The sequence below is a fragment of the Brachyistius frenatus genome, unplaced genomic scaffold, assembly GCF_029030835.1.
Source record: "Brachyistius frenatus isolate BFR_SWC_R1_liver_20210118 unplaced genomic scaffold, ASM2903083v1 Contig_11, whole genome shotgun sequence".
NCBI lineage: Eukaryota > Metazoa > Chordata > Actinopteri > Embiotocidae > Brachyistius > Brachyistius frenatus.
In genome coordinates this window covers 1922393-1983340 of record NW_027210610.1, presented here as the reverse complement: position 1 = coordinate 1983340, position 60948 = coordinate 1922393, and the positions used below count along the sequence as shown (strand labels likewise).

The 60948-nt window shown below is 43.3% G+C and overlaps 3 protein-coding genes across 5 annotated transcripts; 2 read left to right on the top strand and 1 right to left on the bottom strand.

The window, feature by feature from the left end:
• Positions 1 to 829: 829 nt before the first annotated feature.
• lrrc3ca (leucine rich repeat containing 3Ca) lies at positions 830 to 6569 on the bottom strand. Of its 3 annotated transcripts, none has more exons than XM_069691235.1 (2): positions 6095 to 6569; positions 830 to 3319 (listed from the first exon to the last, which is right to left on the bottom strand). In XM_069691235.1, exon 2 carries the CDS (start codon positions 3235 to 3237, stop codon positions 2443 to 2445), a length of 795 nt encoding a protein of 264 aa, XP_069547336.1. In that variant the 5' UTR covers positions 3238 to 3319; positions 6095 to 6569; the 3' UTR covers positions 830 to 2442. The 3 variants fall into 3 exon arrangements, with proteins under 3 accessions (XP_069547336.1, XP_069547335.1, XP_069547337.1); XM_069691234.1 differs by having other exon boundaries at positions 6101 to 6569; XM_069691236.1 differs by having other exon boundaries at positions 830 to 3175; positions 6101 to 6569.
• A 7018-nt stretch (positions 6570 to 13587) lies between these two features.
• top2a (DNA topoisomerase II alpha) lies at positions 13588 to 27453 on the top strand. The gene is given in 35 exon segments (XM_069691272.1): positions 13588 to 13704; positions 14264 to 14410; positions 14569 to 14659; positions 14756 to 14819; positions 14924 to 15069; positions 15526 to 15623; positions 15719 to 15931; positions 16427 to 16600; positions 16912 to 17013; positions 17162 to 17299; positions 17389 to 17527; positions 17682 to 17839; positions 18094 to 18219; positions 19059 to 19169; positions 19632 to 19737; positions 19886 to 19995; positions 20167 to 20259; positions 20348 to 20460; positions 20613 to 20736; positions 21098 to 21246; positions 21365 to 21596; positions 21743 to 21877; positions 22035 to 22235; positions 22392 to 22587; positions 22869 to 22960; positions 23043 to 23192; positions 23302 to 23385; positions 23559 to 23768; positions 23979 to 24096; positions 25125 to 25301; positions 25671 to 25842; positions 25952 to 26004; positions 26086 to 26199; positions 26922 to 27154; positions 27283 to 27453. Coding segments are annotated over 35 exon segments (4758 nt in total). The 5' UTR covers positions 13588 to 13686.
• A 928-nt stretch (positions 27454 to 28381) lies between these two features.
• LOC138616712 (gap junction delta-3 protein-like) lies at positions 28382 to 30762 on the top strand. The gene has a single exon (XM_069691233.1). The coding sequence runs from the start codon at positions 28604 to 28606 to the stop codon at positions 29450 to 29452; it is 849 nt and encodes a 282-aa protein (XP_069547334.1). The 5' UTR covers positions 28382 to 28603; the 3' UTR covers positions 29453 to 30762.
• The last annotated feature ends 30186 nt before the right edge of the window (positions 30763 to 60948 follow it).

Genomic DNA, 60948 nt, shown 5'->3' with positions numbered 1-60948 from the left:
AAATTATAAACAGATCTAGGAATAATGATTCACTTTCATTAACACTGTGAGATAGGGCAATAGGCCTACTAAGTGCCATACCTCTTAAAATCCAGCAGATGGCAGCCATGTTCATTTGTGAAAAAACATAGGCCATTCCAGAAATATGACAACTCCATATCACACTCCAGTATCCTCTGGGATACACATGGATTTGTTCAAATGTAATACAGCAAGCATTTGTTATGGAGCAGCAGGGGACAGTTTTATGGAGGAGAACTGTAACCGGTACAATTGTAACATCGCCACAATTTTAAATATATATCCAAACATATAGGGTGGTTGTGGGTACAGAATTGTTTATCATATGCGTGGACTATTGGTCTTTGAGGAGTTCTGAGGTCTTCGAGTACCCTTCTAGTTCAATATTTTCTTGAAAATTGTTTTCTTCATACATCTCAGCAAGAAAGTGAGTAAGTGTATTTCCAAAAATGTCAAACTATTCTTTACAAAGTGCTGCCTTTGGGACAGAGGCAGTTTGAAGATGAGGTGGAACCGACTGTGACTCCACTGTGAGTCAGTGAGGGGGGGGGGGGTCACACAGGAGTATGGGTGCAGGCCCAGACTTCCTGCTCAAGTATTTTGTATGGACATCATAAATCATGTATTGGTCTTGCTCTGCTCTAGAGGCATTTGTGGTGTTTGACACAGGGAAGACCTTGTTGACAAACCATTTGCCACACCCTAAACATAAAATTTCTTAATTCAGCGCTGTACTGGGCAATTCCCCTGTGGAAAAGACAAGAGTACATTTTAGAGCAAAGTCTGATATGGATTCAATTATGTCACCACTCAAATAAATTTCCCCTTTTTGTGGTCTTGGTTTGTATTGATGAGTTCCTCATAAGAGACACAAATGCATTTTCCTCTTTGCTGTGCTCAGGTGAAACAGGATATTCACATCCCTGGCAGCTTTTTTTTAAATGGACCAGCAGGTCATGGCCTCATAAATGTTATTTGAAAAACCCATGGGAGTGACGGCATCAGACAATATCGTCCTGGAGGCACTCTGGGCGGTTATTAAGGGCATGAGAGAAAAGGGAAACACAGCACAGAAACAGATAATCTGTTGTGATCATGAAGGATTCCTGTGTGTTCCCTTAATTACTCTGGGTGAAGATGTGCGAGAACCGAATGTTTGCTGAACGGCTTTGCCTGCCAGAATATAAAAATGTGTCCTTGTTTGGTTCCTAAGTCTTTCTCACCCTCATTTTCTACTTTATAACAGCGGAGGAGCAGTAATCTCAAATTCTTTACTTTGCAAATCAACCTTTCCTGACAATTAGATGATATTTCATACAGCGTTATTGGCTTGTAACATCATTAGCATACAGTATTATGTTTGCCAGAACAGCAGTATGTTTCTGGTACAAGCATTGAATGGCATACCTTCTTAAAGATTGATTGAAGATAATAGGAATCTATCAAATCTATCAAACCAATACGGACTTTTGGTTTGTTACCTCCTCACAAACCTACCACATCCTATGCATACAGTAACATAAACAGACTTCAACCTTCAATGGCAATGGGATGACACAGACAAACATATCAGGAGACTAAAAGAAAAAGTATGAGTCTCTTTATGTGCAATTACAACCATCTGTGTTGTATAAATCATGGGATCTCACTGATTCGGGGATGAGCTAGCAGGGGTTTCCTGTCAAATACTTTTTACAGACACAGGCAGCTTGGATGTTTGCTGTTCTCATCAGTATGGAGCTCTCGTATAGAAGATGCTATCAAAATCATTACAGAATAACTGATGAGTCCTTCATCGCACATCGATCTAATACATCAGCAGAGTGAGCTGCACATGCATTTGCTAAAGAGTGACTAAGATTTCAAATACCATATCTGTTCATTTCGGGTGAGACACTTGATTGAGGTCAGCAAGAAAAAAAACCAAAAACAACAAACGCATGGAAAACATCCTTTTACTTCTATTACCGGTGAATATTGTAAGGATTTTAATGGAAAACAGTTGTGCATGGAGTTTCTCATTCCAGCGGTGCCTCATCCCACTGTTCATATTGCTGTTAGATCTTGTCTCCTGAATTGTCTGTGTGTACGAGAGGTGCATCAAGGTGCATGCACCACTGGACAAATCCCATTTATATCCCATATTTGGAGTTCACCAAAAAACATGCCACTGCTTTTGCTCCTTTAGCGCACAGACTCAGCCAACAAAATCTCCTAATGGGTTACTGAAAGATGAATTATTCATCTGGGCTAGGTTGCGTCTGCCTGGTATTTTTGCGCAGGCACATGTTTTATTGCCCAACTTGGCTCCGTGACAGCAGCTGGGCAAAACTGAGACTGAAGTTGACCGTGTAGAGGTTGTACCTCAATCCTCTTTATTGTGAGACGGCATTTCAGATCCCATGTGTAGCTCCATCAGCCCTATACCACAGTACTAATGGTGGAAGACTCCTCTGACTTGCCCTGTCCATTGGGCAATGACTTGAGGTACTCCAGGTGTCTGCGGGCGTCCTCCTGATTAGCCCTGACGTAGTACACCAGGTAGGAGATGACCATCGTGAACCAGCCGAACATGACGACCAGCATGGCCACATCTGTAGTCCTCTTCATCACCACACATAGGTCTTTGTCTGGTGCCAAGAGAAAGGCAAGTCCTTGAACTCCTATTTCCTCAGGATCTGAAGTCTGGCACACAATGCCTGTCAGTGACGCAGGCTCGAGGTCCACACGGGGCATCGCCATCTGCAAGTTGCAGTCACAATGCCATGGATTGTTTGTTAGGTTGGCGCGAGCTCGCAGGCCCTCAAAGGCCTCAGGGTTAAAGTTTACTAACTTATTCGAAGACAGGTCTAGAAACTGCAGTGAGGAGCCGATGCCTCTGAATGCCCCTGGATCTAGCTGGCCTAATTCATTGTGCGATAGGTCCAGTTCAACCAGGTTGGTCAAACCTGCAAAAGCATTTTTTGGGACTGTGGTGAACAGGTTGAAGTCCAGGTAGACCCGTTGTGTGTCATTAGGGATGTCCTGCGGGATCTCTGTGAGCTGCAGGTTGCTGCAGCGCACCGTCTTGCCACTACTCTCGCTCTCAGAGCAGTAGCAGTTCTTGGAGCAACTGGTGGCCGCGTGGTGGAAGCAGAAGGTCATTAGCACCAAACTGTGGAAGAGCAAACACATGACCACTGAGTGGCGTAGTAGCCAGTCTGCAAGTAGGGACATTGTGGGATATGGGCATGCTCCAGGGAGGACCACCTGGGCTGAGGGCTAAAGTCCACATCAACCTCCCCAGTAGCTGTTGAACCTGTGGAATAAAAACAACAGAAAGTCACATAGGCAGTGGGAAGACTATGTTTAGAAGAAATAAAAGAGCAGATTGTGAGGTGAAATACTTTCCTTTCCTGCAAAACGGGTGATTAACAACGATCTTCAGAGGCAGCAGTGTTATTTATGGGGGGTACAGTAGCTTGTCTAATTGCAGCGTGGAGACAGCGGGAATGCTACACGCTCATTTCAGCATGATGGTAGCCAGAAACAACTCAACTTTGTTGTGTTTCCAGGAAAGTCCAAGGATCAAACATCCCCCTCATCCCAGCACAATAAACAAGCTAAGAAAATACTTTGGTGTCACTGTGCCTCTTTTATAATTGACATCCCTGCAGTGCGGGGCTATTTCAGTACACCGAGACGGGCATTAACATAGTGATGTGACACCACGAGGAACAAAATGTTCTGAACAAAACATGGGCTAAATACAACTACATTTCTAATAGACTTGACATATTCTCAGTTCTTTGATTATTATGATTTCCCAGCTTGATATCTATTAATCTATGCACACACTAGTCATTAAGGCCATTTAGTCCAAAGTGACACAGAGGTAAAAGCTCATCTGTCTGTCCTGTAAATCACACATTACATTTTGTACATTAGTCATTGAAAATAGCAGTTCCACCCATCCCAACACACTTCATTAATAGCTGATCAGGGCTACCTCCTATCGTGTTACTAATCCTCCTAAGAAAAAATTCCTTAAGTTGCTGTAGCATCAGCGTTGGCCACCCAATCCTTCTTTTGAGGTACAGGAAATGCTATAAACAGCACCAAGGCCCAAAAAAACCAGATGGTTTTATGGCCTGTCTTGGGCGAGACAAAAAGAAAGAAGGATTTCAACCAGACTTCGTAATTCCTCCAAAATGGCCGGAGACTGGGCAAGATGCACTTACCAAGATTAACAAATGAAATTGATCTCTAAGTACTTCAAAGTATCGCATGGCGTTGGGGAGTTAAGGACAGCATGTGGTGGCACTGGCGGCGTGTATGTGTGTGTTAGGGGGACAGATGATTTGTCAATAAGACACAGCTAATAACACTGTACGCTGGTGTGAGAGATGCCTGCCAGGCATAGATGGAGTCTAATGCAAAGCGCAGATGACGCCAGTGCTATTAAACTTTGACTGCTGTAGTTTGTCTCCCTCAGACATAAGCTATTTACCCGTACATCTTCATCAAGGCCGGGCTAAACAACTTTCAAAGGATTTCCCCCTGCACTCAGTGTCAGCAGGGTGTATGAGAGAGTAAAACACCATGACAGAAGCCCCTAAGGAAATAAAAAGTCTTGCATTATGCTCCTGTAAAGGCTGTACTTTTCCCGTCACATCGCATGAAAGCCTGGTATTATGCTGAGGGATAATGGGGAAGCAGAAGCAAGAGGGGTGGTGGTGGAGGAGGAGAAAGCAGGTGGCCAAAGAAGGGAAATTGGACACATGAGCGCAGGTTTGTGAGAGAAAGAATGATATCAAGAGGATTTAAGGAGAGGGGTGGCATTACAGCCACAACACAGAGAACATTGCATAACACTAATGAGATATTGAGGAAAAGGGCAAATGTTAGGAAGTCACAGAGGCAGCTGACAAAGAGCTGGCAGCAAAGAAATAAGAGGCAAGTGTCGCCTTTGGATGAGATAAACACATGAGAACTGTATAAACCTGATGCAAGAAGTCTGTTGACCTCTAAATCATGGCTTTGTCAGCGTTCCTTTGACTTCTTTCATGATAAATGATCCAGTGTTTAATTTACACAATAAAATATTGCACTCTTATGATCACAGGTCATTCTGTCACTTCATAAATTCACTGCTGGCACCAAGAGGAGCAGTAATTTAGACTGAAACCCAAACATCAGGGGCATTTAAATGCAATATAAAATTATGATGTTAATGTCTTTTGTGATTCAGTGTTTTTCATGTATGAATCAGAACACTTAATGGCTTCCTTTCATAGCTGCATGAGTATTAAATAAACTGCTGGTCTCTAGTTCTCAATAGAGGATCACACAAAGGGAGACAGGAAAATAGAGCATCCTTGACATATTTAACTTGAAACTGTGGCTTTTAATGCAGCTGTAATAATTACCTCCATCCACTCTGGGACCCTCACCCAATGTCAATCTGGATTACTAGTATGCTCTTTTTGTTCCTCAGAGCAAAACTCTGTGCTCTGCAGATTTCCATTGTACCCTTTTTGACTTTACTCAAAGAGCACTATTATTGCAGAGCACTCAGCTCTTTTGATACTGTAATGGCTTTTACTGTATGAACTGTTTGATTAGAAACTCTTCACTGTAGTCATCATTCGAAATATCTCCTCTAGACTGAATTTAATATTCACATCCTCAACATCTAGAGTTTAATACTGATCCAGTTACTTTCAAACTTTAATTTATATTTATCACAACATGTAATGATGGCATTTAAGATGCAAACGTAAACCATTAATTCTAGGCTAAATATCAGTTACAATGTTGAAACTAAAATTTTACTCATTTACACCTATCTGTTTGACAATGAATTCAAAGAAGAGATTAAGACTATGCCTCATGGGAACTGATATCTTGTTAAATGTGTCTTTCATTTTGTTACAGTGGGTACCATAAAGCGCTTATTTGCAGAATCAGTCACATTTTAAAAGCTCTGAAACTGGCAAACAGCAATCCGTTACTCCTTTATGGATTAAAATGTACAGACGCCGAGAAAATCCCAAAGAAAACATATGCGTTTTGATCAATATCACACACGTACACTCACGTCTTTGCCGCTTTTCCTCCCTCTTCCATGATGTGTCCCTGAATAAGTGCCCAAAAAATTATAGTCCAGCAGATCAGCGTGCTCCCCAATAAGCCGTTCGGTCAATATTTTGGATCGCTTCCATCGAGTCCTCTAGCAGCCCGTTAAACTTGTGCCGAGAGCCGCTCTGGCAACCACGACGCGCCACTGGAAACGCTCCTGCACTTCAGGGCTCGCTCAGTGTACCCTTTTAGTTTCCACGCAACCAGAAAACCATAAAGGCAAAATTGCCCGAACCAGCACGGCAAGGACGCGGCGCGAGGGCAACACTGTCATTGATGGCGATGTCTCGCTGACTGTCATCCATATGTATGACAAAAAAAATAACATTAATGCACAGTTTAAAAATGACAGGCGCGTTGCGCGCAGCGCATTTACACACAGATGGAAGGCAGTGGCTGGATATATGCGGTTGCTGCTGGAAAGAGATAAGTGCTGGATATATTCATGCAAATATGTAGTGGCATGACACTCATTCATATGCATCTGTTGATTGCTGTTAGTGAAGTGGATTTGATGTGCATGCAGCAGGTGCCAGTGAAGTAAAGGACCCCTCCCACTCTATCACACCAAAATGAGCTCATGCACAGTGAAACGCTCGTTCATGGAGCAGTTGGGCTGGCAGCCTATACTAATCATGTTTGATCTGAAGCTTGTTTTTTCAAACATGCAGCCTGCCTGCCAGGGATGTGGATCTTAGGACGTCTCCAGCCCCTTTTCCTGCCTGCTGCCAGCCGATAAGGAAGCCCAATCAAATCCACTATGGAAACAGACGTACATGAGCACTAACCCGGGAGAGTCTGCCAAGCAGCCAGTCATAAGGTATTAATGGAATTACAATCAATAATGTGGGATACTCCACCCAAACACTCTACCTTGTACTCCGCAATATGATAAACTGCCTTCTTTCTTTCTTTCTTTCTTTCTTTCTTTCTTTCTTTCTTTCTTTCTTTCTTTCTTTCTTTCTTTCTTTCTTTCAGTCAGATTGTCTTTTGTGATCAATTAAAGTGAAATATTACTGATGTCTAACATTATTCTTCATATTCTGGTGTAATGCAGTATCACACCGTTCTGTCTCAGTTTAGAATATAAAAGCTCAATGCAGTTTAAATAAGCTGTTTTTGGGTGTGGATGACAGGAAATAAAACAGAAACATTAAGCATTATTGCACATGAAATATAGGATTTTAGTGCATCTGTCATGACATTTCAGTGCTCTTTGGTAGTATCAGTCAGAGATACAATTTACTGTTTTCAAATATATCCTTCTCACATTCCTGTTCCAATGCCTGTCTTAGCATAGGCCAGTTTATTCATCGGCTGATCAAAGATTGAACCACAACCCCAGTATTTTCAGGATACATAATTGTGTATTGATTTAGGTTAAAAAATATATAATCTTTTAATATTTTCCTGCTGGTGTTGACTCATTTATAATAATTAAAAAAAAAACACTTTAACACATTTGGGTGTCTCAGTCCTCATGAGAAACCCATAAAACATTATGTTAGTTACTGCTGCTCCTTTCACAGCCCCGAGGTTATGAAGCTGCTCTTGTCAATTAGAAGAAGATCAGATAGGTGGGAAAGCATATGACAGAGAAACAGCAGAAAATGGGATTACTTTCCTCATCGACAGAGGAGAGTGCACTGGCAATCCGTCTTCCCCGGCTTTATCAGATTACTTCAAATGCTCCACAGTGGTTGGCAGCTCGATGGGCGCTGTACGCACCAAAAACCGAGCATTAGTCCTGATAGACTACACTTTCAAGTGGATCAAAGTATTTTTTTTCTTTTTTTTATCCGTACTTTTTTTTTCCCCTCTCTAGTCTGTCAAGTCCATGGAAGCAGGCTCAAGCATCCTCTGTGTTACTCTTATACCCGCACAGGGGGCGTACCTGCAAGCTAGCATTAATCCATGACACCAATGTGTAGAAAGAGAATTTAGGTGAGAAAATTTGAGCACCAAAGTTTCCACAACGTCACCTCAAGAGGGTGGGAATGTGTCTTTTTTTTCACCTGTGTGCTCTGGAATGGAGTGGAACAAAAGGATTCATATTAATAAGATGTCTCCCTTTCTTTCTCATTTTCTATCCGACTTTCTCTTGCCTGCTCACACAAACTCACATCCATTTAAACGTATATTCTTCAGCACACACGCACACACTCTGGAGTCTCTGGCTCCCAGCTTTTTGAGTGAGATCAAAGTCCTGCCTTGTCTTTGTGAATACAACATTACCCTGCTTTATTTATTTATTTCCTTGCCAGTCTTGAACCTTTTAATCAAAAAACTGTGAGAAAGGTGTATTAAAAGGATTTGCCCGCTACTGCCAGCAACAGGCGGGTCACCTCACCTCATCTTCCCCTGTGAGAAGAATCATCTTTGAAGTCTGATATCACTGACATTAAGGAAACAATGGAGTGCCAGTTTGAAAGTGTTGTAGATATTCATTTGAGCCTTGTTGAATTCCCCTCTGACAGGGTTATGGATGGCTGAGCCTCGTCAAAAGCGACCAGCCATATGCCTTCGAGCACACAGTAAATTTATGCTCCACTGTCACGTTTTAAGTGGTTGGTGGTTCATAACACTTTCAAGGTGTTTCCACAAAAAAAAAAGAAGCTAAGTAAATTTTAACATGTTTTCGGGCAGTGGTTTCCAAACCTGCATGTCGTGAACCTTGAGGGGAATATAAGTGGGAGAAGGATGATTTCTAGGGTAATACTGATCAAACTTCTCCAATCTTTTCTTCTTTACACTGTATGTTCCAGTTCTTCAGGGTTTTAGTAAGACTTGAAGCTGCTCTTCAGCATGCCAACATAATCATAATGACAAAGCTAACATTCTTAGGATAAATAATATTTTCACGATTTTGGTTTTGACATTCTTCAATTAGCATTATACTACCACGACAGTATAACTGAGGTAGATGATTATGATGTCCTGGTATAACACCAAAGCATGTGATACACCCATAAATCCACTAGAAGACACCTAGTCAGTGTCACATTTTTTCTTCATCAAAGCCTGAAAAGTAGGTTGCCTTATAGGTTTAGGCACCAGAAATCAATAGGTTTAGGAAAAGCTCCTGATTTGGGTCAAATGTGACATGATCGCAATTTGGTTTGATTTAAGCACAAATACTAGAGATCGTGGTTTGAGTTAAAATAAGTCATTTTACAGAAATAACATGACATACTACACGTAAGTTGATTAACGTAAGTTAAATACGTTACATTATGTAACTTACATACATTACTTGAAAGAGATCTACGCTAACTTTGGATTTTTCACAGACTCGAAAACCGGTCTGCTGGCTGTAAATCCTCTCGACCTTCTAACTGTGGATATTATCACTCTTTTTATCATTCTTTGTCACATGACCTCCCTCTGGTCAAATGACTTGGTTGGTCATACATGCATGTACTTTTCATACCTAGGTGAGTCAAAACGTGACCCTGACATGGTATCCTCTAGTGGACTAATGAGTGTATTACATGCTTTGGCGTGATGCCAGGCCGGGTATTGTGATTCAGTGGGAAAAGAGAGAACATTGGTTTGCACTGCTTACAACTTAAAGACAAACAGTCTTCTTGTAGCTTATACGGTATCACAGGCAGAAAAGGTTGGAAATCAATTGGCGTCACAGATTGCAATTGACGGCATCCTAAATGTTAAGTTTTTATAGTTGCCTGCAGTTGCCTGCCAAAACAGGATAGAAGTGGTTGAAGCTGTTTTCCACTGCCCTTTTAAAGTAATTAATAACTCCTGGTCCTTCATTGTGTCTCCCAGACATATTCACAATGACAGCCAGGGAGCAGTGTTCACCTTAAAGGTCATGTTGCGGACCTCTGAGGACACAGCAGGAAATGTGATGTTCATAACATAACTGACGAAAGAGTGAAAAAATACTCTCTTTAAATGCTGTAGGTGTTTACCTCTCTAAATTTGTCTTCAGAGCTTATGGTATGTAAAAATTGTTTTAAAGAATGTGTTCGTATTCATGCCTCTCATTTAATCTGTCATACAGCTGGAAATTAACTCAGCTACATATTCAAATTTTATTTTAACTTTTTTCATTCTCATCTTATGGTTGGGTGTTTTCACTATGTTGCAGTACTTGCTGTCGATACAAGGCCCACAGGAAGAAATGGGACTAGTCTTTGCCAGGAAATAATCAGAAACACTGAGATGAAGTCAAGCGAATTCACTTTAGCAAACTCCAGGGAAGAAGACACATCGCCAAGTCAAACAGTGACTCAGAACATTTTGTAAGATATATGGGTGGTGAAGTGGAAAATTTGACAGATGAAAAGGGGGCAGAGGTGGTAGGAAGGTTACAGTCTCATGTATGTGTGGTAAATATGAAGCAAAAGCTACCAATAAGTCTAGCTTAGCATAACGACTAGAAACAAGTGGAAACAGCTCGCTCAGCTTTGTCCATAGATAAACAAATCTGCCAAAACTGAAGTGTAATTTGGGCAGGTTGTGGTCTGTCTTCTTGCTTCTAGTCTTTATGTTAACTCAACCTCTTTTCGTGCTCAAGCTTCATACGTGGAAGAGGAGAGGAAGTATTAATCTTCAAAGGAGGGATTAAGAGTATTTTTCAAAACTATTCCTTTAAGATCCAAGAGTGGCAATCAAGTCTGATTCTCAAGTTATAAAAAGTCCCAAATTGACTTATCCTAAATGGCTGGTTAGCTTTACAACATGAAACCCATATTTTAAAATGTATCCACGTCTCAGAGTTTTTCTCAGACAGCTCTGAAGGTGGTCTACACTGAAAGGAAAGCCAAAATGAAGGAAAAGAGACTGCCCGTTGAAAATCCTTCCTATCACTGTCAGCAGCTATAACGTACACTACCCAGGCTCTCTCCCAAACAGGCTCTGACATACTTGTCAAGTGCTCAGTTGGTGCAGTTGTTTACCTGTCATACTAATATCTGCAAAGCAGCACTATCTTTGGATAACATGCAGCATCAAGTCGCACCAAACAGCTCTCTCAGACAGCTATCAACAGATCTGTGACACATCAAGTTTCTTTCTACCCCACTTACCCAACAGTCAAGCTTCATCAAGCCCCAGAAAACACAGCGCCATCAATAAATAAACAGGAAAGCAGGTGGTACTGAGAGCACGTCCATCTATTTTACAGGGTGGACTATTTTTGGATGCTAAGTATTTTGCATTCCCTGGTTCAAACTGCCCACTAGTACTGGATAAGTGGAAGTCTGTGTGTGTGTGAGTGTGTCACAGAGTTCAAATAGTAGTTTCAGGCAAAAAAAAAAACAACAACAAAAATGCAGCTGTATTATCATCAGTCAAATAAACATTTTAAAACTTACTAATTCTGGAAAATAGAAACTGAGGGAACAACTTCTGCAGAAATTTGCTCAATGGATTAATTTGTTAGATTGTATCGTTTGACCATTAAAAGAGCACAATTTGTATTGTTGCAGAGGGTTGTGTGTTGCACTATTTTATTTACCAATGTTGTCATTGGGAGATAGCCAGGTAACCAACACAAAAACCTTTGTAAAACCACAAATTGTTGATTTAACTGAGATTCACAGTGTTAATCTGCAAGCTTTAGAGGTTCTGGAATGCTGATTCTGCATCCTTTGTATCCAAGCTGGCTCTTAGGTTAAGCTAAATTGTCATCTCGGCATATATTTAACAGACATGAGAGTGGTATTGATACTCAAACTGTCAGTAATGTGTATATGTGTGTAATATGATAATCTGAAAATACTCACTTGCTCTAATCGTAGATTGTGTTTATTTTGTTGAAGTGGTGGAATCTGCATCAAGCCTAAATTCTTCTTTATTTGACTAAGAAAAGAACATTTTGAGCCGCCATTGTCTCTTTTCCAGGTACAGAGAATCAGAAACGTCCACCGGATGAGGGCTGCTGGTACATTCTTTTATATTTCTTCAAAGGAGATAAATCTTTCTTTGTGGCTGAAGATGCTGAGTGCAAAATGAAAGAGCAATGTGTTCTAGCACCTTCATTCATGTGTGCAGTTGTGGGTGTATTTGTGTACATACACTCGACTGCATCTGGTGGACTATAGCAGCTCCACTCAAGCTCCCCCGTCCTATTATTATCGTGTAGAGGTCAGATGAGTGGGCAACATGGCAGAGGAAGACAGATAAGAATGGTAGATCAGTTAGATAAATCAGAGGTTACTGCATTTCCATTGAGTGATTGGCACTGGACCAGGTATATAAAGAACCAAATCCTACGTTTTGTACTGTAACGCTTTCTTAAATATTGCACTTTTATGTCATCTGAAAACAGCAGAGCAAACAAGAAAAGCTCTGTGATACATAGCTAAAATAAAAACATCACATTAGGGGTGTCGTGACACTACAACAACACACTTCTGGGGAGATAAACCCATTAACCACAGAATAGATTTTAGGCAGCTATCATGTACAGTGTGTATGTGTGTGTGACAGAGACCGGAGGTAATGAGGGAGAGAGAGACAGGGGGGTGGGAGGAAGAGGATATTGATAAATGAAGCAAGGTAAGAAAGGGACATTGCACAACCAGCGAACACTTTCTTGTGAGTCAATTTTTGTGAATTTGTGCATTTAAAAGGTCAGTTAGGGTTTTCCCCCATAGTGAAAGGTGCCAATAAACAATGGTATTACTCACTGAATGTCCTGCTCCCTATTTCTTTTTTCAGCTGGGGAGTCCTTAAAATCCCGTAGGATTATAAACCAACATGTTAGGTTTAAAAAAGCTTAAAAAAAAAAAGATGCAGCTTGTGTTAGATGCCATCAATAAATACAGGCCTTTGAGTTGGTAAAGCCTCTGCAAGACATATGGCAAATGAGATATATGACTGTGACACTGCTTACCTATTATCTCCCATCACCATAAAGTTCAAAAGCAGCACTTTAAAGAATAAGAATCACATCATGTCCATAGCCTATGCTTTGTGACCAAAACTATGAGTGAAATGTGTACGTTGCATGTGTACAGAACCACGCAGATAATAATAGGAGTTGTTGTTTGGAAAATAATCATCTTTGTTTGCATTCAAAGATAATTACCTTCCAGCAATATTGTTTCAGATCCCCTTTTTCATTGTAAACATGTAGCCTATGGTGTATGGTCGTCACTCAATCATTTTAATTAGCCTAATTCATCAAAAGGTCCTACAATGTCGTGTTTCTATTGACATAAATGTATTCAGCTACACAGACCAGTTTATTTCAAGCGTGTTTCCTCTTTCGTACGTTGAGAATCTGATTGGACACAAAGTGGGTGGGTTCACGTTACCTATTCCGTCAATGATTGGTTGTTTAGTTGACGAGATACAGTTTCCCCTTCCTCATTGGAGGGACGCCTCCAAAGCGCCTTCCTATGATTGGTCAATATAACCGGAAAGACAAGCGGCCGCCAAAATTTCGAACATTCAAAGTGAGGTCGTCGATTCACTCAGCGACGATAACGTTGCAGCTATATTTGGTTAGCTGGTTTTAAACGCAGTTTTTAAGATATCGCGGGTGTCGGGATTAAGCTGTAAAACACAAGAAGGATGGCTGAACCACTGAAGGTAACTTTAACCGTTACTTCGACATTTTCTGCCGCCTTTACCGTTAGCCGCTTTTAGCCTGTTGCTACTCTCTCTTTGTAACGGCTAAAGTTAGCACGCTAACATCGTGCAGCGACATTACCGTAATTATCGTTAATATCATTGTCATTATATATATAACTCGATGGCACCTGATGTTAAGACGTACAAATGCACTGGTTAAAAACAACAACAACAACATTGAGCCACTTGGTGCAAGTCCACAAAAACATAATTTCATGCAGCAGTGTTCAAATGTAAAAAAAAAAAAATAGCAGTATAAAAGCGGTGCGAATTTGAAACCAGTTGTAAACGTGAGCTGAGAGGTTTTAGATGGTGCGACACTACATTTATTCATCATGTTTCACGGCTGCAAACATTTGATCTTGTGGAGCAAAACGTTGAAATCAAAGTCCCAGCAACTTCATGAGGGTGTTTTTCGTAGACTGCACTGATTGTTGAAAAGTTTTCTCTGAATACAAACCCAGTCTTGACTGCACTACAAATTACATAAATATAACCTTGTTCCCATTTGCATCAGGCATTTCTTGAAAACAAGCCTTTGGAAAAGGCGAAGAAAGATCCGAAGCGGCTTTCAGTGGAGAGGATCTATCAGAAGAAGACCCAGCTGGAGCACATTTTACTCAGACCGGACTCCTACATAGGCTCTGTACAGCCTGTCACTCAGGTAAGAAGTCACAAAGCAGTAACTGTCTTTGAATTGGATGACTTTCCTTTATTAACCTGTAATAATTTAAGTCTCAGAGGAGTCGAGAACAACAGTGATTCATCTTATTAGGAATGTGTGCGAGATCTTTGTCGTCATTAGTCGACCTCTTTTCTCAGCAACTGTGGGTGTATGATGAGGATGATGGACTGAACTGCCGTGATGTGACGTTTGTGCCCGGGCTTTACAAGATTTTCGATGAGATCCTTGGTGAGTAAACACCTCTGGCAATAAGGTGCTGTTTATGATGTTGGCAATTCGATGATGGACCTATTTTACTGAAAGACTTTTTTCCCCTTCCAATAGTAAATGCAGCTGACAATAAGCAGAGGGACAAGAGCATGTCCTGCATCAAAGTCAACATTGATGTGTGAGTAAACCTGTCAAATGGCTCCCACACATATCCAACTTTCCTTGATTGAACAAAAATACATGGTGTAATGTGTGTGTCTTTTTTTTTTTGGTCTCCTTTAGTGAAAACAACACCATCAGCATATGGAATAATGGGAAGGGTATTCCAGTGGTGGAGCACAAAGTGGAGAAGGTCTACGTGCCTGCTCTCATCTTTGGACAGCTCCTCACTTCCAGTAACTATGATGATGAGCAGAAGAAAGTCACTGGTGAGACTAATTGTTCTATTTTGATTTCATTGCACAATTCATTTATCTCAGTACACCTTTTATTTTATTTTTGTTTTGCACATCTTGGCTATTGACTATGATTAGGTTTTCTCATTAATTACATTTCTGATATCTGGCCATGTGGTGACAAAGCTAGACACAACTTTACAATAGAGTCCAGCAGCTGAATAGTAAAACATGTCTTAGACGAAACCCAACGTCTGTAATCATTATAAATGAGACAATGAATAAATACATAGACTCCATTCTAATAGTGGAGATTACACATCCCCTGCACCAACAATAATATTTCATCCTATGGGTTGAACATGAGTCCCCGATGACCTCAAGGCCACACGTGAGGTTTTGTGTAAAAAGCTACGGCAATATTTAATGTTTTATCAGAGCACTGTCACTTTTCTAGGAATCTAACTGACATCTGAATTTGTTCTTTAGGTGGGCGTAATGGATACGGTGCTAAGCTGTGCAACATCTTCAGCACAAAGTTCACTGTAGAGACCGCCTGTAAAGAATCAAAGAAGACCTTCACGCAGGTAAGAAGAATGATGAACAACATCAGCCTTTTTAAAAAAAAATAATTTACTTGTTAAAAAAGTGTCATCTTACAGTATTCCCATGTTTTCCACAGACCTGGTTTGACAACATGGGCAGAGCAGGGGACTATAGCATCAAATCCTTTACCGGAGAGGAATACACGTGCATCACCTTCAGGCCAGACCTGACCAAGTTTAAGATGAGCGCCCTGGACAAAGACACAGTGGCTCTGATGACCAGGAGGGCCTATGACATTGCTGGATCCACTAAAGGTGTCCGGGTGTTCTTCAATGGCAAAAAGCTGCCAGTAAGTTCCCTTTTCTGTTTCTCACTCTCCGCCTGTTTCTGCCTTTCTATTGGCAAACTCATAATATGTTAGAAATGCATTTTATTAGTCCTGAAGTTCTGCATTAATGTAACATCTAACCAGACGTGTTCAGTGCTCTTACCTTTTACAGCAGGACAACAGCATGTAAATATATTTATTTTCAAAATATAACTTTAAGTACCTTTGCGGATAGCCACATTTAGCATTATTGTTGTTACTAGCAGCTGCTATGTTGTAGGATTTCTATAATGAGTGTTGCATATAAATCCACCAACACAGAACATGACAGTATATAAGCTTTGATAACATTGTAGAGATGCTGTTGTATCCCACTGCTGCACACACATCCATGATTTTTTTCTAAATGGTGTATTGAATTTAAACTCATTAACTGGTTTGTCAGACTGTAGGGGGTAAATCTTGGGATTAAAACTAAACAACAGCATAACAAAACCAACATCTCTTGCACTCCAGGTTACAGGTTTCCGTAGCTATGTGGACATGTATTTGAAGGACAAGGTGGATGAGCTGGGTGATGCGCTCACTGTGACCCACGAGGTCGCCAATGAGCGCTGGGAGGTCTGCCTCACTATGAGCGAGAAAGGCTTCCAGCAAGTCAGCTTTGTCAACAGCATTGCCACGACCAAGGTAATATCTCAGTGTATTCGATTCTCTGTAGGATATGTATAGATGTGTGACTGTGATTGATGAATTAGTACGGGTTGCTTAAGTGGTCTGTTGGAAAACTGTGCCAATTATAATTTTCTTATTTTGTCCACCCTGTTTAACTTTACATCAAAGAATGGCTATGAAAAATGTTAAGGTCGACTGGACTTGTAGAACCAGATTCTTTTGGCAGCTAAGTAAATGTCTGGCTGCCCTCCCAGACACTTTGTGTCACTATGATTAATACTTACAGCATTTATTTTGTAAATGTGATCTTGTCCTCTGGACTTTAGGGAGGCAGGCACATTGATTACGTGGCTGACCAGGTGGTTAGCAAACTCATTGAGGTGGTGAAGAAGAAGAACAAAGCTGGGGTGGCAGTGAAGCCTTTTCAGGTACAATCATCTAATTTAAACTCTTTTTTTTTTTTTTAAATGACACTGAAATTCTACAATTGCATTATCAAAACTGCTGGAGCATGACTGATGTATTTGTGCTTAAAATATTCCTGAATACAATCTGCTTCACTCCATCTCCATCTAGGTGAAGAACCACATGTGGCTGTTTGTCAACTGCCAGATTGAGAATCCCACTTTTGACTCTCAGACCAAAGAGAACATGACTCTGCAACATAAGAGCTTCGGCTCCACTTGTTCCCTCAGTGACAAGTTCATTAAACAGGTGCTGACGAAAACCCACTAGCACTGCATTCCTCACAGGTGTGATCTTTCAGATGTCACTAACTGCTCTTCATCTTCTGTTCCTCGTAGGCCACATCCTGTGGGATTGTGGAAAGCATAATGAACTGGGTGAAGTTCAAGGCCCAGTCTCAGCTCAACAAGAAATGCTCAGCCGTTAAACACACAAAAATCAAAGGTGTGCCAAAACTGGATGATGCCAACGATGCAGGTAATGTATAATACGCCCCCCCCCCCCCCTTTTTTTTTTTTTTTTTTTTAAAATTATTATTACTTTTATTTATTTATTTTTTAACAATTTAGTATAGCATCATGAGAGTGCAAATGAGCTGCAGTGATCCTGTACTAATCATGTCTTCTGGCAGGTGGGAGGAACTCCATCGGCTGCACGCTGATCCTCACTGAGGGAGACTCGGCCAAGACACTGGCTGTGTCTGGGCTGGGAGTGGTCGGAAGGGACCACTATGGTGTCTTCCCCCTCAGAGGAAAAATGCTCAACGTCCGGGAGGCCTCACACAAACAGGTTCGACTCAGCAGCGTTTTACTTGTAGACATTAGATGGTGGCTAACTAGTATTGCAGAAGTGTGTGCTGGGTGCCGGGACGGTCATTAATATATTTGTAGTGTTCTCTTTATCTTGTCTGGACCCAGACGGATAAAATTTATTTTAGAGCATAAACATAACAATTGTTTCAGTCAGAAACAAAACATGTTTAGTCTCATCTGTCTGTAGTTTATTAAACACAAAATAAAAACTTGTTTGGTTTTCCTGCTCAGATTATGGAAAACGCTGAAATCAACAACATCATCAAGATCCTCGGACTTCAGTACAAGAAGAACTACACCGACCCAGAATCCCTCAAGAGTCTGCGTTATGGCAAGATCATGATCATGACAGATCAGGTGTTTTATTTCATCTGCTTCATCTCACATATCTTTTTACTTTTTGTGTTTGTGTGTATCTTAATTGCAGTCTTAATGTTAAGGATTTTTCAGGTCTTTCTATGTGCCCATATGGATGTGAGAAAGGGTCTTCGTCTCTTTAACTGCTTTCCATGCTGGCCTCAAAACCTTTTCACCAAAATGCAATTACGCTGTAAGAAATGGTGGACAAAATTCACAGCCTGTGTTCGTTTCCTTTTGAACACCCTGGATAAACATAGACACAAACTATATTCTGTCTTACAAAGTGAAGACGAGGCAGAAATAGATCAAAGAGATAAGGAGGGACAGTAAGAGAATTGTTTTTGCAATATTATTAGTGCCCTCAAGCTGCAAAAAGGTCTCAATCACTTCCAATCTATTTCAATGTGAGAAGCAAAGACCAGTGAACAGCAAACAAACACTTTACCGCAAGAAGGTATCCTTCCACCGCAGCTGCACAGAACTACTAGCTGGGGAAACAAAAATGGAGAAAATTGCTCTAAGAAAACTAAATTTGAAAGAAACCGACTCAGTTTAGTGTAATGGGACTGCAGAAGCTTCATATGAGCATCAGCTAAGCTTTAGAGAGGACATTTCTGCTGTGAAAAAGGGTTGTAAATTTTGTCTCCCCATAACTAACATTTTCATGGAAAAGATTTAGTGCCAGCAGGAGAGTAGTAGCTACAGCATCCAAGGTCTGCCCCAAATGTACTTCCTTATATCGGTGCATTTTCACATCGTGTAAAAGTTCAACCAGACATTAATCTTGAGCTTTACTGATGATATTAATATGACTGAACTCTATTCCTATGTGACAGGATCAAGATGGCTCCCACATTAAGGGCCTGCTGATAAACTTCATCCACCACAACTGGCCGTCGCTGCTGCGCCACAACTTCGTAGAAGAGTTCATCACCCCCATCATCAAGGTACACAGGCTTACTAACAACATGAAAACCATAAGACACTGTATTTGGGCTGGTGTTTGGAAGTTATTTACTTGGAACAACTCAAAAGAAGCCTTCGTGGGTCTTGTTCTTTTTTAACTAGATATTTTAGTTTGACCTATCTTTAAAGTATGGCAGGTAGCTCAATAATTAGAACAAATAATGTGAAACATGTGATTTCAAGCCTTTCTCGACTTTGTGAATAGTCTGTCCCAAATATGCAACAACACCCCCCTCTGGTGTTAAAACATCAATACTCAGAACTCAATATATGTTATATGACAACAGCTCTACTATTTCAATATAAATCCCTTTTCTTTTTTTTTTTTAATGATTCCTATTTTCAGATTCTATTCTTACTTTGGCTAATTTGTTGTCAAACATTTAAATGACAAGGCTATAAGCCACAAAATGATTGCAGGCATTTACTTTCCCTCTTTTCAGGCGTCATTCAAGAAGACTCAGATCTCTTTCTACAGTATCCCTGAATTCGATGCGTGGAAGGACATGCAGACCAACCACAAATCTTGGAAGATCAAATACTACAAAGGTTTGTCATAAACCCCTGTGTGGTAGTAAAACATTCAAGTAAGCAGCCTATCATTCCTGGCCGCCAGTGTCATGATTGTCGTTCTGTGTGTGTTGTTATATGCCCTTTTCTCATATGTTCTCTTCCTTTGTGGGCTTTGTCCATCCAGGTTTGGGAACCAGCACATCGCAAGAAGCCAAGGAGTACTTCTCTGACATGCAGAAACACAGAATCCCATTCAAGTACTCTGGACCTGCTGACGATGAAGCCATCACCCTTGTAAGAAGTCACCCGTCTGTTTGAATACAACCTCGGGAGGGTCACATCACATTTAGTCGAAACATTTTAAACTTGTTTTAAACACCTTACTGAGTCGTCACTGAATTTCTGGGGAGGATCTGATTAATAGTCTTAATATTTGATTCTTTCGTCTTTTTTTCCTTTTGCTAGGCCTTTAGCAAAAAGAAAGTGGATGAGAGAAAAGAGTGGCTCACCAACTTCATGATCAACAGGCGCCAGCGCCGGGAGAACAACTTGCCTGAGGTAGTGTCCCAACAATTCAAGAACTAGATACGCTGTTTTTAATGGTTTTCTGTTAAGTCTGACTGCACGTTTTGCTGCCTCTTTACAGGACTACCTGTACGGTCAGTTGACCAAGTTCCTCTCCTACAACGACTTTATCAACAAGGAGCTGGTGCTTTTCTCCAACTCTGACAATGAGAGGTCCATTCCCTGCATGGTGGATGGTGCGTGAAGTGTTTACGATCACCAAGAGCAAATTTGTAACCCTTAAAAAAAAAGAACAGAGTTAAGTCTAGAGAGAGGTCTAATATATATATGTGTGTGTGTGTGTGTGTGTGTGTGTGTGTGTGTGTGTGTGTGTGTGTGTGTGTGTGTGGCCTGAAACCAGGCCAGAGGAAGGTGCTGTTCAGCTGCTTTAAGAGGAACGACAAACGGGAGGTGAAGGTGGCCCAGTTGGCTGGCTCGGTGGCTGAGATGTCAGCCTACCACCATGGGGAGGTGAGATGGCTTGAATGACTTGTCAATGACTTTTAAAGCTGCCTTTGTCTCTTGGTTTGATGTTCATCAGCTGTTAATTGTAGCATTCATGTGTGTGTAAAAACATTTCTCTGCTGTTCCTTTTTATTATTTGCTTGCATTGTGCTTTGCTATTGTGCACTGTATGTTCATACTGTCATCTTGGCTAAGACCAGATTTATAACTTCAGCAGAAGTATCTGGTTAAATAAATGTTATTTATTTGGTGGAAAATTAAAGCACAACTACCTTTCTTGGAAAAATGATCGATTTTCCTGGTGAGCAGTGTTTGCTATGTAAAGCTGTTTTCTGATGATTTAAGCCCAATCCTTTTTGTTTTTCAGATGTCTCTGATGATGACCATTATTGGTTTAGCCCAGAACTTTGTGGGAAGCAACAACCTGAACCTGCTGCAGCCTCTGGGACAGTTTGGAACCAGGCTGCATGGTGGCAAGGACTCTGCTAGCCCTCGATACATCTTCACCATGCTCAGGTCAGCAGGAGACTTTACAAGTTACAAATACTGTAAAGCCAAAGGCTTGTGGAAGTCTTCATGTCATTGTTTAGTCAGTGACTGACTCCAAATTCCTCTCAACCTCCTGTTCTTGTAGCCCCTTGGCCCGCCTCGTCTTCCCACCTGTGGACGACAACCTGCTCAAGTACAACTACGATGACAACCAGCGTGTAGAGCCAGAGTGGTACATCCCCATCATCCCCACTGTGCTGGTGAACGGTGCCGAGGGTATCGGCACGGGCTGGGCCAGCAAGATCCCCAACTACAACATACGTGAGATCATCAGCAACATCCACCGAATGCTCAACGGTGACGAGCCTCTGCCCATGGTGAGGACGGGGAACGGCTCATCTTCTGTTTTCTGTTAACAAACAGATAATAATGATAATAATAATAATAAACTTTATTTGTATAGCACCTTTCATACAAGAAATGCAGTTCAGATGATAGAAGATGTTTTTCTTTTTCCCCTTAGCTTCCAAACTACAAAGGCTTCAGAGGCACAATTGAGCAGATTATGGACAACCAGTACATGAACACCGGAGAGGTGGCCATCATTGACTCCACCACCATTGAGATCTCCGAGTTGCCCGTCAAATCCTGGACACAGGTTAGTCAGTACAGCTTTGGTACTGCTTCTTTACAGGAATGTATTTATGATAATAAATATGAACTTGAATGAAATTTTTTTCTTATTCATTCTCAGTGTTTTTGAGACCATTTAAATCAACTCCATATGTCTTTTTACGTTGTTGTCTATGGTCCAGACCTACAAGGAGAATGTGCTGGAGCCAATGATGAATGGCACCGAGAAGGTTCCTCCTCTGATCACCGACTACAAAGAGTACCACACAGACACCACGGTGCGCTTCAAAGTGACGATGACGGCAGAGAAGCTGAAGGAGGCGGAGGCTGCCGGCCTCCATAAAGTCTTCAAGCTGCACAGCCCCCTCACCTGCCATTCTATGGTAGTGGCTGCCACATATCATCACAAATATCATGTTTTCATACAGCATGAATCGAGTCTTATTTTCCCTCTTATGAAATAATAATTTAAAAAAAAAAAAACTTGTTTCCAAGCTGCCCACAAACATCAGTTTTCCTTTTCCCCCTTTTTTTTTTAGGTTCTGTTTGACCATGTAGGCAGCATGAAAAAGTACGAGACTGTGCAGGATATTGTCAAGGACTTCTTCGAGTTGAGAATGAAGTATTATGTGCTGAGAAAGGACTGGCTGGCAGGCATGCTGGGAGCAGAGAGTGCGAAGCTCACCAACCAGGCCCGCTTCATCCTGGAGAAAATTGAGGGCACCCTGGTCATTGGTTAGTAGCTTGTTTCTTATTTAACTTGCAGAATAAAGATTTATTTTTTTTTTTTTAACATTACTATCCACTAGCAGTAAGTACTCATTAAGAGTAAATTTTGGCCTTAAATTATATGCTGAATAATACCTGTTGACATTTTTCCTTTGGAACATCTGAAATCGTATTATTTAGGAGGGAACTCCTAATTTCAATGATCGTTTTAGCCATAGCTGTGCAGACCTAGAATGACTTTTGGTTTTCCTTTATCAAAAGTATTAATGCTGTCCATCTACTTGTAGAGAACAAGCCAAAAAAGGAGCTGATCCTCATGCTGCAACAGATGGGCTATGACTCCGACCCAGTCAAGGCTTGGAAACAGGCTCAAGAGAAGGTGGGACATTTGGATTCAAATGTGTTTTTTAGCTACAACAAAGAGGAAAGTTAAATAATCCGCCCCGTGCTTATTCTTTTAGAATGAAGAAGAGGCTGAAGTGGAGGAGGAGGAGGATGCAACGGAGAAAGAGGACACCAGCGGGCCTGACTACAACTACCTGCTGAGCATGCCCATGTGGTTCTTGACCAAAGAGAAGAAAGAGGAGCTGTGCAAACAGAGGGATGCTAAGGTAAGAGTTTCATCTACGCTGCAGTCACACTGAGGATTAAAACTTGAAAAATGAAACCTGTAAATGGGCCTTTGTTTTGTCCGTTTCTGACCCACCTGCTGTTCTGTAGCTGACAGAGATGAACATCCTGAAGAGCAAGACTCCAACAGACCTGTGGAAGGAAGATCTCGCTGCTTTCACTGAGGAACTGGAGGTATTGGCTCTTTCTATCTGTCACTTGTTTTTGCTCTGCAAAATCACATGTCCACCTTGTCAGTCACACATGGTCAGATGCCGTACGTCCAGATATAGAAAGGGCTACATTCAGAGCTGTAGCCGTCTATCTTTCCTTCCTGAATCCTCCTCTGATCTTGTTTCTTTTTCTAGCGCCTTGAGGCAAAAGAAAAGGAGAATGCTAATGCACCCGTGAAGGTGACTGGAAAAGGCAAAGGTAAAGCGCTGAAAGTGAAGCAGGAGACTTTGCCCACGCCGCAGGGCCGTCGTGTTGTCCCACGTGTCACCAGCGCGATGAAGGCTGACGCTAACAGGAAGGCTGGTCTCAAGAAAGCAGAGGGCAGGAAAGGCATGAAAGTCAAGGTACGTCTCTTCATTTGTGATCAAACTAAGCCCACCAGACCAGGACTATCTTGGTGTGCCCTGCTTTCTATTTTTGTTTTGTTTGTTGCAGTCATAGTTCATCACACCTGTCAGAATTGTATTTTCAATGTTTTATATCCTGCATCTTAAACAATCTTTTGTACAACACACTCCCCAAATGTAGCATTTAACTTATTTCTGTCGTTGTAGAGTGAAGATGTCGTGATGAAGATGGAGTTTGAAGATGCAGAGAACACAAAGCAAGTTGAGGAAACTGGCTTGGCTGCACGACTTAACAAGAAAATGACAACCCAGACAAAAGAGAAAGGTGAGACTGATTATTCAGTAACAGCTGGAAATGTTCCTTTTAATGAGCGATCTTTTGAGTTCATACTGAGCCATGTGGCCTCAAGACTTCCTGTTAAAGCAGAGCAGACAAGAACATGTACATTCAACATCTGCTCCGAGTTCTGGGACAGATTTTATCTTGAGCATCGGAGAACTCAGACGAAGAGTTATATTTTTACTGTCTCTTTAATTTTATTCATACCTTATGTCAAAGGTTGTATTAAATTGCTGGAACTTGCAGTTTTCAGCAGTCATAATCAAAAAGAAAAAAACTAGAGACGTAGATAAAATCATTTAATATTACAACAACAAAAGTCGTACTTGAGCCCCTTTAACGTACGTTTGATCTGGTCTAAAGCGCCCTATTTCATTTCAGGATTGGCAGGTGCACAAACAATCCTTCAGTTTAACCTTATTAAGTCTTTGTACCCTGCATCTCCAGTTTATCATAACAATTTTGTATTGACTGTCCAGGACATGGTTGGGTTCACAGACAATGTTATTGGCCAGCCTTAGTATGTTGCTATGATAGACTAATTCATAGTAGACTTTAAAGAAGTAGACAAATGCTTGTAACATATTACAACTTTCATTATCGAATGATATTGTGCTTATAGAGAAGACACGAAGCTGCATGACATAACAGTTTATTATATCTACACCCAGTTATTCTCCACCAAGATTCTGTGAATATTTTTGGGTACGTTATAGTTTACATACATAACCAACGACATAACTGCAGCAGTAAAGAACAGCTCTGCACTGTTACCAAAGGCTGCACCAGTTTTTAGCCTCAGGTGGATGTTGGAGACTATTAGAGCAGTGACAACAAATATAATCAATGGGTGATAACAATAATAATAATGGGTGATTTTGTTCAGAGACAGTGTAGTTATAGATTGCACTTTAAAATACTGCATGTAGATCGACAGTAAAGAAGTTGCATTGCATATTTATGAAAGATGACAAAGAAAACACCCTTCTTTTTTTTTTCTTCTTTCTTTGCAGCTGCATCAAAGATCGGCAAGCAGACCACTCTTCAGTTCAAGCCTGTCGGCAAGAAGCTGAAGAAGAATCCGTGGTCGGATGCAGAGTCTGAAAGCCTGTCTGAAAGTCTGTCTGAGGATGAGCTTGAGGCTGAGGAAGTCCCCCCCCCCAGGGAGCGGCCAGAACGCAAAACTAAAGGTGAATCTGCTTGATGACCCAGACCACTAACCCCACCTAAAGTTATGCTCTCTCATGTTTCCCATGTGTTGTCTTCTGGAAGAAAAAAAAACTGTCATGTTTGCTCATACATACCAGACACTTGGCAGATCACTGTTCTTCAGTGAGCTCTTCTCTCGCCCACACCAGTGAGACAAGATGTAAACACTCCAGAAATGTTTCCTGAGGATAATTAGCTCTCTGATCTCAGTTTACCCCTGACTGCATGCACCAGCTGTTTAATTGCTCATTTAGCATGAATAATCAACTTCTCATTATCATTTTTGTTTAAAACTGCAGTAAGTGGCAGCTCTGCTAAAGCTGCACGCTCTCTATTTTTTTTTTTTTTAGCTGCGATGAAGTTCGTTTTGTCTGAAAGTGAAGATGAGTTTGACAACAAGAAGAAGAATGCTCCAAAACGGAAAGCAGTCATCAGCGATGATGACACCAGCTTTGCCCCAGATGTTATATCAGACAGTGATGCAGACTCTCCAGCTCCACCTCCCAGAGCTCCACAACCCACGTGAGTATGAAACGGATGACTTGTGTATTAAAGCACGCTTTCACGCCGATGTTTTTCCAGTCAGGGTTTTTTTCTCTGCCTTAAATCGGATTGTGTAATTTCTATGCAGGAAGAAAGCGGCAAGGAGCAAATCAACAGTAAAATCCGACACCAAGTCAAGCTGTGAGTACTTCAATAAACCTGAGAAATGTTGGGCCAAAGGCTCACAGGATTCACGGTTCGCTATTTGTGGGACTTTTACAGCTCAGTCGGACGATCAGGCGCCTGCATCCAAACGTAAAACCAAAGAGGCTGCACCCAAGAAAACTGCCGCCGCCGCCGCCAAGAAACCAGCTGCATCCAAGAAGAAGGCTGCAGGTATGAACACAAGCCTGTTGAGCTGAATTAGGGACAGTTTAGTGTGATTTCTTTGAAGCGCAGATTAAAGAGCAGAGGCATTGTTTCAGTTTCTCATCAAATGGCAACAGGAAGCAGTTACAAAAGTTTTATATTAACAACCGGGGTTCCCACAGTCGTGAAATTCCTATTTAGAAAACCCATTTTCCAAGTCTGGAAATCAATTGGAACACAGTATGTTTTTGAATATGCACTGTTTTTGGGTATAGTTTAAAATATGTTCATAAAAAAACCCAACACATCTTTTACATTGAGCCAAATATGTTCCCTGGAGTACTGATTTTTAAAATCTAGTGCTTCACTACAGGCTGTGTAACCGTGGAAGAAGCCCTTAATCTGCCCAGCTGTGATTGGTTGTGTCGCTATCAGTCTACTGATCCCTAACATTGATTCTGACCTTAACCCTCCCACAACATAACAGCCAATCACAGGTGCTCGGCCTGGACATGCAGGTTCTACCTATTTTAAAGTCCCAGAAATTGTGTCAAGTATGATGAAATATGACCCAAAAAAAGGGAAAGTTTATTGGTAAAAATGTATAGGAACCCTCAACAATAGTTGTACACGCTTGTTACGAATATTTCTTGTCAAACAAAACACAAAAACAAAAGTATGCATTCTTTCCTCAAATAAATAAACATATTTGTAATGGTTTTTTTTCTCTCCCTGTTAATGTCTGCTAGATGCGAAGCAGCCGTCGATCCTGGATGCTCTCTCAAAGCCCAGAGCTGCGTCCAGCGCTGCTGCCAAGAAGGTCTCTTCATTCGACTCCAGTGACTCGGAGACTGAAGCGAAAGCTCCGGTCACAAAGGCAAAACCTGTTCAGAAACGGAAGCAGGCCATCAGTGACGACTCTGACAGCGGCTCAGACAACCTCATGTCACGCCTCAAGGCCAAAACAACTGCTGGCAGCAAGGTCAGTTTTTTACCTTGAAAGCTGATTTCAGAAAGGTCTTTTGTGGCGTTATGAATCATTATTTTTTTTAAATTTTTTATTTTGGTTTGGTAAATCACTGGATTATACCTAAATATTTTTCTTTATAGAAAACCAAGAGGTGGGACGAGGACGACAGCTTCCAGGTTTCTGACCAAGAAGCAGCAGCCGTGGCGCCGCGAGAGAAACCCTCGCGTGCCCGGAAACCCGTCTTCTACAAACTTGACTCCGACTCGGATTAAGACTTCTACATTTTAGCCTTTCGATCGTTGGCCGTGTGACTTAAAAAGAAAAAAAGGTTTGCGCTGTGCATTTAATACGTCATTGTTTTTATCCGTTTTTTTTTTTAGCAGCTCCATTTACCCTCAGAGCTAAAATAGACCCGACACCAGCAATCTGTATGTTCGCAGTCGTTAGATGACTTACTCGTATGTTTTTAAAATATCTTTTGTAATGCGTTTGTTTGTATTTTGTCTTCCCTTGTAAATATTTCAATGGTTGTTCATTGTGTAACTCTAAAAATAAAGTTGAGCTGTTTTAACTGATCAGTGTGTGTTTTCTGGCCTGTGTGTACAAGTCTGCTTCCCAGCAGGAGTATTCAAATGGCGTGTTTAATTGAGGGAGCAGCGTTAGCTGCAGATACACTGTGGTGTAAGAGGAACGAGCCACTAGGAGCTTTGGATGGGCGAGTAGCATTTTATTACCTTGGCGAGTACAGACAAATTGTCTCGAGTTAGTGATCATTAAGAGGTTTCCTCATGTAATCACTGGCAAGCGATAAACAGTTTTATTGTTCCCATAAAGTAACAAAAACTTCACTCGCTGCAAATCTTGCCAGATGCATATAGATGATTGACAACTTGAATGAATCCTACTGCACGAACGATTTATTTGTTTTAATCACACTTCATATAAATTGCTTGTTCTGATCCCTTGTGACCAGGGAAACTGCTGGTGCAGTTTAAAACAGATCCTTCCTGTCATTGAGGAAGCTCTTTGAAATGTTCATCAGGAGTTGGCCCCCTTTGGGTAAACATCGCTTCTGTTTGGGACCTGATTGGTGCAAGATTAAGACGTAACAGGAATTTCCTAAACTGTTGCCGCCCTCTCAATTAAAAGCCCTGAGAAACCTCAAAACACGCCATTTGAAGAGAGCATGAGAAGACTGTACAGTACAATAGTACTGACACAAGCGTTTTATTGTTGTTTTTGTTGTTTAAATCTTCCTTCAGTTTATTTTATGAAACAACCTTTGAACCCAGCTTGGCCTTGTCCTGCCAGAGTGCTGCGGTTGCACTATGAGTCATGAATTGGGGATATTTAGCTCCGTCTTAGTTTCTTTTTTTAAACCACAGACGGCGTCTGCTCTGAGAGGAACAGGTGAATAAATCTCCAGACTTCCAAGAGGCCATAACCAACAGCTCTGCAGTCATGGGGGAATGGGGCTTCCTCGGCGGACTCTTCGGCGACCTCCAGGTCCACTCGCCGATGCTTGGTCGATTCTGGCTTTTGCTCATGCTCGTGTTTAGGATACTGATCCTGGGAACCGTGGCCACTGACCTGTTTGACGACGAGCAAGAGGAGTTCACCTGCAACACCCTTCAGCCGGGCTGCAAGCAGGTGTGCTACGACATGGCTTTCCCCATCTCCCAGTACAGATTCTGGGTGTTTCACATCATCCTCATCGCTACGCCTTCTCTGCTTTACCTCATGTATGCCACGCATCACCATAACAAGAAGAACAGCCAGGTGAACAGAGGGGAAGTCCATTTAAGGAGGCTCTACATTATCAACGTGTCTTTCCGCATAGTGGCAGAAATTGGCTTCCTCGTGGGCCAGTGGTTTCTGTACGGCTTCAAGGTGGAAGCCCAGTTCCCCTGCAACCGTTTTCCTTGCCCCTACACAGTGGACTGCTTCACCTCCCGGCCTGCAGAGAAAACGATCTTCCTCTGCTTCTACTTTGCTATCGGGGTATTATCAGCCATCTCCAGCTGTGCGGAGCTTCTCTACAGCTCCATGAAGTGGTTCTGCTCCGACCGGGAGCCCTTCTGCCCTGAGCACTCCTGCGACTGCCAGAACCTCCAAAACGTCAAGCAGAAGGAGGCAGAGGAGGAGGCAGAGGAGAAGCCAGGAGGAACGGCGCTGTCGGGGTGTGTGTCCTGCAGCGTCCGGAGGCAGAAGAGAGGATCACTGAGGAGCAGCTCCAGTAAGAAGGTCTCCAGCATCGGTTCCAAGTACAGGCGCGGCAAATATATACGCACCAGGACGTTGATGGTGTGAGGGGTCTTTGATTCACTCTTCATGCAGTCACAGTAGTTTTTATTCTTTAATTCACAACTTTTTTCAAATTACTGATGGCTATTTCAAGTAAAGTGTTTTTCACTGTTAACGAATGAAGGAGATTTTACGATGGGAGTCATCAGAAGGAAATGCTTGGGAGGCAGTGGTATGATCAGGACGTGAACAAAAGCAAGACTGATTATGAGAGGATGCCTGGAAAACAATTGAGTTGTTTGGTCTGGTGAATCGTTGCTATCTATAAACATTGCAGGAAGGAAACAACCTTCCACTTGTTTTGAATGATGTTTGCTTCTTTGTTAGTTGATTGTTCACTTGATTGTAACAGAAAAATCCACTCTAAAATACCCTTTGCAATATGAGTGGACAGCGGGAACACCGCAGCAAAAAGGTTTCTGCCGGACGTCTTCGTTTGGTAAATATTACGCTCATTTTCTGCTTGTCAAAACATGACAGTGGATTCAGCCTCCCAATTACAAGCCGTGTACACAATTTGTTCTACATTTGTCCTCCTTGTACGAACAACAACAACAACAAAAATGCGCTGATGTAGCGAGTGAAGTTATTATGCTGCTGCAAACTCCCTGCAGCGTCAAATATGACCATAATCAAGAAGCCCGTGACCAGCTGACGTCAGTGCCTCGCGAGAGAGCCAGAATTACTTTCACATTAATTTTACCTCATTATTTGTAATTTATAATGTAAAATACGATATAATGGAATAATAGTCCTCTTTAATCACAAAAGTAGTCTAAAACCGTGGCACCACGGTTATGCAATTATTTGCTGTTAGGAGCCGCCTCCCCTTGTCAACTGCTGACAGCAGCTCTCGGATTTACTGGACAGACATGGAAGTGGTAATAACGCTTTCATAACTCTGCAAGAAAGTGAACAAGTGCATTTCCCAAATTCCTAAACTATTTCCTCACGTATGGTCAGGTGATGACAGAAATAATCACACGGAAGTACGTGAGATTACTGAGGCATTACATGTATGTTTGTCGTTGTGTCTGACGTTTGGAACCACTTTGTAATAACATCTTTGTAAAGGGTTTATAAATTGTAACAGTTCGGAAAAGGAGCTATTAACCATGAATAGACCCTTTGTAGACCTGCTATAAGTTTCTGAAAAGAACAGCGTTGGGGTCGCTGTGCTGTGATAAGCGCAAATGACCACTTGTTTTCTGTAAAGGGCTGTAGAGGATATAGACTGAACTCCTAACAATGCACCAGGATTGTATTCATTACATTCACAGTTGCATTGTTACCAAATAAACACAAACCAAAGGTTATTTCCGAGTTTCGTAACCCAAGAGTGTTTTTTTTTTATTGAGGGCCTCTAACTGATCTATGTTGCGGTAATTAGTAAATGATCTGTTGCAAAGCTATCAGTTTTACAAATCCCATATAGATTAGATTCGACTTCATTAATCCCGCAGTGGGGGAATTCTGTAAAGAGTAGATCATTAAAAAGGAATAGAAGTTTTATGAGCATAAACAACCGTACAACAGATGCTAATTTACATCAAGTCAGTAAATCCTATTTTACAGTATTAAATTCAGCTTAATCACATCTGTGAACATGATTAGATTTTTTTTTCTCTCTCTCTCTATAATCATAAACATAATTTAAAATCGTGTGATGGTGTTTCAGAGTTGTACACCAGCAGACAGCTGAACTGGTTGCTCAAGTTTTACTCTGGAGCTAATAAAGGAAGAAATTCCTTCACAACAGCTACTATTGGAGCTGGCAAACCAAGAAGCCTTGTTCTTTCGAGTGCATTTTGTCAACAGCAGATGGCAGCAGTGTAACAGAGAACGAAGCGTTCAGCTTCAGCAAGACGTGTTCATCATTTTCGGACACATTTCTTCCGATGACAGAATCCACACTTCGGAGTCATTGCAGGGGCAGATAGTTTCAGGCCAATGCAAAGCGTGTCCCCCTTTTTTTTTTTTTTTTTTTTTTTTTTAGCGTCAGTTTCGGGACAGTTTGGACTGAAACTGTTCAATGTTTCATCCAGCTGTTCCACCTCGGAGCTGGTAGCTCTCCTTGAATCGAATGATTCTTTGTTTTCAATAATTACGGCAGAGCTCTCTTCAGATGAAGAAAAGAGAAAACGTGATTGTCTTTCGGAGACTTAAACAGTCACAGATCCAAGTGGCTTCAGCTCAACACGGAGTAATCTAAATACTCTCCAAAGGAGCTTATTTTTGACTCAAACATTCCTCCCAGAAACACATACACGCATGCACACATCCCTCCCCGCGGTTCCCTGGACGCATCGCATATGCAGATTGCAAAGCGGCGCAGGCTCTTTGATGTGCATAGAACAGAATTCTAGATGTGTTTTATATAACCACCCGAGAGGGAAGGAAGGAAGAGTCGAAGAGGATTACCGTCAAAACTTTCCCTGTTTCCTTTTGTCTGCCTGCGTTTCTACCTTTTCATGTCTGCATTGTCAAACTGGAAGTCTGCCTGCTTCTGTCTTTCTATTCCTCCTCCTCCTCCTCCTCCTCATCATCATCACCCGCTCTGTCTCGCTTTCTGCGCCTTTCCGTGCCTCGCCCTGTCTTTTCTGAATCCGGGGAGGCCTCGCTGCTGGAGTCTCGTCTCAGAGAAAATGTAGGTCATCTGTTTTCTGCGACTCCCTTCACACCAACAGAGGAGGAGAATGAAGTGATGAAGAATGAAGTGATGACATCTTTTTTTTCTGTGTGTCTCTCTCTCTCTCTCTCTGTCCCTCCCTCTCATTCTCCCTCCTCCTCCTCAAACGAGACACTTCAGGGCCTCCCTGCGCTCTACCTGTGTCCCCTGTGCAGCTCCTTGGAAGGTCTTTCAACACACACCTTACCTTGAGTGACGGCTCTACATGCATGGACTCTGATCAGCCCACATTCTGCTCAGTCATGTAGGGACAAAACTCGCCCACTTTTTCAAGGGGAAAGTCAAGAAACAGCCCTCCTTTTAGTTTTCGTCTTCCTGTCCTCCAACTATAACAGCTCACTTTGCAGCATTACTCTTTTATTTGGTTTAATCGCGGCACAGTGCCCAGTTCTAAGCAAATCAGGCAGCTTGTTTACTGGACTGAAGTCTGGTAACTTGTGACCCAATAATGTGGATTCAATTCTCTCTAACTTTGGATAAACATGACCCAACATTTTGTTGCATGTGTTGTAATTTCTCATCATTTGCAGGAGGCTTTCCTTGAAGTGTTTTAATTTGTGTCCAATGGAAAAGATAGAGACACCATGCTGTGACATTACGCATGAAAAGCACCCACTCACTGATCTGAAAAAGAAAAAAAAAGTCTCGATAGTACAGAAAGAACTAAGAAAAACTGGCTCAAGTAAATAGAGAATTACTATTTTACTTTGTTACCTTTATACTTTTACTTTTGACTTTTCAGGTGCTGTTAGATCATCACTATATACCAAACTAAATGTCCCAAGTACCTCTTCACGCAACGGGTTCCAAAATGGTTTCATTTTTAATTAAAAATCCATGTATTTAAGTATGCAATACCCTCAGGAAGTCTAAATAACCACAACAGAAGGCTTCTGTTAGTTCCTGTCCAAAGCAACATTTTCCTGAACCTCAACAGGCTCCTTTTGATGCGAAGGAGCATCGGCTCTACTTCGAGCTCCCTCCTCTACCGACTCTAAAGCTGAGCCCGGCCACCCTGCAGAAAAAAAACCTCCTTTCTGCCACTTCTATCCACAATCTCGTTCTTTGGGAATCACCGAGCTAAGCCAAGCAGATACTTGGCCTGCTTATCACACATTTGCCGTTGCAAACACGAGAGCGGTATCGATCTTCTCATGTTGGCAAGAAAGCACGTTTCCCGAAACGCTAAGAAATCACAAAGGTTTCGGTGTCACCAGGAAGTAAATGTTTCCATCCCCGGGGAGTAAATGCTCCTGAGGTGGAACAAACTCGTCCTGCTGTGTCCTTGATGTACAACGAAACTCGGTTGCGTGAAGAAGATATTCAGGTTCCAGTTATGTAACTGCGACCTTGGTGACTGTGCCCTCTGCATTTCGGTGTGTTCTTGCTGACCTCCGGCCCGTCGCACAGCCGGCCACAGAGCTGACGGCACACATCGCTCTCCTCACTCAAAGCAGCTGAAGCGTGCCTCTTAAGTTTTATGGCGTCGCCGAAGAGCTCGGGTCACCGCACGTCGCACCTCGCCGCTCCTCGCCGCTCTGCCCTCGCCTCCTCCTCATCCGTCCATCTGTACCCTGCCGCCTCCCTCTGTCTCTCTCTCTCTCTCTCTCTCGTTCCCGTTGCCACAGGGTGCACGGTGTGAATGCAGCGTTTTACACTGAAAGAGTCTTGCTGCCTCTTTTTCTTGCTCCCTCCATCTGCTTTCTCCACTTCTTCCTGTTTTCTCCGCCCGAGGGGGGCCCGCGACGTGGCTGGTGCGGCGTCATTCCAATTCACTTCCCCTCCCCTCTTCTCTGTCAAGGAAAAATACTGTGTAAAAAGCCTTTGGGCTCACGGGCCACAAATGTTGCACATAGTGATCGGAGAGTGGATGAGCCTGACTGCTCTGCCCCCGCTGACAGAATAGCTTTGTTTGATGAAGATGATGCTTCTCGGCTGCTCTTTTCTTTTTATGCCCAATGCAGCAATGTGTTCGATGACGGTAAAGTAAATTGTTATTGTTCATCTGTAGCTTTGTGCGGTCTGCACATCTGGGTTTGAAGAGCTTCTTTCCAAAACAAGATACATCCTGAGTTACTGAAGCCAGAAGCATCAGACTGAACACGAATACACACTGTTTATGTTCAGGCAGACCTCATTTGCTTCTGACTTATTTTAGTTTACCTTTTTCCAACCATTTTCTTTCCAGTGTAGTGTGCACATCTGCTGGGGAAAGTAAAAGGAAGTTAATATTCCTGTGTGATGACTGTACCCTCAATAGACCGGTGGAATGTACAGAGTGCTGTAAGGATGGATGGATGGATGGATGGATGGAAACAAAGCTTGAAGGTTGAGCACTCTCCTCTGGTTTCTGTCAACCATCCGTTGGTGTTCACTTGTTTTTGATGTCCTTGTGGTCCTCGTGGGAGATTACAGTGTGTGTGTGCGTGTGTGCGCGTGGGCGCACTCAAGTGTAGATACTGTGTCCTTGTGAATTCAAACCTGTGTGTGTGTGTGCGCGTGTGCGCGCGCGTGCGTGTGTGTGTGTGTGTGCGTGCGTGTGCGTGCGTGTGTGTGTGTGTGTGTGGTTCGCCCCGCCCCGTGTGTGCAGAGCTGTCCAGAGTGGTGCGCTCAGCAGTCGTGCTCGGCTGCACACTAACGCGATGTGACAGGGTAGAAATACCAGCACCGACCGCGCTCTCGCCCACCCACCGTCACACGCACCATCTCCACCCGCCACATCCACCATCTCCACCCCCCCTCCCCCCACCTGCGCCCTCCTGCCTCCATCTCTCACGTACCCCTCACCCCATTGGCTGTCTCCTTCCGTCACTCCATGTCTTCTGCTCGGAGACAGAAGTGCGAGCCCCTCCGTGTCCCCCCCCCCCCTTTCACATCACCTAACCCCCAAAAAATGTCTCTCCCTGCGCGTCTGCCTGCTAGCGTTATGCGGGGTCCCACTGTAATATCAGTGAGCGCCGTGGTATAAAATTGGGACACATTATGCAATATCCCATTATGCAACGCCAGGGTTTCACATGTTCATCCGCCCACCCTCCTGAGATGAGTTCTTTTCTTCCACTTTGCTTTGTCTCTCTTTATTTCCATACCTTCCTGCTGGTTGGTTGAGCTCCCAAACGATGAACCGAGGTGACAGTCCCAGTGAGGGGGCAAGTCATTTGACATTTGCAGTTGTCACAGTTTGAACTCTGACCTCTGTTTCTCTGCAGCTGCTGGGTTCAAGCTGATAAGACAAGAAGTAATTTAAATACCACACTATCGTCTCGAATCGTAACATCCTGGTGTCAAAGAACGCGGAGACACCTTTCTTTTAACCTTCAGCGACCGTGTCTGGGGAGAGCTGATGTATCATGCAGCACCTTGCTTCATATTTATTCCATCACACGTCGTCACGCCTGGATGCTGCTGGATGTTTGGCCACTAAGCAGCTCCACTGGAGCATTTCACTGCCTTGCTCAAGGACATTTCTGCTTTACTTGTTGAGTGAGAAGTGGGCTGTTGCAGATTTCTTTTTCTTTTTAAGAAGCAATATGAGACGACGAATACACAAAAAGAGAGATAAAAGTCAAGATCAAGAGCATGTAGGTTCAAAGATACGGACTGCTAAGTGTAGTATAGTCGAAGTATAGTCCTAAAATATTAGCAAAATACACTTTTCAAAAGGAAAGTTATATGTTTCAGAAAAACAAACAGCTCTTCAGACTGTTAAATATACTGTTTCTTGGATTATTGCTCGTGATTGTTGTGTTGCCTTGTAGTTGTTCAGGGTGGAGGTAATTTGATCAACTTTGTATACTGCAGAGTAGTTCCATCAGTGAATTGTATTTATAATCACCTCATTTGTTTTGCATGTAAAATCTTAATCCGTAAAGATACTAATTACCAAAGATAATTGTATATAAAGATAAAGGAGTATGATATACTGTATCCCTCTCAACTGTAGCAAAGCAGAAGTATACTCCATTTCATTCATTTGGCAGCTGTACTTATTTTTCAATTTAAGAGCCATGGGCAGCTAATGAAATACAATAAATTGCGAAGATTAAACTGGTGGTTCACAGCTCATTTGGCCAGTGCCCTTGTGAAGGATCTAGATACTATTTAGGTAACCGTTGGCCACCATTAGAAAAGTAATATATCAAATCTTTCACCAAAATAAAAATTAGAGAAAAGTTTGAAAAAGAAATAGAAATCCGCCCAAAAGTTTATTATTGCCCCCTCCCCCTTTATGTCCAATAATTTATCTCATGACCCCTCTCAGATTTACGTTGTGACCTGACCTCTAGTTGGGAACCACTGAACCTAATCCATGTCAGCCTGCTTCAGCCATAAAGTGGTACGTAATGGATGCATTGATGCATCAGTATTTACAATTTTAATACATTTAGTGTCACAATGTATCTAATAGAATATAGTATATATGGACATTTGTTTGCTAAATGCACCATACATTTCCCAAATGCCTTTTTCTTTTGGCATAGCAATTAATATTTTTGCAACACTTTTATTCCCTCTACGTTTAATTAAAGGATAATGATTGTGGTAGAAGGAGGGGGGACAGAGTTAACTCGAGCATAATGCATTTATGAGACGTGTGTCGAGTGAGGCATAGGAACAGTTTATCACGTCATGTTACACTTAGGAAGTGGGATGCACAATGATCGATTATTTTTTTTTTGCAGATATGCCCACTAGGTTCTTCATGAATTCATCGTAATGATCGGGATGAAGGTTCTTAAATGGGACAATTAAATTTGTAGTGTTGCATGAATGTGATGCAGCTCTTCGTCATGCAACCGACGCCGAGCTGTCACTTCTAATAACAATTTTGCCATCCATTTCGGACACGTTAAAAAAACCTTCCACACCGCGGACATATTGTCGCACCCTGTTTCACACGCAAGAGCACCCTCACGCCACGGACATGGCGTCGGCCATTTATTTAAGCATAATTAAAGTCATTTTATTGGCCTGTCATATCTACAGAAATGTTGCTTTCATTTTAAGGCCGATATCAGCCAATACTGAGGAGGTGCAGATATTATTAAAAGTGTCTGTGATGGTGAAATTGTCATTAAGACTATTTCACATGTGAGGCAAGAAGTGGAGGCCTGTTAAAGTTACAAGAAACTGTAAAAGAGCATAGCAACCATAAAATGGTTGCTATGCTCTTTTACATTTTAAAGATCTGCACTTCCTCCACTGTTGATAGTAAGGACTGAGAGAGAAGAAAAGAGGAGATTAAGGCCACAGAATGGACAGCGTTACTCCCTCCTCCTGCCACTTTGACCTTTTATAAACACAAGAATCTATATAAAGACTGAACAGCATGTCTATATTTTCTCTCTGCATCACTCTCCCTCTCACCTCACCTCCTCTTAGTGGGCTTATGTGCACTTTTTCCCCCTTCTTCTGCTCCTACCTCCTCCTCCCCTCTTTCCACCCTGTGTTTTTCTCTATCCTCGGGGAGACGGCAGCATGCAGAAGCTACGTGGATCACTGAGCTTCAAGACAGTGTCTCTAAAAATTGCTCCATTTTTCCACAGAGCGGTTTTTTCCCTCCAAAGTGCTCAGCGGGACGGGCTGGCTTGATATGATGCTGCAATTCCTGTCTTGGAATTTGTTCCGTGAGCTGATGGATCAGGTCTTGATGCATTATTGATGTAGTATGATGTCTTTGTCCTTGTCACAGTTTATTAAGCAATATTCGGGTTTTTCAAAGTAGTTTAAAATATGCAGTTTTGGATACTACTGTCATGTGAGGGGAATTTGTGGAAACATCAATCACGTGTAATACATAATAACCGAGCACTGATGGATGCAGAGCTCCTCGTCTTCCAGATTTCATCAACAATAGTGTAAGTTTCACAGTAGCTGAGCCCTGGAGGCATCCATCTTGGATCTTCTACAGTCCAGTGGAGGCGTAACGGGGGTTGGGGGGTGGGGGGGAGGGGGAGGAGGAGGGGGCTGATGGAGGCTACATTTTGGCTCCCTTCCAGTCTAGTGGGCATGAAGCAGGCCTCAGAGGCTCCTGGGATTTCCCTTTTTACACCAATCCCCTCTGCTGTCCATTAACCAATTAGAGGAGAGAGCTGCTTAACTGGACATATAAAAGACTGCGTGTTGAGGCTGTGAGGGGAAACGGGAGTAAATCAGGAGTAACAGGAGTCCCAAAGAAACACCATGGGAAAGGAGATGATGGAGAGGAGGGACAGAGAGGGTGTGTGTGTGTGTGTGTGTGTGTGTGTGTGTGTGTGTGTGTGTGTGTGTGTGTGTGTGTGTGTGTGTGTGTGTGTGTGTGTGTGTGTGTGTGTGTGTGTGTGTGTGTGTGTGTGAGAAAGTGGTAGAGCGCTGTTATAAAACACAGCAAATATCACAATGTGGTCCCCTTCTGCTCCGCTGCATCTGATTCATCCGTCGCACAAATCCACACTCATGTGCCGAATACACAGGCCCGTGATAGATGTTTATGAGCTAATGTCCATTTTCTTCTGTAAATTTACTGTCAGTGGATGATGAATGCACTCAATATCACTGCTTATTCATCTCATATATTCTCTGCAACAGCTCCCCAGTACAGAACAAGGTCTCGCAGTCACCAATAGGTGTCGTCATTGGCCAGCTTGTTTTCAGATCACCATGGAGATCTCAGAGAGAGAGATAGAGAGAGAGAGAGGGAGAGAGAGAGAGGGAGAGCTTCCCTTTCAAAACTACTGGGGCACGATGTGGTGTAACATTGCACTGTTGCCATAGCTCTGTCTGAGTCAGTGCAGTGTGTGTTGGTGTGAATTTTGGTGTGCTTTCATGTACACAGATTTTTTTTTTAAATAAACAAATATTTTTGCATGCAGACACTGAGGTTATAGTTCTGTCACGGCACTGCAGATAAAAGTAGGTGACAGGTGGGTACACAGAGTCACCACATCCTCGTGTGTGTGTGTGTGTGTGTGTGTGTGTGTGTGTGTGTGTGTGTGTGTGTGTGTGTGTGTGTGTGTGTGTGTGTGTGTGTGTGTGTGTGTGTGTGTGTGTGTGTGTGTGTGTGTGTGTGTGTGTGTGTGTGTCTGTCCTTGTCTTGGCCATGCTCCTGTAAGCGACCCACATCAATTCGTAAGGCCTCTGCCCTTTTCCTGGAGCTGCCTGAGAAATGTGATGTGACATGTGGGATGAGGAAGATGGAGTGAGGGAGGAGGAGGAGAAGGAGGACGAGGAGGACGAGGAGGAAGATGTATGGGTGAGGTTGTTGTTGAAGGTAGATTCCAGGGGACATTTCAAAACCCAAGTGTGAGAGATGCACAAAGTCAGACTGTCAAGCAGAGACACACACAGACTGCGCTCTGACAAACTCCTGCATACTTTAAACAGACGGAGGGAGACCGATTTTCTACGAAAGTAAATATGTATGCAGAGAGGTAAACATGTCCAGTAACAGGACTCCACCAGAGCACCTGAATCAGTGCGCACACTGGACTGACTAGACATTAAAACACGAATACACTCAGGACCGCATTCACAGCGCTGATACAATATTTCTATATCATGTATATCTTAAAAATGGTCCGCCGACCCTTTTTCTACACCGTGATCCTCTGCAGTGGATTGACCAACAGAAATTTGCTGGGTTGCTTTTTGCGCAAAACAGGAACTGTGCCATGTTTTCAACAACAACAGTGGGTGCAATTCAACAACTGAATTTTTTTTAATTTTTTTACCAAGCTGGCGACATGACGTTAAGGATAGCAGTGTCTGCCACTTTGTCCAAACTCAAATGTCCTTTGAATGAACTGCCAGAAAACGTATGTCACCGTCAGGACTTTGATACGTTTATTTTTGGTTTTGATTTTTGGTTTTGTTTGGCGCTTTTGTTTTTGACCACACACGTCTTACATGCATTTTGTGTTTAGCGCTAAATAGCAAATGTCAGCATGCCAACGGGCCAAATTGAGACGGTGAACATGGTGAACAATTTGCATGTTGAACATGAACTTGTTTGTATTGCGTTTTACTGTATTAATGCAGCCTTCAAATGTGGTTGTGTTTACCGCGTCCACATGAGAAAGGCTATATGAATGCCCCCCTCCCGTGGTGTTCACAACCTTTGAATTTTCTAGAAGCTCCAAGCTCACGAGTTGTGACCATCGACGGTGTAGAAAAGCGGACGAAGCTGAAAAGTAGTCTGAAAAGTGAAGCCAATGCGGAAGTGTCCTAAAGTGAAATACCGCTGAGGGCCTCTGGGGGCTGGCTCCAAAAAAAAACTCTGTCTCCTTAGACCCCAATTCAACTGCTGTCATGAAATAAAAAGTCAATAAATAGATAGATATTAGGCCTCTAACAGCAGTATATTTGGGGGGGGGGGGTGTCCGGTGTGATTGACAGGCCTGGAATACAGTCAGGTTTCCTCTGTAGGTGGGCGGGGCATAGTGTCCTCCGGCTCCTCATCAGATGGAATCAACCACAGTTGGTTGCTGACATTTTCAGAGACGGCACAGACCCTGGAGGTTCATTTTTTTTTCTTGGATGGTGAGATAATATATTGTAATTTCTTGTCATGCAAACATAACTTTTTCTGGGTTACGTTACCTGCTAAGTTGCTAAATTGTTAGCTTTGGGGGCTTCCAGACGACGACACTGAGGAGTCTTTTAGACTTATTTTTGCCACAGTTGTCCAGCAGCACTGTTTTCACAATTTGAGCCCCAAACATACCGCGCATACGACTTCCCATGTTGCAGCTACAAGAAATGTTTGAACGCTGCATTAGCCTCACACCGCTGCTAGCTTTACGATAGATTTTTCTTGTTTTAACGTCATATTAATTGACCACAATAGCGTTTGTTCCTAATGTCCTACATCAGCATTTAAAAAAAAATAAAAAAAAGGAGACTACATCTACTGCACCAGCTCACTTTTCTGTGCCACAGAACTGCAGTTTGTGAGAAATGTGAGCTCAATTTTAAACAATTCGGATTTCTATGCCACTGTCAATAGAAATAAATAAATAGCAACAGATATAGACAAACACTCAGGCCTGTATTGGGCAACAGATGAGAAAGAGGGTGGGAAAGGGAACGACAGCGAGAGAGAGAGAGAGAGAATGAGAGAAGGTGAAATCTATTAGTGTGACAGACCTCCTATAAAGCCTCTGGGGACGAGCTTCAAGTGCTTAGCGCAAAAATAAGAGCGAAAGAGGGAGACTGAGAGACACACAAGAACAGACATGACACTGAAATTACAGGAAGTGAAAGAAGCCAAAACTCCAATCCAAAATGTTATTATACAAATCGTACATGAGATTGATGCTGATTGATGAGCCCGCATGTACATGTGAGTGTACCGTATGTACTGGTGTGTGTATGGTCCCTCCCCCCCTCCCCTCTCTTTTGAGTGCAACGAGGATGAGTGTGTTCCATATGTATGTCAGCTCCGATCACTCTGTGGAAATGGTCGGGCGGGGAGCGCAGACTCCATCTACATCAGTCTATGATGTAGATGGAAACTGTGCATCTCAGACAGACAGAGGTGAGACCAACAAAAAAAAGAAAAAAAAAAGAAAAGCGTTCCACTGTTTTTGGGAGGAGGTGAAAGATGAGAGTTGAGAGAGGTGTTCTTCTGGGAGGGAGGGATGGATGGATGGAAATAATATTCTTTTAGTGGTTTCAGCTTCTCAGGAGAGTTATTGTTTTACTGCAAACATCCATTCCTCCCTCCTTGCTTTACTTTTTTTTTTTTTTCTCCTCTCCATATTTCTACCTCTTTCTCTCTGGTGTCACTCTCCGTCCTTCTCCCTCCACACTGCCCCACCCATGTGTACTTTGCCACCCAACTCCTGCTCTGCGCGGCTGAGGGGCTGGCCCCAGCCTTCAGTGTCCTAGACCTCAGTCATGTGACGCTGACCTGCTATGTTTTACAAGGCTGCAGTGCACTGAGGGGGCCTCTGAGGAAAAGGGCTGCGTTCACCAGCGGCAGGAAACAAAGCCAAACTCGGAGGGGATTTGTGGGTGGGAGGGGGGGGGGATCAGGAAGCAATATTTCAAGGGATGGAACTCCACTACAAAAAAAAAGTTTGACATCAAGACGTGTGGAGTTTTCAAGCGAGGCCGCATTCAAACGAGCTGCATTGTTGTCTGCCTGCAGATGGAAAATCTTTGATCAAAGAAAGTTGGATTTTTTTTTTTCCACCTGGCTGACGCAGATTTTTCAACTCTTATTGACATGCTTAGATGAGCTCTGGCCTTAATCCCCTCTCTCCTTCTCTCTCCATCTCCCTTTCCTCTCTCCCAGCACTAAATCTCACGCATCTGAACCTCCTCTGTCTTTCCCCTCCTCTCCAACTCTCGCTTATTCCCAAATGAGTTGACCTTCACTATCACTCAGCTCTGTAGAGCCGTAAGTCTCCCTCTCGCTCGCTCTGCTGCCTTAATCTATGGCTGTAGACCCAGACGTATCCTGTTGCCCTCCCATCCTCCTACACACAAGTACACACATGCACATGCATGCACACAAAAGAGACTTCACAAAGTAAGTACATGAAGGATGACCACAGATACTTATGGGCAAGTGTGGACACACACAAATACACACACACACATGTGTGTCATTCCTGGGAGATTTTAGCCCATTAAATGAGAGCAGCCCAGTCCAGTCTCTCAGATCGCTGCCGTTCCCCCCTCTTTGTTCCCCAAATCAGCAACAGCTGTGTTGCTCCACAGTTGTAAGTCACTCACTCAGTGGAAATTTAAAAGCCATTAACCGAGCCCCTCATTGCTACCCCACCCCTTTGTGTGTAGGAGTGTGTGTGTGTGTGTGTGTGTGTTGTGTGTGTGTGTGTGTGCGTCTGTTTCTATCTCGCTTATCTGAATCTGCACACAGGGCCACAGACACATTTGTATGCACAGTTGTGTGTACATGTTGAAAGTCAAAATACCCCCTCAGCCCTGCGCAGTACATCTGAGCCGGCGTCTCTTAAAGTGGCCTTTCCTGTCGAATCACAGTGTTTTCAAGTAAAACATTATGGAGCGAAGCAGCAGTCTCATCTGTGCAGCGTGCCGCGATCTGCCTCCCACACCTTGAACACTTCACTGTGTTTCAGCCGTGAGTAGCTGAGGGGAGGCGGCGGCGACGGCGGCGGTGGCGGCGGGGGTCACATGAGGTCATGTTGTCTTTGAGTGTGGAACAACAAAAACAAGGCCCCGCTGAAATAGCTCGCTGCTTGTCCACTTTCTGGGCTTAGCCAGCGAATTACTGTGCCAGGAAAGAACAACAAGCCCGGAGCCTTTCATAAGGCGAGCCCTTGGAGCTGAGTATATAGACGCAGGCACAGCTGCATGCTCGATCACACACAGCAAGCAGATGTTCACGGAGACAGAAAGATAGAGAGACAATGGAAGGGGGTGATAAAGTTAAAGAGAGGGACCACGACACGGAGAGGAGACATTTGGATGTCAAAAGTCAAATCTATGGTTCTTGCTGCTGTTTTTCTTTTGTTTCCTCCTCCTCCTCCGTTCCCTCCCTCCTCTATCTCCTGTGGAGATCTCTCATTTCCTGCAGGCCCAATGTTGATTTCATACTGGAGCTGAGGGCTTAGAGTGGGAGTCTGTGAGATGGGTAAGGGGGAACATGGGGAGGTAAAGTGTGGGGGGCGTTTGGGTTCAGGCCAAAAACAACCTCCACCTCCACTTCTCTCAACTCCTCCGTGCTGATTTTAAAAATGTGAGCATGCTAGTAGAGTTTTTTTTTTTTCTTCACTCGCTCCACAATCGCACACACCTCGACACCTGGGCCACAACACAACTACACTCTTGTTCTTGCAAGATTTGCAGAGGATACAAAAAGCCCCATTCATTAAATTAGTGTGAAAAATATGATTCCATTTTAATCCAGAAGTGCAACACCAGTCATCGTGACCTTTGTGGGTGAGGATGACACAGGGCCACAGGGGAAATAGTCTAGGTGAGCGTGAGTGCCAGTTTCGATGTGGTGCAACTTTTGAACTTTTCTTGTTGAGGCAGATTCATTTGTCAGCATACGAAAACCAGAATGAATCACTTCACTTTTAGTAATTTGCATTAAAACAAAATCAGCTTTTTAAAACAGAAATCTTTCTTTCATCATGTGCTTGTTGTGTTTGTCTCACGATCGGTAACCAAGGGGAAGCGGAAAACGGCTGAAAAACGGAAGTTGTGTCGTGCTGGCACATACGACGATAATATATAGAGTCACACTCCCATGCGCAGCAGATCGTGACAGATAGATAACCGCGGCGCACACCGGCAATTTCTGCACCTCACTTCCTTTGTCTCCTAGCCAGCGTGGACGGGACCCTCTACACATGAACAGCTGCAGCCCTCATCTTTCACTTCCCCAACTATGAAACCACACATGTATGTTACCACAACAAGTTCCCCAAACTTGGCCTGTGATGCCCTCTGCACGTCCCTCAAACCAGCACATGCGCCTGCAGGCGTGCTTGCGTATTTTTAGAAAAACGTTTAATGTGGCGGCCGTCCAGTAGGTTGGTTTGTTAGCGAGGTCGTCCCGTCCCCTGCGTTCGTTGGTGTGATATTCGCAGATCTGTGAGCAGCGGTCGGATTTTTTGGAAACGATTTTTTTTTTTCTTTTAAAGGTGCTAATTTGTTTTTAAGCGCTGAACGGAGGCATCAGGAACCCATGACTTCCTGTGTGCAGGTCTCTCAATGTCAGGTCACCGTTCTATGCAGTTGCTGTACTATTGCTGCCACCCAAAACACGCACGCACACACACCACACACACACACACACACGCACACACACACACACACACACACACACATGCAGAGAGTCAAACAGAGTGGCATTGCGTGACTGAGGCTTCACACCTCTCTTTCTCTCTTTCACTCAACGAAAGCATGAAAAAAAAAATCCCTCTCAGTCACAGTAATGTGAGAAGTGTGTGTGTGTGTGATTTGACTATGCCCTTGTTTAGCCGCTTGTCTTTTGTCATTTGCACACTTCCTATATATGCCCACACGCACATGCAGAAATAGACGGAGCTCGTGCCCTCTCACACATATTGACTCCGGGTCTGTTAGCATGCTGCTACTCAATCAAACTCAGATCAACAAAACATACCTTCACATGCTCGTGTGTGTGTGTGTGTGTGTGTGTGTGTGTGTGTGTGTGTGTGTGTGTGTGTGTGTGTGTGTGTGTGTGTGTGTGTGTGTGTGTGTGCGTGCGTGCGTGCGTGTGCAGCTTCACAGGTCTGTATGCTGTCCAAATACATCCACTCACACACATTCACACTGTAGCCTCAAAACTCGCTCTTAGTAATTTGTGAATGAACCCACTGACACAATGGCTCAGCTTCTTTTTTTTATTTTTTTTATCGTCTCTTTGTTTTCTCTTGTGATTTTGGTTACAGCAATGCAAAGTGAAGGTGTGGGCTGTGAACAATAGCTCTCGGATGATCTCATTCTGCAGCTACTCCTGTCATAAAGGCGGTTTATGGATGATTAGGAGAAAAAAAAAATACAATATCCAGCGCTAAGAAAGGTGTTCCTTTAAGCCTGCGTGTGCAGTTTGCAGTCTGCCAAAACAGCCTCCTATTCTCCCGACCCACCACACCTCTGCCCCCCCCCCCGGGCTGAAAGGCTCAGTTTTGTGATGGGTAGGCAGTGGCCAGGTGGCTAATTGAGCTGTTCCCAGGGCACCCTGTGACAGCGTGCCACCCTGTGCCAAGGTGTTGGCGTTTTCCAGGGCTTCAGTAATAGATGCTTTTAGTCCAAGTGTGTCCAATCGTCCTGCCCCCTGGCACAGAGCAGGCTCTCAGTACTGGACGCTAAAGGACAGAGTGGTCGCACTCATCCCAGCGGAAAGATGATGGGATCGAGAGGGCCTATTGATAATAGATTCAAACACCTGACAATCAATTTTTGTATTTTGTCAATGCTGAATTTGGTTAAATAGAATGATGTGTAGTTTTTTCCCAAATCTGGTCTAAACTGCACCAATGTCTGTGGTTGCTGCAGGCTAAGTGAAGATATGATCTGCTTTCTTGGTATGAATTTTTTTTATCTATTTATTTATTTATTTTTTGCTAAACTCTGCAGCACTTCCTGCAAGTCTTAGTTTGTCCTTTTACAAACTAAACCTAAACTAAACTAAACCTAAAGTCATCAGCTGAGGACAAGCATTCATGGATGTTTCGTCCCTTATCCCAGAACATCTCCTGGTGACGGGGCAGTGAACGGGGACTTCTCCCAACTAACCTATTTCAGCAGTTGCTGGCGTCCCATGTATCGTCCCGCCCTCTCAGCTACAGAAGGTCATTAGTTGATTATAGAGTTTACATGTTGTCCTAGAGCCTGTGAGGGATTCCTCTCGGTGTTCCTCTTCCAAAGACATGCAGTATAGGCTAAATGGCAGCTAAACTGTCACTTGGTGTTCGTTGCATCCTCCTGGCCATAGACCTCGGGTTAATTTCAAAACTATCGGAGCAGCCAACCAATCGGCATTGACCACCATATGGGCCAAAACTCTGCTGCATCGCTGCTGCAACATTTAGAAAAAAAACATGACTTAAATGTCATCAAAATTAGCCACCTCCACTGATCACTGATAGGTTCACCCTTCAGAGGGGCTGAGCACACCTTAATGTGAACACGATTTCCAGACTGTAATCACAGCAAAGAAAACTGAAGCTGTAAGCAACATTCTGATGGAGACAGGCGAGCTAAACTGCCCATGGGTGTGAACGCGAACATCAGTGTCTCTATGTGGCAGCCCTGTGATTGACAGGTGTCCAGACTGTACCCTGCCTCGAGCCCTGTGTCAGCTGGGGTCGGCTTCAGCCAAGCCTAGTTTTACCAGACCAAAACTCACTGAGTGGAAACACAGAGTCTGACCATGCTGCATTCAGGTTCATATGGGGACTATTGAAGACCATATACAGTATGTTGTCTACTGGAAATCACCAAGCTGTAAACAACAGACTCAGAAGTAAACACAGAGAATATGTTTTATTTTTTTTAATTTTTTTATAAATGATCACATTTGTGGAGTCTTTATAATACTTGCACTTCCACTGGATTCCATCAGGACCTCACTGGAGGCTGGATGCACCTACATATATCAAAACAGTAATTTCCTGCCTTGTTCTGTCTGTGCATGACATTCTTTTTTCCTTTTTGGAGGGGCGTGTGGGGAGGCGGGTGTTCGGGGGGGGGGGGTGTAAAGCTGGAGGGAGATTCGCCGGCTGTGAGGGATCAGTTTCAGGATAGTAAACATGGCGGCGACCCCCACCACCCCACAACCACCACCCATCCAAAACTCAGCTCTGAAAAGTGCCTCTTTTGAAATGCTGGAGCTCATGGGTGTGCCCCCCCCCCCACACACACACACACACTATCCCCCAAACCCCCAAACACCCCCCCCCCCCCTTTCCTATTCGTGTTTCCTGTTGAGCTGGCTAGACTCCTTTGACAGATTTACAACTCTGGGGTCAAAGTTTTCCGACTGCAGCAGATAAATCTTACACCACCACCCCACCCCCCCACCCCCGCCCACCGCCACCCCTCCTCGCTTCTCCCTCACCTGATAAAAAGACACACACTCAGAACAGCCGCCCTGAGCTACCCCCACCATCAACACACCACCCACCACCTCTCCCCACATCCTTTCATGTGTAATTTGCCCCTTTTTTTTTTTTTTTTTTTTTTCTTGTACAGAAAAAGCTCTTGCCCGTCTGTGCATGAACATGTGTGTGACGACGCCTGCGTTTATGTGTTCTGAAATTGGTGTGTGCACATGCTTTTGTGCATGTGTGTGTGTGTGTGTGTGCAGCCTGCGAGTGTGTGGACACAGAAGGGTAAGTGCCTTGCAGTTTTGTGGTTAAGAGGAAGAATGCAGTACATTGTTCTTAAACCATAAAGGCAGGCTCTTCATGTTCCAATTGTTTTTTGGATGGGGGTGGGGTGGGGGGGGGGGGGGAGGAGGGGGTTCACCTCTGGCTCCTTTTTCTTCTTCTTCTTCTTCTTCTTCTCCCGCCATCTGATTTTTTTTATGTTTTGGTCCCTGAGTGATACTCACACTGTTTTCATCTCCTCTCCAGACAGATAAGAGGAGCAGGAGTGCGCTCCATTCCACCAGCATGGTATCATTTGTATTTATTTCCCCCCTCCTCTCTCACTCTCTCTCTTGAACACACACACACACACACACACACACACACACACACACACACACACACACACACACACACACACACACACACACACACACACACACACACACACACACACACACACACACACACACACACACACACACTCTATCCCTCTTGCTCTCATCCCACCCACTGTAACATTCATTTCTCTTGATTCGCCTGTCTTTTATCACCATGTCTGTGTCAAACATCTTCAGCTCTACCGGGGCAGACTGTGGAGAAACGTAGAAAAGAATTGAGAGAGAGAGAGAGAGAGAGAGAGAGAGAGAGAGAGAGAGAGAGAGAGAGACTGGAAACACACACAGGTCTCGGGGCCATGTCCCTCCCACTCTTTTTACTCTCTTTCCTCTTTATCTACTCTGATCTCTGTTCCAGGGAGGCAAGATGATCAGTATTCACAATCTGCAGCCCCAGCATATAAAACTTTTTTCCACCGCTATTCTAATAAAATCTCCGCATTTCTTTACTTGTGTTTATCTTTTGGTATATTGAGATGTCTAACTCATCTTCTTTTCTTTCCTCTCTTCGGAAGATCTGATATTATTTTGACTGGTGACACCCACAGACAAGATGTAGATTTGACTTCAGTCTGAGGACAACATGTTAGTCAAACTTGTATCTTTCTCAACCAAAATAGACAAGAATTAATGAAGTCATTTCCATCTTATTGCTGATAATGAACTGCAGCTGTACCAAATAATAACCATAAACAGTATACCATATATAGAATCTGGCTCAGCCTTAATCTCATGGTGTTTTATTGAGTAAGGGAGAAACACTTTTTTTTTTATTTGCCTGTGCTCCTCTCGCCTCACAACCTTGTAAATCCGCATCGATTTTCCTCTGATTCTAACCTTATGGTAATATCATATTCTTGGCACACAAAAAACAAACATTCCCTAATATACACACCCATTCTTCCCATGGTGTTGGATCAATGGGCGTGATTGATTTGGTGGTGTGCTGACACACCAGTCCTGATCAATGCTAGCTTGGGTGATGGCCACAGACGCTACATCACTGTCACTCACAATGTGTCGAAATAAGTGTGAGTGAGGCTTCTATCACTTCCATCACCACTGATAGATAGTTGTTTGATTTTGATTTTTTTTTTTTATTGTGTCATATTATATTTGGCATTAGTTTTTTTCAAACACAAGTAAGGCCCAAAACAGAACAAGCAGGGCAGATAATTATTATTATTTTTTTTTTTTAAATCCATCAAGGCCTCCAACCCGTACGAACATAAAGGTCGTCCGTTCATACCCTCAAATTAGTTTTCTAAATTAGCGCCCCTGGTTAAGTTTTAGCACAAAAACGTCTTGGTTCAGGTCAGACAAAGATTTGGTTTGAGTTAATATGATGAGTTGAAACATGTTGGGCGTTAAAGTTACTACTTCCTTTAAGTTAGGCAATCTCCATTGTCATGGCAACAGTAAATGTGATTTCAAAAAAACTGTCCCAACTCTTGGTGTGAAATGGGCCAATGGTCCACCGTTGTATCCTCCACCCAACCTTATATTTGTCATCATCCAAACTGCGTCACTTCTCCGATTCACATTTGTGTTTTTACCGCAACAAAGGATCCAAAATGACTTTCCATTGCCATTGTTTCCATTGTACCTGTGCGTAATTGCAACGTATTACATTGCACCACCATGTGATACGGTGTTAAGAGGTCGCGGTCATTTCACCTATGGTCAAAATTCATTTGATGACGAGACACCCGCGACACCGTAGTTTCTTTTTTTATATAACTGCGAGAGGTCGCTTGACTTTAAAATGTAGCTGTTGGTCGTAATAAGCTGCTTGCACAGAAGACCTTTGGGGTCATTTTTTTGGAGAAGGTTGTCTCAAAAAATGATCTTGTTACAGATGAAAACTGATTTTATCGCAACCAACTCCAGTGGAAGTATCACTGTCTCATATGGTTACCAAACAGCCTCTACTAATCTTTGGTTTCACAAGCTCTTTTAAACAGAAGTATAGTCACAATTATGCAGCAATCAATCAGAAAACACTTCTCATTTAGAGATACAAGATTTTCACATGATATCAGACGGATGTGAACATGGTGATTTAACAAACCCTGTACGAATCAACTTTTTCAGTCTTTCTTGAGAAATACTGGTGATGTTGAAACTATCTAAAAGATTGTAAACACTCTCATTGCTGGGACACATCCCGTGCACAGATCATCCCGTGCACAGATCATCACACACACACACACACACACACACACACACACACACACACACACACACACACACACACACACACACACACACACACACACACACACACACACACACACACACACACACACACACACACACACACACACACACAGAGACAGACACACTGACACTTCTTCTATCTCATCCCTTACCCCAACTTTCACCCCACCATCAAACTGTCATTTGAAGATCTGTCCAGAGTGAAGAACGGGCCAAATGTCCTCACTCAAGGTCTAAGACTCAAACTGCTCCTCACAGAAAAAGACACACGCACGCACACACACACACACACACACACACACACACACACACACACACACACACACACACACACACACACACACACACACACACACACACACACACACACACACACACACACACACACACACACACACACACACACACACACACACACACACACACACACACACTATTTGCAGGGAAGCACATCAAATATTACAAAACATCACATGCCTTGTGAAACACTCCACGCGCCGCAGCATACGCTTTGTCAAACAGTGACCTTGAATACTTAAGAGGCCCCTTGGTGGATACCCACTCCCCCCCCCTTCCCCCAGCCCCACGTGCTCTTCACACATCACTGCCATGGGAATGAGTGATATGATGGCAGGAGAAGAAGACTTTGACAGAGAGAGGAGGGTTAAAACAGTGGGAAAAAAAAAGAAAAAAGGAAAGGAACAGAGGAGGTAAAGAGATGTGGGGGAGGAGTGGTACCATCTGACTCTCTCTCCAGGGAAATCTTATCACAGCGGAGTGTGTGTGTGTGTGTGGGGAGGGGGGGGGGCTTTCAACTGAAGTGGGATGAACAGATCGAAGGTGGTGGTGGGGTGTTTGGAGATTAACAAATGGACAAACCTGTTGTCCTCCTATCCACTCTGTCTCTCTGTCCCGTCGTCCTCTTTTGGCCAACTGGACATGCTTTGTAAATCGAAGTCCTCATGTAACCTCTCTGGAGTTTTTCTGGTCAGCGTGTCTTTTCGCAAGACCTGTTATTGGATTACGGTTCGCTCCAAAGATTCCCTTTCCCTCTCTCATGTTCTGTCCTTCCTCACTCGATTCCTGCCTGTGCTCGTCATCTCTCCTCCTCTGCTTCCCACTCTGCCACTTCTCCTCTATTTTCCCTCTTATACTAAGCATCTCTGTGTTTTGTCCCCATCCTCATGGATAATGGAGAGAGGAGCAAGAAAGGGAGATAATGTAACACTCCAGTCTGGTCTGTTTGTTTTTTAGGTGTTTTTTTGGCTTTGCGCACCTTGTGCCACTGCACTGGTCTTAGGTTGGCTGTAATATCAAGCGACAGGCCAGCTTTCCACTTCAACAAGCGTGAGTCCTTAAAAACAGCGAGGAAGTGAGAGGCTGAAAGAGAGGGGGGAAGCGGAGGGAGGGGGAGGGGAGGGGCGATGGGAAAGGAGGGAGATATAAAAAAAAAAAATCAGTGTGTAGATGGAGGGGTGGTGGATCAGTAGACGAGGGAAGAGGTTAAAATACCCCCCCCCCCCCACCAAAAAAAAAAAAAAAAAAAGTAATGACATCCAGCCTTCAAAAACACAGTTGTCCTTGGCTGAACTCCACCCTCCAGCAGCACAGAGGTCAGCCGCTCTATGAGAGATCCGGCGACCTCTGAGAGCAAACGTTGATGTTAACTTTGCATGATTTGTTTGGCTGCTCCGCTGTTGTAGTGAAGAGAGAAATAGACAGACAGGAGGAGGAGGAAGAGAAAGAGAGAGGATGGACCGTATCCCTGAAACTGGGCCAGTCACTGTCTAGAAATGTGAACGTTCCCGTTTCCAACCATTCCCCGGAGGAGCTAGCTTGCCTGCTGTCCGTCTGCCTGCCTGCCTGCTTGGCCAGTTCAATGTCCGCTGTGCTGCCTTCCCTGTCCTCATCTGTTATCTGCTTCCTGCTCCTCTGCTCTGATATTTTGTAGTTTTTATAAAAAAATTAATAGTTGATGAATAATTTCGGCTTGCATATTCTATATTTTTATTAGAATATAAAATAAAAACACCAAAACCAATTAAACCTACTGCATGTGTGGGTTGTCAAAATATCATTAAAACACAACTGTACGGGGTAACATTATATTACTGCACAGCTGAAAATAGTCCCAAACAAATGCACTATACTTATTCCGTTTTGATTTCCTAAAATGGACAATGCCCAGATGTTTTTAGTTTGTTTAACTTACTCAGCAGAAATGCATTTTCAAAGGGTTGGTTTTGGTCTTTTTATGGATTTTGTGGACAATTCAAATGAATGTACAACGTCAGCCTCGTCCAGTAAGTAACTTATCAAACCAGGAAGCCAAATATTTGTTGGCTCCAGATTCTGAAACCTGTTTTTGGTTTTTATACCATTGTAATCTGATGATCTTTTTATCTTTGGGCTGACTGACAGACAAAACGAGGGATTTGAAAAAGTCCCTGTGGAATGGGAATGACATTATTTGGGCCCTTCTGCTCTTTCTGTTATTCAGTTTGTTGTCCCTGGGTATCTCTCTCTCTCTCTCTCTCTCTCTCTCTCTGTGCCCAGTCTCCCGCAGGCCACGCCCACCACACTTGCTCTCAGGTCCCCAATCTGCCCCACCTGCAGCCGCTCTGCAATCAAGCCCACTCCGTAGATCTAGTCCAGCTGACAGTTCACCAGTTTTTCAACCAAAGGTTAGGTTGCTCTTTTTTAAACTAGTTTCACTGCTCTTCTGTTTCTTTGTCAGGTATTTTGTCTGCTTTGTTTTGTGCTTGGACTTTGGAGTCTGCTTTCCTCTCAGTATTGTGTTTACCTGTCTGGCCATTCTTTGTGAGTCAAGTCCTGTTTGCTTCAATCCACCTCAGTGTTGTGCATTTGGGTCCTTCGGTAACAGGGAACCTGCGATGTATACAAAAAAACAGACATTTTAAAGACAATATTATGAGGAAGAAATATGACAATGGATTAACTGATAATGAGAAATTTTATTTGACATTATGACCTTCACATTCTGCTTTAATATGTTGTGTTGAGTCGCTTTGTTTTTTTTTTACAGGTAACGTGACAAAATTAAGTTACAAATATATTTGACACCTGTACAGAACAATGGGTTACATCAACACTACAAACTCTAGCCTCACCAAGGGACTCGGTACCTCTCTGAGTCAATAATAAGTAAATATGATAAACTTCAATGTTAGTCTAAATCAGGATTTGCGCTGGATGGCCTTACTTTGTGCTGATTCATCTTTTTTTTATGTCAAGCAGGTAAAGTTACCTCAATGTTCAAGAGAATTCTCGTTTCTTATGTGAGAATTTTGTGGGTCAGATGTGTGTTTGTGTGACAGAAAATGAGAGTGACACACAGAATGCGAGAACTCTCTATGCATGATTAGATCAAAAGGGATCGCTGGTTGGTTTGGCCTGTTTCATAACCCCGTTTGCAGCTACCAAACCTCTTATGTCATCCCTTATCTGTTTGGGTAGAGTAAAGATGGATTGCAGGGGGTACTTGAGGGAGTGGGGGTGTGGCGGGAGGAGCCTCGCACCAACATAAAAGCCTTGTGTCGACATCTGCCAGCCTACCTATGCCTTCGCTCTGCCTGGCAGTGCCTTTCCATTAGCATCATGTAGCTCCTGGCACTAATCCAACCAGGCCAGTGCGACCTTAATCTCTTCGCCTGTCACCGAGCAACCCCCTCCCGCCCCCCCACCGTACACATCTGGCCATCTCTGGCTGCAACAGTCCCGCCTGCCTGTGCTGCTCCCGTGTGCTCTGCGGTGGGTGTGATAATCCTGGACTGTTTTTACGGCCTCCTCTCAACATCACTATAGGTTAGCCCTTATTAAGCTGCCCTCCCCAATCAACTCGGGCATAATGAGCGGCTCAGACATTGTGGATTACAAGGAAACACGGCACCCTTCCAGACTGATGAGACACTCACCTTCTGCTCATCCATCCCACCATCAGTCTGCTCACGCTTCACTGTAATATCAGCTACTGCTCCAGTTGAACATTTATGTTTACTTTCTGCCACTCATTAGAGAATCGTGCTCATAAAAACAATTAGCTGCACACGATTCTGTAAACACCAGCACTGGTTCATTTCCCTGCCAACGTGGAACAAATTTCTGAAATTTGCTTTATTACAATGCCAATAAGCATACTACCGCAACCACCTTCACGTACTGTTATAGTAGCAATCAAAATATTCCGAAATTAACTGCAGAGGGAAAGTTCATTCAGATTATAGCACAACCACAGTCATATCCTGCTAGTAAATACATCATGAGCTGAAGAAATCCAGTTGTGTATTAATGTTATGTGCATACTCTGTGTGTGTGGTTTCATTTAAAGTTGTTTTCATTTGGGCTTTTTAAATGATCTGCATATTGTGATACTGATACAAAAAAAAGAAAATGCAGTAACTACTGCAGAGCTGTATGAGAAACTGCACTTCCTCTTCATTGGTAGACACAGACAAACCAAACTGCCTTTGGCACAGACAAAAAGGCAGAAGCAAAGTTGGTGTTTTTGTGAGTTAACTCGAGGCTATTAGTTGTCGTAAAGCGCCTGAGCACGTTATGAAAAATAACTCCCGAAATGGTTCGAATTTTATTACCTGCTCGACAAATTTTGGCACTATATTTAAATGAGGGCACAAACATCTGAGATTTGGTTGTTTATTTATCTAACCCTCTTCCAATCAGGAACAGGAATAGTTTAAAAAGTATTGATGTTCATACTGATAACAAAATATTAGTCCTGGTATTGCTTTATAAAGGAAACGTGAACTGTGGCTCATCTCCGTTACATTTAACCCTCTGTCCTTCGAGCCGGAGGCCTGGCTCTGCAAGATTACCATCATACGGCTGTATCTTTCTTGCAGAGAGATCAAGGGAAGGAGTTTTTCCCTTCTTCGCCTCATTTGGATCAGATCAGCAGTCAGTTCCTCGTGGATCAGAGGGGGACATTTGAGGATTATGGTCACTCCTCGCTGGCTGTTTCTGTCAGTCTCTGTGCAGTCAGCTCTTGTATATTGCAGCCCTGGGAAAGGCAACACGAGTCACAGATGAGCAACATCTGATCCCGACTGATTATTATATGTGGGTATCATTTCCTATTTGCGTGCCTGTCGGCGATGAGTCATAGTGACAGTGAGTCACTGTCAATGTAGAGTGTGAAAATAGTGACTGAAATGTCTGGCCATTGGTATGATTGTCGCAATATAAAAAATGCCACCACACAAGTTCAGCAATTCAGACAATCGTTATCATTAATGATCAGTAATTTAGAACTATCTAACGGAATGTTTTTCATGTTGTAATTTCTCAATTAAAGGCGTTAAAAGTACATGATAAAATCTATTATTTAACTCCTTTTGATCCCAAAAACACAAACCTAAAAAGTTTTTTAGACTTCGCTTATGACAAAGCACAAAGTGGAAAACTGCTTATTGTCTGTAATATGTACAAATAATCAAATTATGTTACTTTTCACTTAAAAGTTATGACTACTAATGCAGAGTTTTTGAGGGCGGTGACTTACACAGGAAACCCAGAAGAGAGATAGAGCAGAGGATTCGGGTGGTGATAAAAGCCTGAACCTCAAACTTCCGTTGACAAGCTCACGTTGTTTTCCTCTTTCACAGGCATGTACTTGATGCCCACATTTAACAACTGAGGACGAGCTCACTTTTCTGTATATTTCTTGTCAATTCCTTGCAACTATAACTTTTTAAGAACTCTAATAAACAACAACAAAATTCTGTAAATCTTGAGCTCCTTGTGTGAGCCAATGCCGGCTGCTTTATTTATTTATTCTCCAGCAAGGTTCTCTTTACGCTCGCCCCCTCTGAGGCCGTCTCCTGCTTGGCCATGCAATTCTGATCACATCCAGGTTTTTCCTCTTTTGTTTCCCCTGTTTATGTCACAGCATGACACACTAATCGATAAGCAATTAAAAAAAGGGCAACATGGCACGGGGCTTACATTGCTTAGTTCCCGTGCATGTTCGGCCCTCTCGGGGATATGGCGCAGGGATGAGACCACCGGGGTGTGTTTTGGGGCACATTGTCTGACCATGAAAAATATAAAATGCAGCTAAAATTTTCCTCACACAAAAATCTATGACATTTGTAAAAGCTCACTGCACTTCTTTTAGTTTTTATATCTGCAGTTACAAGTATGATATGGGAGTGTTTTACAGCCGCATTTGCCATATTCCTAACGTTTCCATAATTTGACCATGCAAGTTCCATGAATAACATTTAAAGCCCTCAGCTTATGATCAGTCTTGAAGGAGGGGGAAGACGAGCCAGCTCAAGGTCAGACGATACTCAGCAGTAATCTTGACCAGGAAGAGGTGCTGAAACCACCCATCCTGTGCGAAGGAATGGCTGCTGCTGCTTTTACAAGGAATTCACACGCAGCGCCTGCGCGGGCCGTACTGTTTTCCAGCCTCTGATATTCCATTGTCACTCAGCGCCGCAGCAACCAGACTCGTTTACAACATTATAACAGAGTTGCACTGCACCGCAAGACATTACCATCCACTCCCAATCACATGCAGTGCTTTGCTGTAAGATACACACAAACCTCACAAGCATATCAAGTATGTCACTCGACGGTTTAGACTGCGCTGTCTGCTGAGGTGGGAGGGGGATGTGTTTATGCAACTGGTTCTTCAGCCCCCAGCAGCCATGTTTTTCGGTGTGTGTGTGTGTGTGTGTGTGCGTGTGCGCGTGCCCGTGTGGCCTGTTTTATCACAATGCTGACACCTCATTCTATAGTCTTTTGACCCTGACAGACAGGCAGCCGTGGCAGATGTCTCCCATCAGCCGTATCCAGTCCACCTCCAAACACCTCTGATATGACGAACCTGCCTGCCAGCCTTCCTGGATGGCTGCTGGAAAAGGCTCCAGAGAGTGTAGGTGTGTCTGGTGTGTGTGTGTGTGTGTGTGTGTGTGTGTGTGTGTGTGTGTGTGTGTGTGTGTGTGTGTGTGTGTGTGTGTGTGTGTGTTTGAGAGAGGAAGAGGACATATCATTCTGTGTTTCCTCTTGATATTTAGAAGTATTTGATGCTGCTTATTAGAGTTTGTATGCATGAAAAGGTTCAGCATGTTTAGATTTGACGCTTCCCTGCAATAAAAGGAGTGTGTCTGTGATTTGTATGCGTGTGGTACAAGCTCGGAAAATGCATGAGCACGGTATGTTGTGCATTTGTGAAAAAGGAAAGAGGGAGAAAAAAAAAATAATCACCTTTGTTGAAGTCCAGAAACTTCTCCTCTTTTCTCCCTCCTCTCCTCCTCTCCCTAACACTCTTTGCTTTTTACAGGCTGCCATTTCCACTAAATTAGTGCCCAGGATTTTAATTGCAGTTTATGAAGCTCATTTATTGGCGCGAGAGTCTGTATTTGTGTGATGTGGCATGCAGCAAAGCAGGCTGGTTCCATCCAAGCATCCCTGTGGTTTTGCATTTCTTTTTTTTTTTTTCCTACCCTCCCTTTTCCTACGTTGTTTTCTTTCTCCCCCTCCTTCTTTTCTTTTTAACACCAGAATGTTGCTGGGCTTAACCGTACATGCTGCTGTTTTTATAGAGAATTAGCACTTCTCTACCCGGTGCTGGCTGTGTGGCTCCACGCTGGAAGTGTTGCCTTTAAATCAGCCCTCCCCCTTTAAAACCGCCCAGGCACGTGCCAAGAGCCACAAATTTAGCTTCCAGAAGCTAGCATTTGTTCTGACTTTAATCAAAGCACAGAGATAATCAAATAACATGATAAAGATAAATGTAGGACATCATTTAGGATTGTTGTACGTGCAGTAGGTTATCGAGCTGGAAAATGCTCACATAAATGGCGCACATTGTGTTTGTGACCCATGATGATCTCACTTTCTCTAAATCTCCGTTTCACTTCCTCTCTCTTCACTTTCTTCCTGCACATCATCCCCTCCACGGCATTCCAGTGACACCCTGGAGGCTAATTAAGCCTTAATTACATTTGTTGGAATTGATTTGTGATTTAGTCTTTCCTCTGTTGTTCCAGCTCATTGGCCCCCATAGAAATGTCATTAATGCGCCATTATTTTCACGGGCGGTCTAATTAAAGGGACATATTCTCTGGGCTTCCTCTGATGAGATGCTGGGAAGGGGAACATGTTGGCGACTGGCACCCTGATGATCCAAAATGGAAGACGCGGCGGGAGGGAGTGTAACACAATCTTGTGTGTGGATATAAAGACGCTGTGCAGACCGAGGCTGCCAGGTGGTCGGTTTGGGCTGGATGTCGATTCATGTTGCTTGACATGATGTTGTGACAAGACATGTTTGTTTGGCTTCGATGTGTTAGAGGTGAAGCCATAAAATTATATTTTCATTACAGCTCTGTCAGCTTTAACCTCAATGATCATCAGCCTGAAAACAGAACGACTGTTGTGTTGGCCGATCAACGCAGCAGCATCAATAGCCCCCTTACTTAGAAATAATAATGTACACAGTAAAACTGTAGTTTCTAACCTTTCCTGACCTTTATAGTGGCACATACTTACTGCAAGTGTGCTGCCACCCAAACTTTGTAATAGCTATGTTGGTATACGTATACGTTGTGGCGCTGTGTACCAACATAGCCTTCAGACATTTCTTTTGCTGCATTTTGAGACTGGGCTGGTGCTGCACACCAAGAGTCCAATAAACAAAATGCTTCCAAAATACTTTAAATCTTTTTTAGTCATATGTTAAGAGGCTGGCTGTGAGATTGGGATAAGAAGATTGATACCGTTCTCATCTGTGTAACGTAAATCTAAAACTACCTGCATTTAGCTACGCTGAGCATAAAGACTAGAAGCAGGGGACAACAGCGCGCCTGACTCACGCCAACGTTACAAAAATATGCCTCTAAACGCCACACTAAACACATTATATCTCATTTGTTTAATCAGGACAATACCAGAAATGTATGGGTGCTTGCCGACCGGAGGTGAGGGGCCTTCACTTTGCTGCTGGTCGCCTGGCAACCTCACAGTGGCATGTGTACAAATGTCAGATACAAGAAGAATATGTTAACTGTTGAGCCTTAGAAGTGCTGAAAAGTGTATTTCTGAACATTGAAGTTAGCCAGGCCAGCTGTTTTCCTCTGCCTCCAGTCCATATCTAATCTATTGGAGCAGCTCGAGCTTCATTCTTAGAGCACAGACATGACAGCTGTATCAAACGCTGCAAAAAAACAAACAAAAAAAAAGACCTATTTTTCCCCAAAATGTTGCACAATTTCTTGAATATCTGAGACCTTAAAGTCACAATGATTGTGGTTTGAGACACACACCACCGTGTGCCCAATCCTTTCTCCTTTGTAGTCGTGTACATGATAACAAAAAAAAAAGCTAATATTTGATAGGAAGGTACAGTATGACCCTATTTCAGATTTAGCCTAATCTCTTCTGAATGTGATCCCAGGCTTGTTCTCTCCTAACGGGTGAAGTGAGTAACAGAGCATCAGGCCGCTTGCAACACAGCATGGCTTAGTAAGAAAAAAGCACGTTCGACTCTCTTTCCGAAATAAAAAGCAGAATTCGGAGTTGGCAATTGTTTGTGATTCTTTTAAAACACTGGTCCTTCCTCAGGGAGGCTTGTGGGGAGGGAGGCAAAGAAAGGGAGAGGGGTGGGCGGGGGTTAGCGAGGGGGCGGGGGGGGGGTGAAGGGGGGGGGGGGTTGCGGTGCATTCACATGTGGAAGCTCAAAGCAGTAACAATCTTTCCCAGCCTGCTCTGGCCTCATATGGCCTATGGTATCCTGCTAAGAGCCTCAGAGCACAAGACTAGTCCCTCTATCTCTCCTCCTCCGACTGCTCCTCTTGCTTTTCTTTCTTTCTCTGCTCGCTGGCCAACTTGCTGCCAGAGTGACTGCCTGCCACTCTCCTCTGCCCTCAAATTTTAGCGCAATTCTATCAGTTGTCTGCATGTACCCTTTCTGTCTGTTATGATTGTGTATAATGGGACTCAGGCCAACGTGCTGGCTGGCAGGCTGACGGGCGTGTTGGACAACTGCTTCACAGTTGGCCTGGCTGGTGAGAGAGAGAGAGGGGGAAGTACAGAGGGAAGGAGCGAGAGAGAGAAAAGGGTGGAGGGAGGGAACATCAGAGAGATAGAGAGGGAGAACAGGGAATGGGGTCACTTGAGTTTGTTGCTCATAGGATATCAAGCAGCTCACTCGCTCCACCCCATTTAGTAGTCTGGCTCTTCTGCTACCTCCATCCCTATCTCATCAAAACCGCCATCTTTGGGAGTGTTACTACAACAACAATGTCCTTTGTAAAACAATCCAGCAGCCCTGATTTCAGTCCCTGCTCATCATACCATGCGAACAATAACAATGGGGTTCAAGTTTTTATTTTCTTT

Bases quoted from the DNA above. Each gene is read 5' to 3' on its own strand.
- lrrc3ca (XM_069691235.1), bottom strand. From the start codon at position 3,237: ATGTCCCTACTTGCAGACTGGCTACTACGCCACTCAGTGGTCATGTGT.
- LOC138616712 (XM_069691233.1), top strand. From the start codon at position 28,604: ATGGGGGAATGGGGCTTCCTCGGCGGACTCTTCGGCGACCTCCAGGTC.